Source organism: Hevea brasiliensis, chromosome 13, assembly GCF_030052815.1.
Source record: "Hevea brasiliensis isolate MT/VB/25A 57/8 chromosome 13, ASM3005281v1, whole genome shotgun sequence".
Taxonomy (NCBI): Eukaryota; Viridiplantae; Streptophyta; class Magnoliopsida; order Malpighiales; family Euphorbiaceae; genus Hevea; species Hevea brasiliensis.
Genome location: NC_079505.1, coordinates 18,064,328 through 18,136,416, shown reverse-complemented (window position 1 = coordinate 18,136,416; position 72,089 = coordinate 18,064,328). Strand labels below are relative to the sequence as shown.

At 32.4% G+C, this 72,089-nt stretch overlaps 1 protein-coding gene, 1 long non-coding RNA gene and 1 pseudogene across 5 annotated transcripts; 1 reads left to right on the top strand and 2 right to left on the bottom strand.

Moving 5' to 3' along the window:
* Positions 1–40,063: 40,063 nt before the first annotated feature.
* LOC131171858 (leucine-rich repeat receptor protein kinase HPCA1-like) lies at positions 40,064–52,256 on the top strand. Of its 3 annotated transcripts, none has more exons than XM_058131925.1 (19): positions 40,064–40,456; positions 40,859–40,979; positions 41,070–41,141; positions 41,649–41,723; positions 41,801–41,872; positions 42,116–42,277; positions 42,370–42,444; positions 43,877–43,948; positions 44,051–44,122; positions 44,245–44,313; positions 44,472–44,546; positions 44,688–44,759; positions 44,888–45,022; positions 45,180–45,664; positions 45,899–46,051; positions 46,128–46,264; positions 49,624–49,843; positions 50,489–50,712; positions 51,615–52,256. In XM_058131925.1, the coding sequence occupies exons 1-19, from the start codon at positions 40,375–40,377 to the stop codon at positions 52,086–52,088; spliced, it is 2,847 nt and encodes a 948-aa protein (XP_057987908.1). In that variant the 5' UTR covers positions 40,064–40,374; the 3' UTR covers positions 52,089–52,256. The 3 variants fall into 3 exon arrangements, with proteins under 3 accessions (XP_057987908.1, XP_057987909.1, XP_057987907.1); XM_058131926.1 differs by having other exon boundaries at positions 40,071–40,237; positions 50,480–50,712; XM_058131924.1 differs by having other exon boundaries at positions 40,072–40,456; positions 50,480–50,712.
* On the bottom strand, positions 41,452–55,408 carry LOC110631890 (uncharacterized). Of its 2 annotated transcripts, XR_002490593.2 has the most exons (5): positions 55,185–55,408; positions 54,336–55,047; positions 54,163–54,254; positions 53,887–54,061; positions 41,452–43,275 (listed from the first exon to the last, which is right to left on the bottom strand). It is a non-coding gene; the product is annotated as an uncharacterized LOC110631890 (long non-coding RNA). The 2 variants fall into 2 exon arrangements; XR_009142492.1 differs by having other exon boundaries at positions 54,336–55,408.
* An 8,748-nt stretch (positions 55,409–64,156) lies between these two features.
* LOC131171857 (pentatricopeptide repeat-containing protein At4g26680, mitochondrial-like) lies at positions 64,157–67,507 on the bottom strand (annotated as a pseudogene).
* Positions 67,508–72,089: the final 4,582 nt, after the last annotated feature.

Genomic DNA, 72,089 nt, shown 5'->3' with positions numbered 1-72,089 from the left:
TGCTTTGTCGTGGTGTACAACACGGCATTGATCGGAAATTTTGTGTCATGGCTTAAGTTGTGTATGATTTTGGCAACACTGTGTTTAATAAATTATTTGACTAAATGGAATTGTTATGAGCTTTGATATTTGTGAAATATGATTGAGAAGTATTCAAATTGTGTTTCATCAATGAATGATTATGTATTGCATTTTAAATTTGTATTGTGCATCACTGAGTATGTTTATACTCAGCGATAGCTTATTTTGCTGTCGCAGATAAGAGCAAGGAGAAAGCAGCAGAGTGAGCTGCTATTGAATTGTGGACCATACCGATCATTTTGTACGGGTATTATTTTATACCCTTGGAGATAATTTTGATGTAAATATAGAAACGTTGTATGTATCAATGTAATTTGAGCAGTTGTAAATAAATTGTAATAATATTACTTTGGATTTTCTTCTGTAAATTTAATAATTGTACATGTGAATTTCATGTTTTATGCCTTATGAATGAAGTATTAAATATTTTGAGATGATGAATTTTGATTTGGATTGTGGAATTACTTTGAAGTGATTTGAACTGAGTTGATTTGAGATTTGTTGGTGGATGGGAGTTGAGAAAAATTTTTGGAAGTGTTTTTCTCAGGTATTTGAAGAACTGTTTTCTCCAATTACAAACGGAACTCTGTCAAAATTTTTATAAAATTTGCGGCAAAATTAAAATGGATAAAAATTTTTACTAGTATTTAAACTTTGAATAAATGGTTTTTAATTCCTACCAAAATGCTCACCACTTCCAAAATGTAAGAAAATTGTTTTAAAATCCCTTGTAGGGTACTTAATGAGTTATCGGTAGGTGAAGTTCGGTAGTTCATTAAGTATTCTACGGGATCATGTTATGCCTTACAGAGGGGTAAGGTGTGACATTGAACCTCTACAATTCAAGTTATGGCTGCCCAAACCTGCTGGACTCATGTCCAATTCTGCAGGTCACCAAGGGCAGCCACACCAAACCCAAATCCCATCACTCAACACACTTTATTTTTTATTTAAATAGAACTAAATGGTTACTAATTGACCATTAAAACCTATTTTCACCATTAACTGATTAAGGTCTCCAATTTATGCCCAAACCCTAACCCTAATATCTTGAGTCATGCATTTACATACCTTCCATTGTCCTAAGCATTGTATTAATGTTAAAGGCAGCCAAATTGCAATTTAATTCTAAGAAATCTTCAAAACTCTACTAGGTTTAAGGCTGCCCAAAATTTTGAGATGGACATACACAAGATATTTAGGAAATTTCTTTGCAACTTTGTACTCAATTATACTTATTCAACATAAATTTGAAGAGAAACATAAGTTTAAGTCACTAATCTCTTAGGGAGCTAATCCAAAGCTTGTAAGAACTCTTTCTTTTTAATTCTTTTTGCTCCTAAAAGACTCACCAAGATGATAGAATAATTTTTTGTGTTGCTAGGTTAGGGTTTAGTTGGGTAAAAGTGGGGGAAAATCAAGCTTTGAAAGCTTGCAAATGGGTAACAATGGTGGAGGTTCACGGCAAGGCAGAGATGAGGAAGAGAAATCTGATTTTTTGTTTCATTTTCAGCCCATTTTGTCTCTTTAAAATAAGTTGATGCCATGTGTCCATATTAGATAGGTTGGGAAAACTTTAATGACATCATTATGATGTCATAATGCTATTTTCTTTCATTTCTTCTCCATTTCTTGTCTAATTAATTTCAATTAAATTTTTAACAACATTTAGTCATATTTTATGTTATATAAATTATTTATTTAACTGGACAAGTTGGCCAAAAATCATCTCTGAAGACGAAATGACCAAAATGCCCTCCGTTTGGCTTAACGGGCCAAAATTGTCTGTACCGATTGAAAAATTTTTCTAAGCATTTTCTTGGTATTCTAATGCCATAAGAACCTCAATGACCCTTCTCTGGAGTCCCGATAATTTTTTTATAATTTTTCCCCTGGGTCTAGGGCTCCTAGTTGCGAGAACCGCAACTTCTCACTAGGTTACCCATCGCTAGGGCACCGGCTCATTTAACTTAGTTGTATTTTATTTCTAAAATTTTTCCTAAATTTTTCTTATTAATATTTGAGTTAATTATGGTTCTTCACTTTAGTTTAAATATTTTTCCGGACGTTCTAGCTGTCTGGACCGACATTGGTCACCGGAACAGTAGACTGTACGGACTAGCTAAAGTGAGGATGTTACACCGCTAATATCGGTGACCGCCTCTTAAAGTTCATTTGGCTCCTAACCATCTCAGGGGTCCCGATCGTAGCTCGGTTCTGGTCGATGATATCTACGAAGACACCGAGCTTCTCGTAGTCTTTGCCATAGTTGACGAGAGCTACCCTCTCGATCTCCACGTATCTCTTGACTGGCATCTTAAAATCGGGAGTGGTCCGAACCGCATGAACAAGATAGGTAGAATGTAGTGAAGGGAAATTTGTAATTGTTGATCTTGAGAGATTGCCCAAATAATGTAATCTGACCTATTGGAAATGAAATAATTTTTATTTATTCAAAATTGATTGTTTATTTTATTTTATTATTGCATTATTTTGCGATCTCTTATGACTGTGTCCGATCTGATCTTCACAATTCACACTCATTGACTGATCTCTCTTGACTGCTCTTTAAATATCCGATCTCCCTGCCACGTTTCTGGAATTCACCTTTGATGAATCATTAAAACAGTCCAATCCCGTTAACCGATGCATCTCTTGGGGCTTCGTGAGCATTTAATGCTCGGGCAGGTATAAATAAGGAGGAGTGTTAGCTATTTGCCTACTTAAGCCATTTTAAGATTCTCTAAGCAACTTCGACGTTCTTTCCGGCTTTCTAAAGTTTTTAGGCACCGTTTTACACTGGTAAAAGCTTTAATTTTCTCTGACCAATTTTATCTTTATCTTTGAAAATGAGCGGTACCAACTATTAAAGAGCTGCCAGTCCTCCTTCTGTTCACATTTCGTGGACATCGGACGAAGTGAAGTGGCTAGACCAAGTGAGCGACCTGAACCTTCTACGACCATTGTCCCTGTCCATGGCCGAGCGACCAAGTCAAAATAAGCTTCATCTTTAAGGAAAGAGAACTTACCCATGGACGAGTTGCCATCGGTCCTCAAGGAGACCGATCTTCAGTCTATTAGCCAAGAGTACAACCTTCCAACTGACTCCTTCGAACTTATCAGATGTCATGGCGATCTTCGAGCCAATAATTTCTTTAAAGAAACCAACCTGATCATGGTGTATGAAGAATAATTAAAAGCCGGGCTTCGATTTCCCCTTAATGAATTCTATAGAGACATTCTGAAGTTCCATCATGTCTGTGTGGCCCAAGTACATCTAAACTCCTGGCGGACTCTGGTGGCCTTCAGAGGTTTATGCAGAGCTAAAAAGCTCAAGCCCATGGCGAAGGTTTTTGCCGAGTTGCATAGGCTTGCTCGGCGAAAAGACGATGAGTTTTACTTTTTCCAAGCTAAGCTGAACTACGGGCTCTTCACCGATTTCCCTTCCTCGTTGAAAAACTAGAAAAATCATTTTTTCATACTGAGGAGCAAGGACCCGAATGGCTTTGAGGGCATTCCACGTAGTTGGCAGTATTTGATTCCTTCAGTTCTAAAGAAGATCGCCCTAAATAAGGACGAGGACGCCATGGTAAAGGAGTTGAAGGATCAGGCGGCTACTCATAAGTACTCATGTTTGGATGCAGTTATGGCCAAACTGAAATGGTGGTTAATGCAAGTGATCGCCGGTGAGGACTATGAGCTGCAACTCTCTGACCTCGGCCCCAGGATCGGTATAATCTAGATCTTCAGTCTCCTAACTTTGGTGATCTCACTAACTTATTATCTATGAAGGTATGGGGGAAGGGAAAAGTGCAAAGGAGAGCCGCAAGGGAAAGAGGGAGCTTGCCCAGAAAGTGCAGGAAATGAAAATTGCTACTGCTGCTGCTCAGACGTCGAGGTGGGACTTGGTAGAAGTACCGAGCACTCTGTTATGACCTCCAGAGCAGCCAGCCTAGATGGTAGAGATCGTTCCTTCTCCACCTCAACAAGCCGAACCTCCACCTCCGCCGGTCTCTTCAAGTGTTAAAAAAAGAGCGGCCTTCCCTACTAGTCGTAAGGACACTCTCTCGAGGTGCTCAGGTCCTTATCCATTCTCTAAAAAGGAACCATTCAGTTCAGGGTAATCTTGATCTAGCTAAGGTCCTGGGCGTCACCATCTATTTTCAAGAAGATTGGAATAGATTGGCCTAGGATAGTATTGACGATCTCCTGGCTCAGACGATGAGCTTGGGTTTGGAGACTATTGCAAACCAGCATATGATTAGCAAAAAGACTCATCTCTTGAGACAGGAGATTCTGAAGGTGGTCCAGGACGCAACTACTGCCAAGGCCTAACTCTCTACTGCTCAGGACCACATCGCCCAGATAGAAGATTGGACGAAGTCTTATGAGGAAAGGATAGCTAAACTAAAGCAGGAACTTAAAGACGCTCAAGCCTGCTGATCTGCCGATGTCACTCGACTTACTGAAGAGATCAAGGCAAAAGAAGAAGAGGCCCTGGCGAGAGAGGCTGGTGCTTATGTGAATGCTCATGGCGATCTTCTGGCTGAGCTCGTGAAGCGCTATCCTGAGGAAGACTTCTCCTGGATGGAGGATCTCGTCCCAAGAGCTGAAGATGATAGCGAGGGGGAGCCTAAGAGAGAGGAGAGAGGGAATGATGAAACCGAAAATGTACTTGAAGAGCAGGTTAGGGGAGACCCTCCAGCCGAATGACTTGTATATTTTCTATTTTAAAATGAATTAAGCCTTTTCATGCTCAATTTTCTTGATGAGATTGGAAAACATCAAACCAAGTTGCGTGAGCACTGAATAAAGTTGAACATGAAACCCGAGACTGGTTATTAATCATAAAACATAAGACCACTTAGAGAGATCAAAAAACCATTACACATGAACATGAGATTGGACGGTGCTGTGACCAAATATCGACTTAAACTTTAAAACATTTGAAGAGTGATTTCATAAAATTATAAAGATTTGAAAATGACTCGGGCTTATTAGGATTGGAACCATTATTTAGGGATCGAATAAAACATTAACTTTGTTAAGAAATGTTTGAACAATTCGAGTGAGATACCTGATCACCAAACCATACGCAATTTGGAATTTTGAGGTATTTAAACAAAGTGAGATCGGAAAACAATAACATGTAAGATCGGATGGTTCAAAGATCCAATATTGATTCGAACACGTCGAATAAAGACGAAGAGATAAGAAAATAACCTAACTTGAACGTGAGATCGAGTTTTTCCAAAGACAAACCATTACTGAATTTAGATAAGTGACCTGTGATCGGGTCAGTAGTTGAGAACGGATAACATTGAGATAGAAAATCCATTCAAGAAAACATTTGAAATTATAACTTCATTACAATTGTATATTAAGTTATGCATTTGAGGGTCGACCAAAATATGATGTCTACAGTAATTTTTCTAAAAAAATTTCTACTTTTATATTAAATTTTGATGGGTATGGGACTTTGAGATTCTTAAAAGTTTTAAGGGGTTTAATAGTAATTTTATAAAAAAAAACTCCAAATTGTTTATTAAAAGGATGATACTAACAGTGAAATACATATTCTCTTACTAAAAAAAAAAATCTAAATCGTTATTGTCTCTTAGCCCTGTATCCTTCATCAATTTTATTTTATCATTTTTCTCATCCAACAAATCTACAATCACCAATTTTTATTCATTAAAATTTATATTATTGGACAATATCATTAAAAAAAATGTCTAACATAATTTTCTTATCATTTTTTCATCAATTTAAAATATTAGTAGTTTTCTTCTTGTAATCTCATTACTATTTTGGATTTTTTTTTCTTGCTGAAATGTCTTCATACTCAAGTTGGAAAAAAAATTTCTTTCATAATATTAGAAGTTAAACCATGTCATTTATTTTATTTAATCTATAATTTTAATTGAATTTGCTTTTCATATTTAAAAAAAAATAGATTTGAGATAAATTGGACAAATTTTTCATATTAGGCCATCAATATAATTTATATTTAGCCATTCACAATATTAATCATTTATTATATTTTTGAATTAATAGTAGTTCTATTTAATTTTTAGCAAATTAATATTTTTTCTTACAAATAAATTTTTTATTTTTGTTATTATATTTATTAAATGTTCTTATTATGTAATTATGAAATGATTCTATTAATTAACCATACAGAATTAGATTTAGCCATTCACAATATTAATCATTCATTATATTTTTGAATTAATAGTAGTTCTATTTAATTTTTAGCAAATTAATATTTTTTCTTACAAAAAAATTTTTTATTTTTGTTATTATATTTATTAAATATTTTTATTATGTAATTATGAAACGATTCTATTAATTAACTATATAGATTTACCATCATTAGTTAATTAATCTCTTCAATCAACATCTAAGCAAGTGATTTATTAATAAATTATATATTTTAATTTGGCCCCCCTAAGCTAAATTTCTTGCTCCATCATTGGCAGTGGGGGCAAGGAATGTGGTCAACACGTCTTCATAAACAAGAGAGATTATTAGATTTTCTCAATCCACATATATCATTTCTCATAATCATATATAGTTTACTCTTTATATTATAAAGAGAATCCATATTTTTGTGAGATAGAGAGTACCAATAATGAAACTAGGTCTCTTTTTGAAGGGCCATATTAAAATTCTTTTACAGTTATGAATAATCATTTTTTTTTTAAATTACAATAAAATAATTTGTTGTTTTATAGTTTATTATTATTGATTTAATTTCTAATTTGCTTTATTAATAGAAATTAACTTTGTAATTTTCTTTATTATTAAAAAAAAACTAGCTTTTTAATTTTCTTTACTCAACTCAACTCAACTCAACTAAGCCTTTATCCCAAAAATTTGGGGTCGGCTATATGGATTCGCTTTTTCCACTCTGAACGATTTTGGGTTAAATCCTCAGAAATGTGTAATGCTTCTAAGTCATGCTGTACTACTCTCCTCCAAGTCAATTTAGGTCTACCCCTTTTTTTCTTTCTATCCTCTAGCCTAATGTGCTCTACTTGTCTAACTGGAGCCTCCGTATGTCTACGCTTCACATGACCAAACCACCTCAATCTCCCTTCTCTCAACTTATCTTCAATTGGCACCACTCCTACCTTTTCTCTAATACTTTCATTACGGACTTTATCTAGTCTAGTATGGCCACTCATCCACCTTAACATTCTCATCTCTCGCAACTCTTATCTTAGATGCATACGACTCTTTCAAAGGCCCAACACTCACTACCATATAGCATAGCCTACGTATGGTCATGCGGTAAAATTTTCCTTTTAATTTATTGTGAATCTTACGATCACATAAAACTCCCGTGGCACGTCTCCACTTCAACCATCCGGCTTTAATCCTATGACTAACATCATCCTCACATCCCCATCTACTTGAAGGATCGAGCCTAGATATTTAAAGTGATTACTTTGGGACAGTGCCACTCCATTCAAACTAACTCCTTCACTATCACCGTTTGGCCTTCACCGAACTTGTAATGCATGTATTCTCTTTGTTCTACTTAACTTAAAACCCTTTGACTCTAGAGTACTTCTCCAAAGTTCTAGCTTCCTATTGACTCCTTCTCGTGTCTCATCTATCATAACAATATCATCCGCAAACATCATGCACCAAGGAATACTCTCTTGTATATGTTTTGTCAGTTCATCTAAAACTAATGTAAAAACGTAAGTGCTTATGGTGATCCTTGGTGTAATCCATTTGAGATCGTAAAATCTCTTGTGTCCCCTCCCACTGTGCGCACAATAGTAGTTGCTCCTTAATACATATCTTTCAATACTTGTATATACCTAATAGATACCCTCTTTTGTTCTAACGCATTCCATAAGACCTCTCTTGGAACACTATCATAAGCCTTCTCCAAATCAATAAAAACCATGTGTAGATCTTTCTTCCCATCTCTATATTTTTCCATCAAGCTTCTAATGAGAAAGACCGCTTCCATAGTTGAACGACCTGTGCATGAAACCAAATTGATTGAGAGAGATAGAAGTATCATGACGTAGTCGATGCTCCACAACTCTCCCACAACTTCATAGTATGGCTCATGAGTTTAATTCCCTATAGTTTGAGCAACTCAGTATGTCTTCCTTATTTTTAAAAATAGGTACTAAAATACTCTTCCTCCATTCATCAGGCATTTTCTTTGAGTTTAGAATCTTATTAAATAATTTAGTTAACCATGCCACTCCCATATCTCCCAAATACTTCCACACTTCAATTGGTATTTCATCTGGTCCACAGGCTTTACCTACTTTCATTCTCTTAAGTGCTTCCTTTACTTCTAAAGATCTAATCCTTCTAGTATAATTTACATTCTTTTCTATTGTTCTATAATCTATATTCACGCTATTTCCATTTTGACTATTATTAAAGAGATCATTAAAATAATTTCTCCATCTTTCTTTAATGTCCTCATCTTTCACCAACACTTTTCCTTCTTTATCCTTAATGCACCTAACTTGATTGAGATCTTGACATTTCCTTTCTCTACTCCTTGCTAATCTATAAATATCTTTCTCCCCTTCTTTAGTTCCAAGTTTCTCATATAACTTTTCAAAGGCCTGTGCTCTTGCTTGGCTAACTGCCTTTTTTGCCTCTTTCTTTGCTATCTTGTACTGTTCATATGCCTCATTATTATCACATTTAAGTAATTTCTTATACCATTCCCTTTTTCTCTTCACTGCCTTTTGTACTTCCTCATTCCACCACCATCTCTCTTTTGAGGGTGGTCCATGTCCTTTAGACTCCCCAAGTACTTTTCTAGCTACTTCTCTAATCTTTGATGCCATCTGTATCCACATATCATTGGCCTCCATATCTAGCTTCCATACTTCGGACTCAAGAAGCTCATTTTTGAACTTCACTTGCTTTACTCCTTTGAACTCCCACCACTTTGTTCGAGCTACACTATTTCTTCTGACCTTACTTGAATTGTTCCTAAACTTGACATCCAAGACCACCAACCTATGTTGACTTGTTAAAGCCTCTCCTGGAATGACCTTGCAATCCTTGCATAGAGCTCTATTTGTCTTCCTGGTTAAGAGGAAGTCGATTTGGCTTCTATGTTGCCCACTTTTGAAAGTCACTAAATGTGACTCTCTTTTTATAAAGTAGGTATTTGCTAGTATTAGGTAGTATTAGCTTTTTAATTTTCTTTATTAATTAAAAAATAATTTCAAAAGAAATTTATAGAAATTTTAACTTATGATAAAGTTACATCTAAATTAATAGAAAGGTTAAAATTAGTGATTTTAGTTTTATTTGAAGGGTCAAATTTATAAAGTTATATCTAAATTAATAGAAAGGTTAAAATTAGTGATTTTAGTTTTATTTGAAGGGTCAAATTTACAATTTTAGATAACATTATATGTTTTAATTATAAATTATAAAAAATAAAAAATAAAAAGAAAGGGAATAGTCCCTCTAGCCAACATTAAGTTATACCATTTAGAAAACTATTTTTATCTGCACTAAAAATACTATTATCTTCTCATAAATACAACATTAATTTATTATTTGAATTTAAATAATAATATATATATTATAAATTATTAGAGACTAATAGAAAATATAAGAGGGCCAATTAACAAAAAAGTAAAAACTTACAACACCAATTAAAGATTTTTTTATAAATACTTAAAGAGACTAGTAAAGATTTTAAGAGATTAATTAATAAAAGATTAAATTTTATTATACCTATTAAAATATTTTTAAAAATGCATGAAGGCCAAGACTTATAATATAGTAGTGCACAACATGTAAAATATTATTTATTAATTTTGAAAGGGCCAATAAAACTAATTAAAAATCATTAATCATATTGGTTCCAACAATGAGCAATCAATTGAATGCTAAGTTTGATTAATTACATGTGCCTAGCTCCTCACCTGCATGTGCATTTTAATTTGTGAGATATATATAGCTTTCATCTCTCTTTTTCTACTATCATGATGTAACGTTTTGTAATCTATCTATCAATTTATATATATAAAGCTGACAGAATTTTTCAAAATATTAACACAACATTATTTTTTATAATGTTACTACATAGTATTCTCGATAAAGAGTTTATTTTATTTTATTAATTATTAATTAATTAACAAATTATTAATTATTTATATTAAATTTAACCATCTTTTTATTTTTTTATGCATTATTATTATAACCATTATTTTTTTAATTTTTATAATTTAAATGATTTTTTAAAATAATTTGTTGTCCCAAAATAGTCCAAGAGGGGGGTGAATTGGACTTTAACAATTTTTCGGCCCTTGCTTGTAGCCTAATGAAAAATTGTGGCTTTGTTCAACTAGATGCTTCTCTATACAAAATGATAGTGATATGTGTTTCCACAATGAGTTCCTAAGTTGCAATTCAAGCCTCTATCAATGTATATGTCACTATCTAACAAAACATGCATCATACAATATACAACTAATTTCTCATGTCACTCAATATATTCTCAAGTTTATCAATTCAATCTATTCAACCAACATTCAATATCATGTATAACAAGCAAAATTTAAATTGCACAAAAGTAAGGAGGTCAAGGTTAGAGATATCAAACACAAAGATTTTTATAGTGGTTCGGCTTAACTAGCCTACATCCACTCTCTCAAAGAACCCTCTTTGAGTCTTCTCTCCACTATTTGCTCTTTTGAAGGCAAGAGACCAAAAGCCCTTTACAACTTTTCAACACCAAGCTTTTACCAAGGTAGCTTGAAACATTCACAAGTGCTATCACAAGAACTTACTCTCTCAAGCTTCAATAGGTGCTTGTACAACCTCTCTTAAATGCAATTTAATGTTTCAACACTCACTTTTACTCAATACAAATCAATCTATAAAGAAGAGATGAGTTGATTTGCCAATGGTAGCTCAAAGACTTTAAAGCTCTTGAATGAAAGCAATAAATGAAAAATCAAGATTGGAGTTCAAATGTAAGCTTTCATCAAATGTAAATGAAGTAAGGAAGGTGTATTTATAGTCCCAAATCATTTTAGACCGTTTGAAACCCTTTTGGAACGTTATACACACTGCCCAAGACAAAATGGCCGTTATTTTGTCCTTTTGTGCGAAGTTGAGCAGCTCTGATCAATTAGCAAACTAATGAAGTTTTGGTAGCAGTCGGTAAATTGGTTAGTAAACTAATGTTTTTAGCAAACACATTAGCAAACTAAAAATTTTAGCAAACCAGTTAGCAAACTAAGTAAACAGCTGATATCTCAACTTGCAATGTAAAATGATTTAGACCTTAAAAAAATGTTTCAGTAGTAGTGTCCAAGGTCATGATGAGAAAAAGTAATCAGAAAATAAAATTTCATTTTTGAGCTCTATATGACTAAATTTTCATCCATTCTTTTCACAAAAGACCTAAGACTCAATTTCTAACACTATGCCTCTCATACCTTTTCTTTGAGTCTTGGCTTCCATAGTCTTATTCTTTTCTTATTTTGGATTTGTCTTTAAATGCCTTTGAGTATCCTTTCTCCTTAGATGCAACTTCAAAGATACTTTAGGAATAAGACAAAGAATCTATACATCACTTTAAAGTTAGGTTAGATAGATTCTCTTTGAGTTTTGTTATCATCAAAATCAATCCTCATTTTGAGCTATACGGGGTCAACAATCTCCCCCTTTTTGATGATGACAAAACTCAATTGAATCAACAATAAAAAATGAAAGTGTGTGAAAGTTTATGTGAGTACGTAAATCCAAGTATAGTATGCCGAAAATGCTCCCCCTAAATATATGCACATAATTTCCAAGAAATCTATTTTCTGTACAGAAGCTCCCCCTGAGCTTATGCTATAAAGCATGTTCACAATATTCTCAAAAAGCATTTTCATTTGTCACAAGTATAAACACAAGTATAAACACATATCCATCAACACAAGTATCAACATTTCATATCACATATCCATCAACACAAGTATCAACATTTCATATCCATTCTATAAACACATATTCACACACATATTCACATGTTCATATCCATCATATCCATCCTATTTGTATCAACACATTCTATTCTCCCCCTTTTTATCATCAATCAAAAAGGAAACAGGAGAAAAGAACTCAAAAAGAATCATGTTAACCCAAATTTAAATGCAGTAAGGTGAACAGTAGTAAACTAAAACCAACAAAGAGCAAATGCACTAGTAAACTAAATATGCAAATAGGAAACTAAAAATCCAGATTAGATAGGAATCATTTAAGTCTTTTGCTCCTTCGAGTGGATTTGGAAGGCACCAACTTCTTCCTGGTGATTTTGACAACAGGTGGCTAAGATCCTTGGTCAGCCACTTGATCACCCTTCTGTGGCTCATCTTCATCAGATGGTGGTTGAAGAGCAGCAGCTAGGGTCTGGTATGGATTTGACATGCTGGATTTAGTCCTTTTTCTCCCTTTCTTGGCTGCAGGGGCAGCAACTGCAGATAGCTGAGTTGGAGCACTAGCTTGGTGATCTTTTAAAGAGGTTTCCTGGTGCTGCGTAGGGGCAGCAGCAGTTTCAACAGGTGGTGCATTTGGAGGTTCAACAGGAAGCTCACCTTCAGGTTCTACAACCTTTTCACCATCATGCTCAGTAGGTATACCAGTGGCAGAACCAATTTCAGGTTCAATGACCTGGTCACTATCACGCTCAGCAGGGGCTTCTACTGCAGGTTCAAGCTCAGGTTCAGCTACTTGGTCATTTTCATGTGCCACAGCAACTGGAGACTCACCAACCTTATTACTTTCACCCTTATCAACAGAGACTTGAGTAACAACCTCAACCTTAGTTGGAACACCAGTTTCCTTGGCCTGCTGAAGATCCATAATCAGCCTCTTCAATTCCTCATTTTGAGTGAGTAGGTGACTCACTTTGTAGTCAATCACATCCACATATTTTCTCAGAATGTCAATGGACTGATGGGTTGAACTAAATTGTTCATTAACAGTAGCTTTTAGCCCTTGAATCTCACTAAAAAATTCACTAGCAGATTCAGAACCAACCTTAGCAGAGGAAGAACCACCCTTTTCAAACCTTTTCTTTCTCCCATCAGTGTCAGAGTGAATTTCTCTGAGCACAATCAAATCAGTCCTACAGCTTTCCTTAGAGACATTCACATTCAGCTCTTTAAACACAGCAGTCAAAAGATGTGCATAAGGCAGTTTTCCAATCCCATAAGCTTTGCACATGTTCTTGAAAATCAAGTAAGCCAAATTCATCCTTACTTTGTTAACAATGTGCCACATAATACACATGTCCAGGTGACTCAGATAACCATAGCTACCAGATTTAGGACAGAAAATATAGTTCACCATACTGTGAATGATTTTGATGTGTTGAAGGGCTTTTGTGCTTGTGGAGTTTTCATTTGTGGCAGTGTTAACAGGAAACACTTCGTTTTCAAACTCAACCAAATTAAATCCTGTCACCCTAGCAACATCCTTATGTGTGGAAATTTTATTTCCATCATTTGGCAAGTTTAAAGCAGTAGCTATCATTTCAACAGAGACACCATATACATTGTCAATTTGTCCTCATCATCAACAGTTCGTAAAGTCCTATAGAAATCTTGAACAAGCCTAGGGTAATACTCATTTGTACATTCACAAACATCCAACCATCCTTGAAACTCAAAAAGCTCTTTAAATTGAAAGTTTACCTGATTAAAGTACTCCCATTTGATAAATTTGCAATCTAACAGTGCTTTATCCACTGAGCCCGAATATTGGGCAGCCCCATTTTTGCGTTGGGTACCAATCCCTCCCATTTGTCGCTTCTTTTTCTTTTCTGGTGCCGATGCAGTGGGTTCAACAGCCTTGGATTGGTCGAAAGACTCATTAGCTGGTTTCGATGCAGGTAAGTTTTTCTTCCCTTTCAATTTCTTTCGCAATGTGGCGACAGGGACATCGTCGGAGGCTAAGGAGGAAGACGAAGCAGCCGCAGCAACAGAGGACTTTCGTTTAGCGCGAGCCATAAAAAAATGAAATCTGATAATGGCTTTTCAGTGACTGAAGAGTGGAAGAGGAAAGGAGAGTCAAGATATTTGATGGGTTAGGGTATATTTTGCCGGAAAGAGAGAATGGGTTTGTTTTGGTAGTGTCGTGAACCGAAGCAGAGGAGAGAGTGGGTGACGGTTTCGTGTGGCAGAGGTTTTTAAGTTCTCTTGATTCCCGCGCTTTTCTTTTTCAGTGTACTTTCTCTGAACCTGTTTTCTTTTTTTTTTTTTATTTCAAACAAGTCTATCTATCTCTATATGCATAAATAAATATTTCTACATGTCTGACACAGCACTGAGAATGTGATATCAAATGTGAAAAGATAAATGCATTACCGAACACGCAGAGAATTTCAAGCACAATCACCTTTTGGTTTGAGATTTGAACAGTACACGATATAGCAAACTAATTTTAGTCAAGCAATATTAGCATACAACTTAGTAAACTAATTTTACTAGTACACAAACAAGTTAGCTAATATTCTTTAAAGATTTCTTAGCAAACTTATATTACAGCAGATCACACACACATTAAACAAAATGTAAAAACATGAAATTATTATGAGTTAGACTTCAAGCAAGTGGTTCACACATACCAATTTCCCTTCTAATTCTACAAAAGGTTTCTTCATTAAGAGGTTTTGTAAAAATGTCAGCAATTTGATTTTGAGAGGCAACAAACTCTATTTTGATATTTCCATTTTGAACATGATCTCTAATAAAATGATGTCTGATCTCAATATTTTTTGTTCTTGAATGTTGGACTGGATTTTTGATCAAGTTTATGGCACTTGTGTTGTCACACCTAATTGGAACAAGATTATATTTTAAACCAAAATCTAAACCAAAATCTTCCAATTGTTGTTTCATCCATAAGATTTGAGCAACACAAGTACCACCAGCTATATATTCTGCCTCAGCTGTAGATAAAGCTACTGAAGTTTGTTTCTTACTGTGCCAAGAAACTAGTGCAAGACCAAGAAATTGACAAGTACCTGAATTACTTTTTCTATCCAGTCTACTTTCAGCAAAATCAGAATCACTATAACCAACAAGATTAAATGATTCACATTTTGGATACCATAAGCCAATTGAGTATGTGCCAATGAGATATCTAAAGATCCTTTTAACTGCACTTAGATGGGATTCTTTTGGACATGATTGAAATCTTGCACACAAGCAAACACTAAAGTGTATGTCTGGTCTAGATGCAGTAAGGTACAAAAGAGAGCCAATCATACCTCTATAAAGTTTGGTATCTACTTCTTTGCCTTTTTCATCACTGTCCATTTTAATTGTTGAACTCATAGGAGTGCCCATGCTCTTCAAATCTTCCATCTTAAATTTCTTTAGCATATCTTTGATGTACTTTGATTGATTTATGAAGATGCCATCTTTCATTTGCTTAATTTGAAGTCCAAGGAAGAATGTGAGCTCACCCATCATGCTCATTTCAAATTCATTCTGCATAATCTTAGAAAATTTCTTGCAAAGAGATTCGTTAGTAGCACCAAAAATTATATCATCAACATAAATTTGCACAATGAGCATATCATTATGATGCTTCTTAACAAAAAGTGTTGCATCCACTTTGCCTCTTTGAAAATCATTTTGTAAAAGGAATTTACTAAGCCTTTCATACCATGCTCTAGGAGCTTATTTTAAACCATATAAAGCTTTAGTTAGTTTATAAATATGATTTGGATGCTCATGATTTTCAAAGCCTGGAGGTTGTGCAACATACACTTCCTCATCAATATAACCATTTAAAAATGCACTCTTGACATCCATTTGATAAAGCATAAAATCCTTGTAACATGCAAAGGCACACAACATTCTAATAGCTTCAATTCTTGCAACCGGAGCAAAGGTTTCATCAAAATCAATCCCTTCCTCTTGGTTGTAGCCTTGAGCCACTAGTCTAGCTTTGTTCCTAACAACATTGCCTTTTTCATTCATTTTGTTTCTAAAAACCCATTTAGTACCAATAATCGAATGATTCTTTGGTTTAGGCACTAAATTCCAAACTTTATTTCTCTCAAATTGATTTAGTTCTTCTTGCATGGCAAGAATCCAACTTTCATCATTTTGAGCATCTTCAAAACATTTAGGTTCAATTTGTGAAATAAAAGCAACATTACCAAAATATCTTCTCAATTGTGCTCTAGTCATCATCCTCTGAGATGGATCATCAATAATGTCTTATTGAGGATGATTTCTATGGAATCTCCATTCTTTAGGTAAATCTTCATGTTGAGGCTCATTTACTTGTAATTCTTCCAAATTTGGCATTTCTTCATTGATTTGATCTTCATTGGCATCATGGACATCTATTGTAGTTTCTCCTTGAGTTTCTTCATCTTTGTCATCAATTTGTTCCATTTCTTGACTTAATATTATATTTTCTTTTCCAAAAACCTGCTCATTATTATCATCACAAACATTTTTCCTTCTGATAGAAGGGTTAGTCTTATCAAACAAAACATGAATAGTTTCCTCAATAACCAAAGTTCTTCTATTGAACACTCTATAGGCTTTACTCTTTGTTGAATACCCAAGAAAGATTCCTTCATCGGATTTAGTATCAAATTTCTTTAAGTTATCCTTCTTGTTATTTAAAATATAGCACTTACAACCAAATGCTTTAAAGTATGAGATATTTGGTTTTCTTCCTCTCCACAGCTCATAGGGGGTCTTTTTCAAAATTGGTCTAATCAAAACTCTATTCAACACATAGCAAGATGTATTAACAGCTTCAGCCCAAAAGTACTTTGGCAAATTGTTTTCACTCAACATAGTTCTAGTCATTTCTTGCAAAGTCCTATTTTTCCTTTCTACTATCCCATTTTGTTGTGGTGTTCTAAGAGCTGAAAAATTATGGTTGATTCCATATTTATCACAATATTGCTCAAATGAATGATTTTCAAATTCAGTTCCATGGTCACTTCTTATAGATGAGATGCAAAAGCCTTTTTCATTTTGAACCATTTTACTAAAAGAGGTGAATTTTTCAAAAGTTTTATCTTTTTGAGTAAGGAAAAATGTCCATGTATATCTTGAATAGTCATCAATAATAACTAAAGCATATGACTTCCCACCAAGACTAGTAGGAGTTACGGGTCCAAATAAATCAAGATGAAGCAATTCTAATGGCCTAGTGGTAGACACAATATTTTTAGATTTAAAAGATGCTCTAGTATGCTTTCCTAGTGCACATGCTCTACATTGAAATTCATTTTCATAATTAATCTTAGGAAGACCATTAACAAGTTCTTTCTTAGACAATTTTGAGAGTGTATGCATGCTTGCATGACCCAGTCTTCTATGCCACAAATAACTAGAGTTATCAAGAGATACTAGACATGTACCATGACTAGTTTCAAAATTATTCATGTCAAGCAAGTAAACATTATTGGATCTATTGGCAATGAACAATGTGTCATTTTCTAAGTTATTGATTGTACATAGGGAAGAAGTAAACTTTACCTCAAAACCTTTATCACAAAGTTGGCTGACACTTAGCAAGTTGTATTTCAATCCTTCAACGAGCGACACATCTTCAATACAAGGTTTGGTTCCAATTGTGCCATTTCCAGTTATTTTTCCTTTCCCTTTATCTCCAAATTTTACATATCCTCCATCTTTCATTGTAATTTCTGAAAACTTGTCCTTTTCACCGATCATGTGCTTTGAACAACCACTATCTATATACCATTTATCACTTTCATTCATCCCTTTGAAACAAACCTCATTGTCACTTTCTTCTTCCTTTTGTGAACTCTCGACTTTCTCTTCAAGTGCCATCATACAAAGAAGAGCAGTCTTTTTGTCACTTGATTCATCATTTGAAGATTCTTCACTGTTGCTCCATACTACTTTCATAGCTTTCTTGCTCCTATCTTCTTTTCCTTTCTTCTTTTTGAGTAATGGACATTTGGGCTTGATATGTCCAGGTTTGTTACACTCATAACATACAATTTCTTCTTTTGAATCTCTGAAATGTTTATCCTTGGGAGTATACTTTTTCAAGAATTTCTTATATTTGCTTCCTCCCTTCTTGAAAGCTCTTTTAAATTTTCTTGCAAGCATAACCATTTCATCATCGTCATCACTAGAAGCACTTGAGTTGTCACTTGAGTCAACTTTGAATGCAACTCCTTTCTTCTTATCTTCATCCTTATTTGACTTGAGAGCAATGTTTTTATTCTTCTTTTGCTCATTTTCAACTTCATCTTTCTTGTATACCATCTCATGTGCAATGAGAGATCCAATAAGTTCATCATAAGTGAATGTTTTAAAATCCTTGGTATCTTGGATAACTGTAGTCTTTGCTTCCCAAGATTTTGGAAGTGATCTAAGAATTTTCTTCACAAGTTCAGCTTTCTCAAATCTTTTACCAAGTGCTTTGAGAAGATTTACAAGATTAGTAAACCTTGTACTCATATCCACAATTGATTCTCCTGGCTTCATTTCAAATAGCTCATAATCTCGAATAAGAAGGTTTGCTTTGGACTCTTTGACGACATCAGTTCCTTCATAAGTGACTTTAAGCTTATCCCAAATTTCCTTAGCAGATTGACATCCTGAAATACGATTGTATTCATTAAGGTCAAGTGAGCAATGCAAAATATTAATAGCTTTAGCATTTATAGAAATTTTCTTCCAATCATTGTCATCATATTCATCTTCAAGTTTTGGAACTTTTGTAGTTCCTGGACCATTCTTTTGAGGAACATGTGGACCATTTTTAATAATTCTCCATGCATCAATATCTACAGATTGTATGAAATTTCTCATTCTCACTTTCCAAAATGAATAATTAGTGCCATTGAAGAGTGGTGGTCTAGTGATTGAGTAGCCTTCAGCTAATGGTGCGGGTATACCGGCAGTATTACTAGATGAACCAGCCATTATGGATCACTCTAAGGTTGTAACACCCTAAGCAAGAGAGACAAGCTCTGATACCAATTTGTTGTCCCAAAATAGTCCAAGAGGGGGGTGAATTGGACTTTAACAATTTTTCGGCCCTTGCTTGTAGACTAATGAAAAATTGTGGCTTTGTTCAACTAGATGCTTCTCTATACAAAATGATAGTGATATGTGTTTCAACAATGAGTTTCTAAGTTGCAATTCAAGCCTCTATCAATGTATATGTCACTATCTAACAAAACATGCATCATACAATATACAACTAATTTCTCATGTCACTCAATATATTCTCAAGTTTATCAATTCAATCTATTCAACCAACATTCAATATCATGTATAACAAGCAAAATTTAAATTGCACAAAAGTAAGGAGGTCAAGGTTAGAGATATCAAACACAAAGATTTTTATAGTGGTTCGGCTTAACTAGCCTACATCCACTCTCTCAAAGAATCCTCTTTGAGTCTTCTCTCCACTATTTGCTCTTTTGAAGGCAAGAGACCAAAAGCCCTTTACAACTTTTCAACACCAAGCTTTTACCAAGGTAGCTTGAAACCTTCACAAGTGCTATCACAAGCACTTACTCTCTCAAGCTTCAATAGGTGCTTGTACAACCTCTCTTAAATGCACTTTAATGTTTCAACACTCACTCTTACTCAATACAAATCAATATATAAAGAAGAGATGAGTTGATTTGCCAATAGTAGCTCAAAGACTTTAAAGCTCTTGAATGAAAGCAATAAATGAAAAATCAAGATTGGAGTTCAAATGTAAGCTTTCATCAAATGTAAATGAAGTAAGGAAGGTGTATTTATAGTCCCAAATCATTTTAGACTGTCTGAAACCCTTTTGGAACGTTATACACACTGCCCAAGACAAAATGGCTGTTATTTTGTCCTTTTGTGCGAAGTTGAGCAGCTCTGATCAATTAGCAAACTAATGAAGTTTTGGTAGCAGTCAGTAAACTGGTTAGTAAACTAATTTTTTTAGCAAACACATTAGCAAACTAAAAATTTAGCAAACCCATTAGCAAACTAAGTCAACAGCTGCATGTCTCACCTTGCAATGTAAAATGATTTAGACCTTAAAAAAATGTTTCAGTAGTAGTGTCCAAGGTCATGATGAGAAAAAGTAATCAGAAAATAAAATTTCATTTTTGAGCTCTATATGACTAAATTTTCATCCATTCTTTTCACAAAAGACCTAAGACTCAATCTCTAACACTATGCCTCTCATACATTTTCTTTGAGTCTTGGCTTCCATAGTCTTATTCTTTTCTCATTTTGGATTTGTCTTGAAATGCCTTTGAGAATCCTTTCTCCTTAGATGCAACTTCAAAGATACTTTAGGAATAAGACAAAGAATCTACACATCACTTTAAAGTTAGGTTAGATAGATTCTCTTTGAGTTTTGTTATCATCAAAATCAATGCTCATTTTGAGCTACACGGGGTCAACATAATTGATTACCAAAACTCAATATTTTTGTGATTAAATTTGTTATTTGAAAATTATTATATTACTTTTTCTATATAATAATAATAATAAAAATAATAATAATATTTTTAATTTAATGATCATATATCTTACAATATACATATATTTTTTCATAAAAATAAAATAAAATTTCATTTAAATAATCATGATAATTGAGAAATTTGTATTAATATTCAATTTCTTATTATTTTTTTGATATTTTTACAGTACAATTAATAAATAATAAATATTATTACTTTAGTTAATATATCATGTTATATTGCTCACACACATATATGGATTGATTTATGTAAAGTAGCAATTTATTTGTAAAACATAATTTATTTAATTTTAATAAATTTTCTTATTTTCATTAATTAGTTATTCAATTGTTTTAAATTATGATTAAATTATAAATTCTACAGTTATATATATATATATATATATATATATATATATATATATATATATATATATATATATATATATATATATATATGTAAATTATAAATTATTTAATAATTACCTTTTTAATGGTATGATAAGTAATTATTATTATTAGATAAGTTATAATATGTATATATATTTATCCCATATACTTACACAGTACATAATATAATTTTTTTTTAGTTGTCCTTCAGCATTATTTGCGGTTCATTAATATTATTTTTTATAATATTATTACTGTAACCAAATAAAAAATGTTTGAATATATTATATTTATTTAATATATTATAAGAATATTAAAAATCTTGAAATTTTAAAGTGGTGAAAATGATCATATAATTTAACTATTCTCAAATTATTATATATCTTTAATTAATTTTCTATTATGTTGGTATATTTTTATTATTTTTAATATGAAATTTTCATTCAAAATTTGAGAGATAAAAAATAATACAAATAAAATATGGAATAACAATAACTTTAAAACATTTACTTTCATGTATTAAAATTAATGAATAAAATTAATTTGGGTTTGACTCATAATTTGGATCGTGACATTTTAAATGCTTATAAGCTCAAAATTAGTTAGGTGCTTATAAGTTGATTTTCATAAGCTAAACATCCTCCAAGTCGTCTACCCTTACCCTCGGTCAAGCTATGGAGGGTGTATATAATTTACTTTAAAAAATAAATATTTATGTAACGCCCTCACTTTAAGTAGTCCGTACATTTTACTATTCTGATTATTAATGTCTGTTCGGATAACCAGGATGTCTGGAACTACACTCAAACTAGAGTGAGGAGTCATAAATAACTCAAATAATGATAAGAAAAATTAAGAAAAAACTTAAGCAATGAAATGTACTAAGGTTAAACGAGCCGGAACTCCAACGATGGGTGACCTAACGGAAAGCGACTGTGAAGACAGTTAGTAACCCTAGACACGTGGAAAACCCTGTGAAATAATTTTTGGGACTCCAGTGAAGAGTTATTGAGCCTTAGATAGCAATAAAATACCAAGAAATTTCTCAGAGAATTTTCTAAATCGGTATAGACAATTTTAACTCAGTAATCAAAACGAAGGGCATTTTGGTCATCTCACTTTCAGAGATGATTTTTGACCAATTTGTCCATTTAAGTGAGTGAGGTTTATGTCCTAAAATATGAATAAATATTGCTAAAAATTTAATTAAAAATGAGTAAAAGAAAAAGAAAAGAAAATAAAATAAAATGAAATTAAATTGAATTATTACATAAGCACACCTCATTAAAAAGATTTCTAACCAATCATAAATGGACAACCACATATAAAAAGACATAAAAATCAATTAAATGGACTAAAACACTCATGTTCTTCATTTTGGATCACCTTGGCCTAACCACTTTCTCCCTTCCCTCCATTGTTCTTCTTTCTTCTACCTTGCATCACCTTGATTTCTCCTATAAAACCACTTGATTCCTTCATAAAAACTACTCTTTGTACCTTGAATAACCTCTAGGCAGCAAAAAGAAGGAGAAATTAAGAGGTTGTTACAAGCTTAGAAGAGTGATCAACATAAGGTTAGTGCTAACTCTTACATCTCTCTCATTATTCTATGTTAGGAAGTTAAATTGAATGAGAAATTGTTGAGAAATTGAAAAAAACATGTAGGAGTATATATGAATTTCGGTAGCCATGAAAGGGGTTTAGGGTTTGATGATTTTTTATGGAATTAAGTAGTTTACTAATATTGATGATGAGTGTATATGATAAATAAGTTGATTGGTATGTGTTGGATGTAATTGTGATTATGGAAGTTAGGGTTTTGACCTTAATTTGGGAATTTTGTATTGTGATTTGAAATTAATGATGTTGAGACCAATTGTTGACTAATTGAAGTGCCATGAATGCAATTGAAGTTTGGGAGTTTGGTGGAAAGTGAAAATTGGGAGTGTGTTTTCATACAGGATTTCTGGACTAATGAGTCTAGCATGCTTAGACAACAATAACTTGAATTGTGTTACTCCAATTGGTATGAGGCCAATTGAAGATGAAACTAGGGTCAAAATGTCTCATTTTTCATGGAGAGACTATGCCCAAATTCTGTCCAAAACTTGACCAAATTACTATTTCAATCCGACTGACTATACCCTAAACCCAGAAAAATGACCCATAACTCCCTCTAGGCAGGTCTAAATAACCTAAATTTTATATCATTGGAAAGCTTAGACATAGGACTACAACTTTTATGAAGAACACAGAGCCCAGAAATGCCTCTAACCAAACCAAATTGCTGGCCCAAAATGGGTTAATAAAATTATTCAGAACCAAATTGTCCAGAAATTCTGGACTTGAACCCATCTGACCAGTTTTGGTAAAAATGCCATAACTTAGTCTAAAAAATTGAAAATTCAATGAAACCAATGCTAAAATTTTTATAAGATATAGATCTACAATATTGATGTATTTACCAGAACCCAGAACCCAAGGGAGCTAGGCTAAATTGCTAGAACAAATCAGCTCATCACAATCTGGAATTTGACTAAACCACTACTTGACCCTAGAATAGTGTTTATAGCATATCTCTCACTAGAAAATCCCAAATGGGATGAGTCAAACTATTCTGAAAACCTAAGAAATAGAGCTTCAACTTTGATTTTGAAATTTTTCTCAAAATTTGAGTATAAGAACCCTAAAATAGGAGTCAAAGCTGCTGACCTGAACCTGGAATCCTATAGACACAGGGTACTTGAGTCTAGGCCAGTTAATTGGATATAACTAATTCTAAAAAACCTGAAAATTTGTGATTAAAAATTTTGAGTGACCAAAAGACATAGGGCAACTTCTATGAAGAATACTAGGCCTAAAAGTGACTGTGACATGTCCAAATAATTAGGGAAAAATGGACTCCAGAATCTGCCTGAATCTGGACCTAGAATGAGACCATGAACCAATTGTGGTTATTTGACTATAACTTGAGTTCTAAAACTCCAAATGACATGATTCAAAAAGGAAAATAAAGGCAAGACATATTAGAACAACTTCTATGAAGGAAGTGTGGCCAAACAGTGGCCCCATCTTAACCAATTTGCTAGATGAATTTAGGACACCAAATCTGAACCTTGAGAAAGGTTCATAAAATGACTTGGCGTATGACATGGAATGAACTAAAATAATTTGTTAAACATAAGAATAACATGAATAGGCATGTAGTGGCATGAAAATGCTATGAAAATACAATTAGTACGCACTATGAAATTATAAATACTTAATAATTCTATTTTGCCCAAAGTACACCTAGACTTCTTTATATAGCATGGATCGATTGGTATACCAATTAAGGACTACAGATTGCAGTACTGCCCATATGAATGATCATTGACAGACAACATATGTCTGAGATGGTTGTTCTACTGGCTTTATGCCTACCTGTTGGCTACATTGCCTATTATTATTACTGGCTTTATGCCTGCCCGTTGGCCTAGTGCCTGACATGACCGTAGTATACTTGATAGACATACGGATGTCTAACTAGTATACTCCTGTGTATCCAGTCTTTATAGTCTGTCATAGGTTACTTGGACACATATATATGTAATAAGTCTTAAATTTAAATAATTATAAGAAGAGATTACATATATGAACAATAAGATTAAAAATGACATAAATGAACAAAGAAGATCCTAATAATTTATTTGCTCCCAAAATTTTATAAAATATGTAAATGACTTAGAAGTTTATGAAATTATACATAGGATAATTATTTTAATTGTCTAGTTATTTTTTGTCACGACCCAACCTATGGGCCGGACCGGCACTAGGACTTGGGCCAGCCTAAAGCCCCCGAGGCCCGTAGTAAGCCCACTATTCCTTAACCCAACTCTAAGGCCCATTTGGGCCCACTTTCAAGAATTCAACCAGACAGAATCCGGCCATAAAATGGACCTTTCAACAGGGAGTTTTTGACTCACCCAACCTGTAAACACAATATATAATCAATTGGGGAGCTCAGCTCACCCTCCACATACTCAAATGTCATAAAAATAAATGAGAGCTCAGCTCCCTCATCCAGTCCATCAAACACGCATATAATAATAAGTTTACAGGTCCAACATGATAATTATATTACAGACTCAAATCAAATAAATATTTCTAACACATGCAGAAATTCTAGGAGTTAATAGAATTACACAAACATTTATAAATAACCTGCGAAGGAGAAAAGCAGCTTAACCACAACAAAACTCCTCCTGTAGCCTGAAAATAATGAACAGGAGTGAGCGTTCAACTCAGAGAGTAAAATATCAATTTTAACCATAATCTCTATAACTATCTAAAGCTAATGTACCCTGTAGAATGAAATGCAACATCAGCAATATTTTCACATCATAACAGCAAAAAGATAATTTGGAGCACTCACACACCCAGTAATATCAATCATAATATATGGGAGCTGATCTTCTATACAGCTCTTTTAAATCCAACCTGTGCCAGCGAAGAACTCAAGGCGGACTTTCGCTTAATAAACCAAATTGGGGTCCCAGCGAAGAACTCAAGCCGTGACTACCCCGAAGGACTGGGTCCCAGCGAAGATCTCAAGCCATGACTACCCGTCCTATCCATAGCCAACACCACATCACACACACGCCAACGCATGCACACTGCTCCAAATTACCACAACAACATCCATGGCACTTTAACAATTGTGAATGCAACATAAAACGTGCCTAGAGTTTAACTACATAGATATATACATATAAGTGATGCATGGGCATGCTTGAACATATAATAATAGTGAAATTACAATTAAAATTTATATTTTACTCACAGACTTTGACAGCGATCCTGTGGCGGTGGCGGAGGAAGAAGGTCATCGGCTCACCTGACAATTTTATTACAATCATTTAATAAATTTGACTCAATACAAACTAAGAAAAGACCAAATACGTCCTAAGTCGTGCCAAAAATCCGACAGAGTCTCTCCTATACCTAGGACCTACCCAACCTGCAAAATGGCTCAAAACGCACTTCTATATTCACAATTCATACACTCACAACTCAATCACATCACACAGCCCCTCCTGGTCCATCCAAACAGTCCTCAATCACAACATGTAAAATTACAGTTTAATCCTTATAATTGACCCTTTTCGCAAAAACTACCCAAATAAACTCTAAAAATTCTAAAACTTTGCCCTGCGGTCCTTAGCAATATTACTAGGCTATTGCAAAAAGAATCATAATTTTCTGAGCTACCACGAATATTTTATGGATTTTTAATCCTATTTAAGCATTAGAAAATTACGAAAAAGTAAAGTTCGGGTTTACCTATGCCAATTCTGACTCCGGGGATGTGCTCGGGACGTTTGACAATGGTGGGGTAGCCAAAACCTTGATCCAATTCGGAGACTTTTTTGGTAGCCGGTTTGTCTGGCCGGAAATTCACAGACCCGGACAATTGTCGAATTTCCGCGAATTGAAGATACCTACACGAAGCCCACAACACGGGGGTTAGTACATAAATTTTACGAAATTTTCTAAGCTCATTTAATGTTCTGAAAAACACTGCGAAGTTCCGTGGGACCCACCAAAAAACGGTGTCGAAAAATTTTGAAATTTATATTGCCGCGAAGCTGTCGACGAGTGGAGCGCTCTGGTACTCTCGGTTTTCTCATGGGGTTCACGGTTTGCAAGAAATCTAGCCCAAAAGTCAAAATGGGCTAAAATTTCCTGGACAAAAATTGGACAAACCGCTCCATGGATTTTGGTGTTCTTGGTATCTATGGAAAGCTCTCGAGGTGTAGATGGGTTTAGACACAAGACCCGGCTCAATCGGTGGCTGAATCGCCCGAATTTCGGCTGGGAAGACGAAGCGTCGCGCCCGGGCAGGGGAGGCATTCGTGCGCGTTTTCCGGCCGCCTGTAGCGTCGGCAGGCCGTGGGGAGGTGGTGAGGCGGCGCGCTGGCGAGCTGGGGTGGCTGGGGAGGCGGCGACGTGGGCTGAGGGTGAGGGAGGAGAGAGAAAACGGGGAGGGAAGGAGGGGAGCTAGGGATGCGCGCGGGGAGGAAGAAAAAGGAAGAAGAAGTCGGTCCGATTCGACCGGTCTAATCCGGTTCTGTTCAATTCGGCCGGTTCGATTCATGATACAAAATTTTGAATTTTTACTCTGCCTTGGGACCGAAAACGAGGTCCAAAAATTTCGAAAAAATTTCAGAAAACATAGAAAAATTCATAGACTCCAAATATATTTTTAGTTTTGCCACGTGGTCTTTAAATTAATTTTTAAAAATCATCAAAGTTTTTATTTTCGAAAAATCGAACCCGATTTCTAAAATCCGAAAAAAATTTCAAATAATTTCCTAAAATTCAAATAAAATAAAATATTAATATTTACCCAAAAATAATAATTTAAAAAATTAGGGGTGTTACATTTTTTCTTTATTTTATGCACCACTAAGCGTTATGCTTAGTGCGTTGGTTTTTCTATCACGTAGGTACAGGAGAGCAACAGCAGCAACAATAGCATCAGTAGCAATAGTGCTAGATAAGATTCTTATCAGATCCGCTACAGGGTGGTTGTCACCTCAGACTGTTATTTTGGGTAGGGCTCATATACATGTTTAGATTTTGTATTTTGTCCATTGTATATAAGCAAACGATGTAATTCATTTTGGTAATTGTAAATAAAATTGTAAATATTGTACTTGATTTTATACGAATGAAATGAAGTATTGCATTTACTTGAAATGATTTTAAGTATTGTGATGATATGACATGGTTTATGGAAAATGAAATGGATATAATTTGTTTTTAACAGGTAAACAGTGACACCCACCATGCATTAATAAAAGCAGAGGAGACTCTATCTGAGTCTCCACAAAAAATAAGATATGATAAAAAATTAATTATTACATGTAAGATAATATAATTAAATTAATTTAGTATAAGACAGGATAAGATAGGATGCTCCGGCACCAAATGTAGCACACCTTGCTCGGTTACACTGTAAACGGGTGAGGGGTGTTACAATTTAGGTATGAGTTTTATTGAATTTGGAGGAGTTTTTTTTTTTTTTATATGGATATATGTGAAAAATTTATTTATAACTAGAATGCAAATTTTTTCATTGCAAGTTCAATTTTATTTTGAATATTCTTTTTTAATTAATAAATATTTTATATGTCTATTTATATTTGAACCTAGCTAGCCAATTCAATTAATTCAATGCCTATAACTATAATTTTATTTTTCAATGAATTGAATATTGATTTTATATTTTTAAAACTCATGAATTTTAGTTTGAGGATTTAATTATTTCAAGAAAAAAATATTTTTAGTAATATAAATTTTAAAAAATAATATATATATATATATATATATATATATATATATATATATATATATATCTTTTTGTGTTCGAATTATTTAAGAATTAATAAATAAAAAATATATTGTGCTAAGAGAAAAGTTTAAATCACTTTTAGAGAAAATGATTTTATTATTTAAAAAAATAAAATTATTTTTCAAAACATATATACATTCATCTATCAATGATCAATCACCATTATTTGTGGTGAAAATTACAATGGTTAATTTATATATTCGTTAATACATCAGTTATCAGTTGGGATAATAAAAAATTCCTAATTGCACCCAGGCGTATAAATTATTTTATACACCCAACTAATTGGAAATTAAAAAATTATATTTATAGTGGAACCTACCATATTTTTAATAATATGTCAATTATTCATTGAATGAGTGTGCGTGTAAGAAGTTCCCTGGAATAGCAATCAGTGGTAACTGAAAACAACAATTTTTTATTAATAATTTTGTATTTTGAAAATTTAGTAATTTTATAAAATATCTGAATTGATTTTATTTAAAATATAATATATAAAGATTTATAAATACTATTATAAAAATATATATTTTATATTTAATTAATTATTTATATACATATTTTTAAATAATAGATACTCAACATGTAAAATTTAAATTTGATATCAATGTTATTCTTCAAATACGAATACATCATAAATTCAATTATATACTATCAAATCTTATTTTATTACGGTTCGGTTGGGTACCCAAGAATACTTGATCCGTTGCCATCCATAGTTATTAGTAACAATCATCGGTGATGATAATTATAATTTATTTTTTTAATATATATATTTTCTTCATTAAATATTCATACTGTGTATAACCTTAAATTTAAAAAAAAATATATAATATTTTTCAGAACAATTCGAAAGACTAAAAATCTTTTAACATCCATAAGAAAAAGAAAGGACTAAATTGACAACTTTTTTGGAGTATAAAAGAATAAAAAGAAATTAAGACATTGTCTTATCATTTTCGTCAAGTCTTTTTGAGATTTAATATTATAATTCGAATTTAACACATATTAAATATATTAAAATCAAGGTAGACTTATTCAAACTCATGGATAATATTCGAGTCGAGCTAATGCTAAGCTTGCTTTAAGACTGTGAAAGCTTATGAAAAATGAAAGGGGATGGTCCCCTTTACCCAACATTAATTTCTGCCATTTGAAACATTATTTTTATCTGCACTGAAAGTTACTATAATCTTCCCATAAAATGACATTGATAATGCGAAATTCAGCATGAACGTTACTTGTGGGGTTCAAGGAGCTGTAAGCCCTCAGCATTGCTTTCAGTTCATTAATATTATTTTTTAGAATATTATTAATGTAACCAAATAAAAAATGTTTGAATATATTATATTTATTTAATATATTATGAGAATATAAAAATCTTGAAATTTAAAGTAGTGAAAATGATTGTATGATTTAACTAATCTCAAATTATTATATATCTTTAATTAATTTTTTATTATGTTGGTATATTTTTATTATTTTTAACATGAAATTTTCATTAAAAATTTAAGAGATAAAAAGTAATACAAATAAAATATGGAGTAACAATAAATTTAAAACATTTACATTCATGCATTATAGTTAATATATATATATATATATATATATATATATATATATATATATATTATTTATATATTAATTATTATAATTTATTTTATATTGATTAAATAATAATAAAAATAAATTTTATGTTATCTCTACCAATTTAAAAGTGCTCTGACTTATAGAGAGAATTTTACATTTTTATGATACATTATCTCTTTAAATATCTCTTATATTAAACCTATTTTTATATAATTAATATATAATTTATGTAACATTATTTAAATAATCTCATATTATTACAGACATAAATATTATTTCATTAATTTTAATTTTTTAAGTGAAAGTATATTTTCTTGATTTATTTTTCTTTTTAGTTATATCATTTTTTTAATTATTTGAGATGTTATTTTGACATTCTATATATTCTTAATTCATTTTATATATGCCTTTTAACAATTTGTGTGATACTAAATTTATATTTTTTTTATTATAATTGGTTAATACTAATTATAAATGTAGAAATATTAATAATTTAAATGTTAAAATTAAAAATTTAAAGGATATGTATTTGTAAGTCAGCATGGTGACTCCAAACAACTTGATGATAATTTATTTATATAAATATTATTAAATTTATGTGTAACAGTTTTATTATAATAATTACTTATAGTGTATTTCACATAAATCTCACCATAATCAAAGGTTATAATAAAATCGTTGTGATAGAGCGGTGCAGGTTAGCAGGATCATCACTTTTCTAAATTTTAATTTTTAATTAAAAATATATTAAACACGATTAAATTTTTAATAGATTTTTATATTTAATTTTTAAATATTTTAATAAAAATTTAAAAGATTAAATTTGTATTATTTCAATAAAATTTTCATATTATAAAAATTTAAAAGATTATTATTTTTATTAATTAATTAAATTAAAAATTAAAAAAACTCAGTTAACTTAATAAAAAAATATTTAGTTCAAATACTCACCCGCCTCCCCTAAGTTTAAATGATGTCTCCATCTATATAATGCTTTCCATATTTTTAGATATCTATCAAAATAATTTATTTATGACAAATTGTTTATATTATTTCAAAATTTAGTTTCATTTATATCAAACAAGCTTAAATTATTCAAAATTAAAATTAAAATTTTATCATCAATTTTGTTTAGTATTATTATTTGAATTGCTATTAAAAAAATTATCTAAAATGATTTATTAAAAATTTTTAAATTTTAATTTGATATATGTTAATTATAAAAATTTAAAAATAATAATATAATTTTTATATATATTTTTTAACAATATTTTAATCAATTTTAAATATTTTTTTTAATTTAGGGTCCCATCCTGTCTTAAAAGAAAGAAAGAAAAAAAAAAAAGTGAAAAGCACAAACCAAGAAACTAATAAATATGGCAACTCGCGGAAACCGTTTGAAAGAGTCAAAAGCGAAAAATTTTTTGACTTTTTTTTAACAGTTGGTACAGATTTTTTAAAAATAGAAGATATTTTTCTCATTTATTTTTTTAAAATAATTTTTTATTTTTTAAATTTTAATAATTTTATTAAGATATAAAAATACTGATATTTTAATAATTTTCTTTCATTTTTGTCATTTATAAAAAATTTTGATATTTGACTTATGCTTACTGACGTGGCCTGTCAATAAAAAATTATTAGATGCACTCGATGTATATATATTATTTCTCATAATAATGTAAAATTTATTCCCTATATTGTAAGAATGACTCACTTTTCTATAAGAAGAAAGTACTATTTTTTAGTACTCGATGTATCTAATAATTAGCCCTGTCAGCTAGCCACCAAGTTGCTTCTTCTCTCTCTCTTAGCATGGATACGGGTAACAGACTAACAAGTGATTAGTCAATTTATATGATTTGTATTGGTATGCCAATATAAGCAGTTCCACTCTACGTCTTTTGTCACAAGAGAAGGCACTTGTCCCATATAGAAAATGAACGGGTTCTGGGCTCCTCATTAGTGGGTGTGCTGCAAAGTGATGTCATAGCCAACTGGGCCTCTTTCGACTCACGCCAAGCGCACCCGCGGCAACGGGTTTTCAGTCAAGCAAAATTTGAGACAAGCTCCTAAACTGAGGCTCTGATACCACTAAATGTGACACCCCTTAGCCGTCTACAGTGTAGCCGAGCAAGTTATGCCACTCAGTGTGTCGGAACACCAATTCATGTTTCAATTTCAATTAATCCTTTTTAATTCATTTATTTATAATTTTTGATAAATCTAAATTTTTCCGCAAATTTTATAGAAAATCCGGCAGAGTGCCGGCTATAAATTGGAAAAACAGTTCTTCTGAACCTGTTAAAAACACTTCCAATAATATCATCACATTATTCTCAATCAACCTCCAATATATTCTCAACAATTTCTCAATTCACTTCAGTATCTCAAAAATTCAATTCAATTTAAAACACAATCAACTCAATGAAAAATGCTCAATTTATTACTGAACATATTCCATAGATACTTACATCAAAAGCATAATTACATGAACTTATAATATACATTACAGAAGGTTACAAAATACAAAATGTCAAAATATCAAAATATCAAAATGGCCTAATGTCCTACCAAATGCACTGCAATGTGAGGTAACTCTGAACTCTGAGTACAGATATGAAGGCTCACCCTGTATGAGGCCTGCTGGACTCCCCAGCTATGTCTCCCACTGCACAGTGGCAAAGCGACGCGCTAAGCAATTCTGCTTAGTGGTGACAATATAAAATAAAATAAAACATGTGTACAAAATGTATGTTTACATTTTTGGGTGAACTAAGTCTCAAATGTTTATTGCAATATTATTCAATTGAAGTTTGGTAAGATTTATTAATACTGCCCGAGTAACCTATACTAGTTGGATCGGATCGATAAACGGGTAAACTGCATCGGGTACTAAGTACCTCGGACCATCACACCATCGGTCACATTGTGTCTCCTGTGCAGTAATGTATCTAATAAGTCGTGACAATTATCGGGGATTAAACCAGAGTATAACAACTCAATATCATAGCCAAAGGCTATTATGTCACAGAATGGCATGGGAAGCCATGAAATACAGAATGGCATGAAGCCATATGCAGTACTACTAACAGAACCCTATTGGCATGCCAACCTATCCAAACCAATCACATTAGGCCTATTAGGGTATTTAACACTTTCATTTATGTAATTCTTTGAAATTGAATTTTTATGATTACTATTCATTTTATTGGTCAACCAAAATGTTGACTTTTGCATTGGCAATAGGTAAATTAGTTTAAATATCATCAACATACCACATTTTGTATTTTAAACTTGTTGGTATTGGTTGCCAATACCATCTCTAAGCTTAATGTGAATTAGACAGAATTTTCAGTTTTCAAGCTTTGGGTTTACTGTTCTATTAGTTACTGTTGCAGTAGGAATTTGGAAAAATGATAAACATGAAAGTTGTTCCTTATTTTGTCTAGTTGAATTTCTTTTTTTGAATCACTCCATTTGGAGTTTTGTAGCTCAAGTTATGGCCTAAAAACCATAACTGGCCAGATTGGACAGATTCCAAAATTCTGGGCAAATCTATTTCTGCCAAATTTGGTAACTCAAGTTTGGTTGGCAATTTGACTATGTTATGGTCATAATTTGGGTCAGATTTCTTCATGAAAGTTGTTGGTCTGTATGTCACCTTGTTGCTGGTAAAATTTCAGGTCAATTGGACCTTTCTACATTGAGTTATGGCCAAATGACCAAACACTATTCATTTGGTCATTTTGCCCAGGTAGATTGCAGGTCACCCGGATTGGAGCAAGGTTTTGGTCCACTTAGTTTGGTCTTATGGGCATGGTTTCTTCACCAAAGTTGTGCCATTTTGTGTCTAGTTTCATGTCCAATTGGCCAAACACCAAATGAACCTCTACAATTCAAGTTATGGCTGTCCAAACAGGCTGGACTCACATCCACACCTGCAGGTCACACAAGGCAGCCACTCCAACCTCAAATCCCACAACCCAAATCACTTCATTTTTGATTCAAACCAAACCAAATGGTCACTAATTGACCATTAAAACCTACTCCCATCATCACAAGATCAAAGTCTCATTCTTCAACCCAAACCCTAACTCAACATTTCAAAACCATGCATTATCATTGCATTTATCAATTCACTTATAAGATACACATTAAGGGCAGCCATACTAGCATGTTAACTCCCCAAAAATTATCACCATATTACCCTAACCATGACTGCCAAAATTTAGGGTTAGCATATCAATGGTGTTTCATCAAATTTCTTTGTCATTTACACATATTTATAGTTCTTAAACATGAAATTAAAGTGAAATTCAAGGTTTAGGTCACTAACCTCTTTTAGCTCAAATCCAAGCCAACCAAAACTTTAATTTTTCTTCAAAATTTTGTTGCCCAAAGCTTCCTCAAGGTGTGGGGTGAATTTTTTATGAAGACAACTAGGGCTTTTGGTGGAAGAAAGCTAGGGAAATGGAGGTTTAGAAGCTTGTTAATGGTGGTTATGGTGGAATGGTTCACGGCAAGAGGAAGAAGAAAGAAAGAAAAGTCTGATTTTCTTCATTTTCCAGCCCATTTGACCTCTTTTAAGTTAGTTTATGCCTTGTGTCACCATGTAATTGGGTGAAGGCACACTAATGACATCATGTGATGTCATAAATTCCCATTTAATTCATTTTTTTTTCTTTTCTTTTCTACTCATTTTCAATTCAATTTTTAGTAATATTTATTCACATTTTATGTCATAATAATTATTTACTTAACTGGACAAGTCGGCCAAAAATCACCTCTGAAGGCGAAATGACCAAAATGCCCTCCGTTTGGCTTAAGGAGCCAAAATTGTCTGTACCGATTGAAAATTTTTTCTAAGTATTTTCTTGGAATTCTAATGCCATAAGAACCTCAATAACCCTACTCTGGAGTCCCAGAAATTATTTTATAATTTTTCCCCCAGGTCTAGGGCTCCTAGTTGCGAGAACCGCAACTTCTCACTAGGTTACCCATCGCTAGGGCACCGGCTCATTTAACTTGGTTGTATTTTATTTCTAAAATTTTTCCTAAATTTTTCTTATTAATATTTGAGTTAATTATAGTTCCTCACTTTAGTTTAAATATTTTTCCGGACGTTCTAGCTGTCCGGACCGACACTAGTCACCGGAACAGTAGAATGTACGGAGTTGCTACCGGGAGGGTGTTAAACTTGGACACTTGAACAAAATTAGGGTTTGCTCATGTAATGGTATATGAACATTATAATGGTCAATTAGTGACCATTTGACTATGTGTGAGGAGGAATTGAAGTGAGTTAGGACAATGGAATTGAGCTTAGGCATGTCGCTTGGTGACTCGCAGGATCGTGTGAGTCCAGCAGGTTTGGGTAGCTATAACTAGAGTTGTGTAAGTTCAATTGGTGCAAGGCCAATTGGATATAAAACTAGACACATAATGGCACAACTTTGGTGAATAAACTCTGTCCAAAAAACTAAACCAAATTGACCTAAAAACTACCCTAATCCGGGTGACCAACATGCTGTCCCTGGAAAATGACAAAATAACCAAATGAACAGTATTTGTTCAAATGGTCATAACTCAGTGTAGAAAAGTTCAATTGACCTGAAATCTTACCAATAGAAAGCTGAGATATAGCCCTACAACTTTCATGAAGAAAACAAACCCAAATTTTGACCATAACATATCCAAAAATTGACCTGCAGTCAGTGTACAAAAACTGCAGAATTGATTCTGCCGAGAAATTCTAGAAAAATTGCAATCCAGCCAGTTATGGTATTTAGGCCATAACTTGAGTTACAAAACTCCAAATGGAGTGATTCAAAAAAATAAATGTAACTAGACATCATAAGAAACAATTTTTATGAAGAACATTTGGCCAAATTCTCACTGTAGAATGGCCTAATAGAACAGTGAATTATAACACTCAAAACTGAAATTTCTGAATTATTCTCCATTGGTTTTAAGTATTGTTTGGCAACTAATGCCAACACTTTTGTAAAAAAAAATGTGGTATCTTATTGAACTTAGGTTCAACAAATCTATTGTAAATCAAAAAATCAACCTTTGAGTAAAATTAGCCAAGTAAATAGTGACCTCTACATTACGAAAATAAATAATTAAATCATTAACTGTGTAAAATGCTTTAATATGCCTAGAATGATTGGTTTGGATAGGTTAGCATGCCAATAGGGTTCAGTTATCAGTACTGCATATGGCATTATGCAATTCTGTGATTTTATGGCTTTTAGCCATTCTGATATCAGTGTGATACTCGGCCTTGTGCCCAATATTTATTACAGCTTATTAGCTGTTTTGTTGCACACCGGGAGACACAATGTGACCGATGGTGTGATGGCCCGAGGTACTTGGTACCCAGTGCCAGTTTACCCGTTTATCCAGTCCAGTCGACTAGTATAGGATACTTGGGCAATCTAAATAAATCTTACCAAATTTTAATCAAATAATACTACAATAATTGCCAGGAACTTAATCTATAAAAATGTCAGCATACATTCTGCACATCCATTTTATATTAGCTATTTTATTTTATATTGGCACCACTAAGCAGAATTGCTTAGCGCGTCGCTTTTGCCACGCGCAGGTACTGGAGACATAGCTGGGGAGTCCAGCAGACCTCAGACCAGGTGATTTGTCAGATCTGCACAGAGTCCAGAGTCACCTCATATCTGCAGTGCACTTGGTAGGATGTTAGGATTTTGGGTTGTATTTTGTACTTTGCATTTTGTACTAGTTTTGATTGTAATTACAAACTCATGAAATCATATGATAATGTAATATATGAAATTTCATGTTATTGTAATTATCAGTATATTTTGTTGAAAAATAAAATGTTGAGGAGTTATTCATGAAATTAATTTAAATTGTGATGTGAACAAAAAATTTTGAAAATTGTGTTGAGATTTAGAGATTGAGTTGAGATTTAGAGATTGAGTTGATATGGATGTATATTGGAGTTCTGGATCTGAGAACCATATTGGAAGTGTTTTTTTTAACAGGTTCAGAAGAACTGTTTTCCAATTTATAGCCGGCACTCTGCCGAATTTTTTATAAAAATTTATGGAAAATTCAGATTAAACAAAGTTGTAAATAAATAATATAATTGGTAAAATTTAGCACTTGGTGAATAACAAATAAATAAATTAAGGAGGGTAAATTGTTATGAAATAAGATATGGTGCTCCGGCACACTGGGTGGCATATCTTGCTCGGCTACACTGTAGACGGGTAAGGGGTGTCACAATCTTGCTCAGCTACACTGTAGACAGGTGAGGGGTGTTACAATTTAGGTATGAGTTTTATTGAATTTGGAGGAGCTTTTTTTTTTATATATATATATATATGGATATATGTGAAAAATTTATTTATAACTAGAATGAAAATTTTTTCATTGCAAGTTCAATTTTATTTTGAATATTCTTTTTTAATTAATAAATATTTTATATGTCTATTTATATTTGAACCTAGCTAGCCAATTCAATTAATTCAATGCCTATAACTATAATTTTATTTTTCAATGAATTGAATATTGATTTTATATTTTTAAAACTTATGAATTTTAGTTTGAGGATTTAATTTATTTCAAGAAAAAAATATTTTTAGTAATATAGATTTTAAAAAATATTATATATATATATATCTTTGTGTTTTTGAATTATTTAAAAATTAATAAATAAAAAATATATTGTGATGATATGACATGGTTCATGGAAAATGAAATGGATATAATTTGTTTTTAACAGGTAAATAGTGACACCCACCATGCATTAATAAAAGCAGAGAAGATTCTGTCTAGGTCTCCACAAAAAGATAAGATGTGATAAAAAAAATTATTACACTTAAGATAATATAATTAAATTAATTTAGTATAAGATAGGGTGCTCTGGCACCGAATGTAGCACACTTTGCTCGGCTACACTGTAGACGGGTGAGGGGTGTTACAATTTAGGTACGAGTTTTATTGAATTTGGAGGAGTTTTTTTTTTTTTTATATGGATATATGTGAAAATTTTATTTATAACTAGAATGAAAATTTTTTCATTGCAAGGTCAATTTTATTTTGAATATTCTTTTTTAATTAATAAATATTTTATATGTCTATTTATATTTGAACCTAGCTAGCCAATTCAATGCCTATAACTATAATTTTATTTTTCAATGAATTGAATATTGATTTTATATTTTTAAAACTTATGAATTTTAGTTTGAGGATTTAATTATTTCAAGAAAAAAATATTTTTAGTAATATAAATTTTAAAAAATATTTTATATATATATATATATATATATATATATATATATATATATATATATATATATATATATATATATATATATATATATCTTTTTGTGTTCGAATTATTTAAGAATTAATAAATAAAAAATATATTGTACCAAGAGAAAAGTTTAAATCACTTTTAGAGAAAATGATTTTATTATTTAAAAAAATAAAATTATTTTCCAAAACATATATACATTCATCTATCAATGATCAATCACCATTATTTGTGGTGAAAATTACAATGGTTAATTTATATATTCGTTAATACATCAGTTATCAGTTGGGATAATAAAAAATTTCTAATTGGATATACACCCAATTAATTAAAAATTAAAAAATTATATTTATAGTGGAACCTATTATGTTTTGTACTAGAATTTATAATTATTTTAATAATCTATCAATTATCTATTGAATGAGTGTGCGTGTAAGAAGTTCCCTGGAATAGCAATCAGTGGCAGCTGAAAACAACAATTTTTTATTAATAATTTGTATTTTGAAAATTTAGTAATTTTATAAAATATCTGAATTGTATTTATTTAAAATATAATATATAAAGATTTATAAATATTATTATAAAAATATATATTTTATATTTAATTAATTATATATATATATATTTTTTTAAATAATAGATACTCAATATATAAAATTTAAATTTAATATCAATGTTATTCTTTAAATACGAATACATCACAAATTTAATTATATACTATTAAATCTTATTTTATCACGGTTCGGTTGGGTACCCAAAAATACTTGATTCATTGTCATCCATAGTTATTAGTAACAATCATTGGTTATGATATATATATATATATATATATAATGTAATTGTATGATTATTTATGTATTTTAAATTTACATGCTTGTTATAATAGAATTCCAAATTCCAACATTATCTTATCTTTTTCAGTCTTTTTGAGATTTAATATTATAATTCAAATTTTAACACATATTAAATATATTAAAATCAAGGTAGACTTATTCAAACTCATCTATAATATTCGAGTTGAGCTAACGCTAAGCTTGCTTTAAGGCTGTGAAAGCTTATGAAAAATGAAAGGGGATGGTCCCCTTTTCCCAACATTAATTTCTGCCATTTGAAACATTATTTTTATCTGCACTGAAAGCTACTATAATCTTCCCATAAAATGACATTGATAATGCGAAATTCAGCATGAACGCTACTTGTGTGGTTCAAGGAGCTGCAAGCCCTCAGCATTGCTTTCAGTTCATTAATATTATTTTTTAGAATATTATTAATGTAACCAAATAAAAAATGTTTGAATATATTATATTTATTTAATATATTATGAGAATATAAAAATCTTGAAATTTAAAGTAGTGAAAATGATTGTATGATTTAACTATTCTCAAATTATTATATATCTTTAATTAATTTTTTATTATGTTGGTATATTTTTATTATTTTTAACATGAAATTTTCATTAAAAATTTAAGAGATAAGAAGTAATACAAATAAAATATGGAGTAACAATAAATTTAAAACATTTACATTTATAAATGTAAATGTTTTAAATTTATTGTTACTCCATATTTTATTTGTATTACTTCTTATCTCTTAAATTTTTAATGAAAATTTCATGTTAAAAATAATAAAAATATACCAACATAATAAAAAATTATATATATATATATATATATATATATATATATATATATATATATATATATATATATATTATTTACATATTAATTATTATAATTTATTCTATATTGATTAAATAATAAAATTCCAGAGGCAGAAATGTTCAAAAATCCAGTGTTAATATTCTCTTATGTGAAAGACTGTGAAAGGAAACTACAAATATAATATATACACATAAACCTGTCTCAGTTGTCTTCTTCATTTTCTAATTAACATTCGCCACTTCCTTGTTGAACTTTTATCCAAGAGAAACTTCATTTTGGGGTTGAAATTGCAAAACATAGAATATTTCCAGATGTTTTGAACATGTCACAGAGGTATGGCTGCCCTTTTTAAGCAGGAATTGGCACCCAGGTAGTGCTTGTCTAGAATCTGGGTAGTATTGGATGGTCAGAGGTACTAGGATTCTGTATTAAGCTTTGGAAACTGAAAGAAAGTAGTGAGGTCTCTACAAATGGATCTAGGAAAACAGATTTTCTTGCTGATTATGTGCCATCAAGTTTTCCTTATAGCAGCAGTTACAGATCCTCATGACTGTAAGTCACTTTTAAATATCATTTTAACATCCAAACTTATTGAGGTCAACTCCATATTTGCAATTAATGGGTTCCATCAATTCATTATGGAGAAAGCCAAAATTTTCTATCTTCAAATGCTGCACAGAATAATAGTTTGAGATCACGAAGGAACTTATATGAAGTACATAAAATATGAGATCATGAATTTGCATGCACAATCCAGAATTAATGGAAAGCCTTACAGCTACTAAACCTCTTAACTGCGTATTGATAATACCTTGCATGAATTTCAAATCAAGCTCAGTGTAAATATACTTACAAATTCATCAAATTCCTGAGCAACATTTATCTGCCTGCACCCATGTGTTCTGTATTGAGAATTCATTTAAGTGTTTAACCTATTTCTGATACCTGATGCAGTCGCTGCTCTGTCTGCTGTCAAGAGTAACTGGCAGAACACACCACCCAATTGGATCGGCATTGATCCTTGTGGGGCCATTTGGGAAGGAATACAATGCTCCAATTCACGTATCACATCCATGTAACACACTTGTTCTCCTTTTCTCATTCATTAGCCTGATTTCCTCTTTATCAAGTGCTTACGGCTAAACTGAACACTTGCCATTTTAAGAGTATTGTCAGGCATGGGTTTGACGGGAACACTGACAGCAGACATTGGAAATTTACCCAAGCTACAAAATCTGTAGGTTCTCTGCTTCTCCTCGCTTTTCTCATCCCCATACATCAATAGGTTCTTGATAATCCACTTAAAAAGTTCTTTCTAGTTACACTTCTCCGATGTTCTTTTGCCATTACAATATAATCATAGTAGACTACACAGCTCAGCAGGCTTGACAATGGTAAGAGGAGCAAATATGGACTCCTGTTACCAACTTACCATGGATTCTCACAATCAATCTGCAATAGAAGAGATTTATGCATTGCAATATTTCTATGCGCGTGTATGTACATACCCAGATATGAAATGCTAGAAATATTATGTACAGGTATATGCAAACAAGCACATACTATTTATCACAGCATCCAAGAACCAGCTATTATGCCTTAGAAACCATCAGGTGGAAGAACTCCTAGCATTTTGCAATGAACATCAGTAACACTTGAATAACCTACCAGAGCATGTGAAGCATTTCAAAGATGAATATTTATATGATGATACGATGCCCTGATTATCAGTTTCCACATGTAGGGATTTATCTCAAAATATGGGTTTGACAGGAACTCTTCCACCAGCAATTGGAAATTTGAATAACCTTGTATACCTGTAAGAAAATTGTTATTCTTCCAACTTATGGAGGTACAACCTCATGCTTCACTGCCTAATTTTCTTTTTCATGCCAGATCCCTGGTTGGTTGCAGTTTTTTTGGTCCAATTCCCAACACAATAGGATCTCTAACACAGCTTATCTCATTGTAAGGACTTCTACTATGGTATTCATCTTGCTATTATTTATGGAGGTCACAAAATTGCAGGCATGTAATGAGAAGCAATTCTGCCAACTCAAGATGTCTTTTCATTAATTGGAACACAAAATCTAAAAAATTCTTTTTTTTTTTTCAGATGATCTATGCAAATTCATAGATAAAACTTGAACCTACATTGCACCTGTGGATTTTTCATATTTTTAGAACCCCTCTTTTTTCAATTCTTTGCAGATCTTTAGCTTCTAACAAATTCATTGGAGAAATGCCACCTTCTATTGGCAATCTGTTGAACCTGTATTCGCTGGATGTAACTGACAATAACCTCACAGGAACAATTCCAGTCTCAAATGAGACTTCACCTGGTTTGGATTTGCTAGTAAATACAAGACACTTGTATGTAACCAAGTATATTCGGTCATTTCTTAATTTTATAGTCCTCTTATTTTCTCCAACTTAATGATCGGTGATTTGATCATTATTTGCAGTCATCTTGGACAAAATCAGCTCACAGGCACAATTCCACTCAAATTATTCAGCTCAAAAATGACATTGATACATCTGTAAGTTCTACCGATCAGCTATACACCGGATTTTGACCAAAAAAAAAAAAAAAAAAAAGGAAAGCTATGCACCGGATCAAATTGCTAATCTGCATGTAGATAGATGAAAGATACAAATGTGACTGTCTCACAATGAATGTGCCATTTTCTTACTTAATAAACAGCCTGCAAATGTACGAAAATAGCAAATTTCACAACCGCTATGTTTCTTGAAGATATAGAAACTAAATATTTAGTACTCGTTCTCAGGTTGCATTTTTTGCTATCCCTTGAACATCTGTATCAGAAAGGCTTAGAACTGAAGAAGTAGAAGAACCATAACCAAGTCCTTGGACTGCAAAGAACAGGTGCTTGGATTTCACTCATTAGCTTCCATTTAATAAGAACATACTAAAGTTAGGGCCACATCTAGATTAAATGAAGAGGCTGCCTGTTGTGGTTGTCCAACTTTAGCCAAAGACATATTTTATGATAATTCACTTCACAACCTTATATCCCTAACTGTTTAACAAAAGAGGGAAGTGAGAAGCTGTAAGGAACAAGGACAAAGGTAAAGAAGTTGCAATTACTAGGTTCTGCATCCTCACGAATTTCAGAAGTATCATCTTATAAATGAATTATGAAAAAGAATAAAGTTGCGTAAACTTGACCATGAACAAATCTCTAACTGCATGGTAGAATCTACAGAATTAGAATTGTGGAGACCACTTCAGCATTCATGAACTAAAAATTTGCCTTCCGAGTTGCTGGGCTTTATTCTTCTTCCCAGAAGCATCCTCCTATGTGTATCTTCCGTGAAGAAATAATTTATGCCACAGGTCCAACGGTAGCCTGCAGAAAAGTTTTCTATATTCAGAAGGTTACCTAGCATTCCAACTAAGCTAATTTAAAGCAATGCCCATCAAAGAGTTAGCAAGAATAGACTTCTCAATTCTCATGCTTCAGTGTTTACTTTTGCTTGCATTCTTTAAAAATAAATAAATAAATAAAATAAAATAAAATTCTTCATGCTTTAGATGGCATAAAACATATTCCCGAGGGAGAGGAGAAGGTTGGAGTTTATGAAATTTAGAAAGAAACATTATGCAGGTAAGACCACAAGATATGATGTTCTATGACGGTAGGCAAAGTGTTACCCTGAAATCTAAAAAACTGAAAATATATAACACTAGTATTTCTAAAGACTAGGAATATTTTCCTGCAGAGTAAGGCACATTTGGAATGCTCTAATTAATGAGCTAAGCTGTATTTACTTTTCAATACATCTCAAGTATCTTTAGTTTGCATTTCTAATCCAGAATAGCCTTCTTCTGAAAAGGAGAAAATTATGGAACTAACTGAAATAGTTTTCAAGGATGCAAACTTGTTGCTTCATCCATCAGAGGAATAAGGATCACTTAGTTGATGTTTCTTATCTTATGACTTTGAGCAGGCTTTTAGACAGCAATCAACTAAGTGGCAGCATCCCATCCTCCCTAGAACGGGTTCGATCTTTGGAACTGATGTGAGTACTCCTAATAACATAACTGTGTCAGGTTGTGTGCTTTCTGCACCACAGCTACCAGTGAATTTGAAATTTTTTTTTCTTTTTGTTTTCTGGCAACAGACGCTTGGATAGGAACTCGTTAAATGGACCCGTTCTGCTGAACTTCACAGGCCTAACGAATCTGTCCCAGCTGTAAGAACACAAATAGAAGTTTCAACTAAAATAAAAGTTTCTCAGCTCGCTCCTAAGAATTTTAGGTTATCCACTATTGGCTCCATGTTTTCTCAATATTAATTTCAGTTAATTGTTCTCAGATACTTGTCTAACAATAAACTGACTGGCCCAATGCCTGATCTTACTGGTATGAACCTTGTCACATATGTGTAAGTATCCCTGGTTCTGCAAGATCATCTGCAAACAGTAAATACCTAAAGTGCATTATGATAAAAAGATGAGTTTTGCAGCTCTTTTAATCATATGCCAGAACACTTGTGTGACAATACTAAGCATTTTTATTTATTGATCCATATTTGATTTGCAGGGACATGAGCAATAATAGTTTTGATGCATCATCTATTCCACCATGGTTTTCAAGCTTACAATCCTTGACGTCATTGTACATTTCTCCTTCCCTGTCACACACATATGCACACAGCCACACACACTAACTCAATCCAGCATAGCAATATCAGACGGCATATGGAACAATAAGTATAAAATTGTTTACTAATATAATAAGCAAAAATTTTACTGGCAGAATAATGGAGCGCACACAACTTCAAGGCCAAATACCAGACAGTATCTTTAGTGTTGCCCAATTACAATCAGTGTAAGTATCAACTTGTTCTCTAGTAGCACGACATTCCAATCATTGTATCATAAGGAAAGCAACTGAAAAACTGCGAAATCTTTCTACCTGGTAAACTGAGAGCTGATTAGTATGATTTACGGTAACAGTATATTAAGCAACAACCAGCTACATGGCACCTTGGACATTGGCACCAACTATGGCACACAGTTGGAACTCATTGATTTGCAGAATAATTCCATTACTGAGTTTGCACAAGGTTCAGGATACAGCAAAACACTTATGTAAGTAACATTCTTTGAAATGTTTGCCTTTTTATTCCCAAAACTATTCACAGGAACTGGCTGTTTTATTGGCCTTTGTATGCTAATGTATAGATCATGCATTACAATTATGTCATTTTAGAGTCATTTGAGTTGTAATCTATACAATTTTCTACAGGCTACAGGGTAATCCATTTTGTGCAACGATAGGATCAACAGAAAACTACTGCTCACTTCTGCAACAGCCAAATACTTCATACTCTCCACCTCCAAACAATTGTGTCCAACATGACTGCAATTCAAATCAAATTATCAGTCCCAGTTGTAAATGTGCATATCCAATAACAGGAACCCTGAAATTCAGATCTATTTCCTTCTCAGACTTGGGAAATGCAAGCTACTACAATCATGCACAAGCCTTAATGATGGATGCCTTTCAATCTATTCAGTTTCCTGTGGATTCAATTGCTCTAAGTGACCCATTCAAGGATGAGTATGATTACCTAGAATTGAGGATAGAAGTCTTTCCATCTAATAGTGACAGTTTTAACAGAACAGGATTTTCTATGATTACATCTCAGCTGAACAACCTAACATTTTTCCAGCTTCCTAGTTCTTTTGGACCATTGCATTTCACTCTTGATAACAATGATTATTTTTCAGGTAAACTATATTATGCATGAACTAAACTAGTGTTTGTTCATATAGATTTTACAGTCTCTGAAACATAACAGAATATGTGAATTCTAAGAAACTACTCTACAGTACTATTAAGATTCAACAGTTTCGAGTTCAAACAATTGAGATTCAAACCACTCCAAATTCTCGTACACCATAAAATTAGCCCTCAGAAATTTTTGACCGTCTAGCTCAATGTAATGCATGAATGCTGTGCAGGACCAAAATCAAATAAAGGAATCATCATTGGAGCAGCCATTGGTAGTTCTATACTAGTGCTGCTATTACTTGTGACCGGAATTTATGCATTCAAACAAAGAAGAAAAGCTGATACAGCTACTGAGGCAGCTATCCGACTAAGAGATCCGTTTGGTAATGAAAAACAAAGATTTCCCCACTTCATGAACCCCATGAAATTGCTAACTATTCCTTTTTTGTACACATGCAGCATCCTGGGACAGAAATGAAAGTGCTGGAAGCCGTCCACAAATAAAGGGATTGAGATGTTTCACCTTTGAAGAGCTTAAAAAATGCACTAACAATTTTTCAGATGCCAACATTATTGGAATTGGGGGATATGGGAGGGTAAGTTAATATATTGGCATGGATTTTTTTTTTCTTTTATCTTCCTAATTCTTTTAACGGAGTGGGCATAATCGTAGACAGGACAGTGAAAGACGCTGTAATAGCTGTGAAAAGAGTAGGAGATAGAATTATACTAGCAAAGCTAGTACTAGAAAGAGAAACAATAAATGTAGTTAGTACTTATGCCCCACAAATAGGACTAGATAGTGAGAGTAAACAAAGGTTTTGGGAAGATATGGATGATCTAATACAAAGCATACCAAATGAAGAGAATATTTTCATTAGTGGAGATTTAAATGGACATGTAGGAAGTGATAGGCAAGGTTATGAGAATGTTCATGGAGGTTTTGGTTTTGGCAGTCGAAATGAGGAGGGAAAAAGTATCGTGGATTTTGCTATGACATACGAACTAATACTAAGAAATACCTACTTTATAAAAAGAGAGTCACATTTAGTGACTTTCAAAAGTGGGCAACATAGAAGCCAAATTGACTTCCTCTTAACCAGGACAAATAGAGCTCCATGCAAGGATTGCAAGGTTATTCCAGGAGAGGCTTTAACAAGTCAATATCGGTTAGTGGTCTTGGATGTCAAGTTTAAGAACAATTTAAGAAATGTCAGAAGAAATAGCATAGCTCGAACAAATTGGTGGGAGTTCAAAGGAGTAAAGCAAGTGAAGTTCAAAAATGAGCTTATCGAGTCCGAAGCATGGAAGCTGGATATGGAGGCCAATGATATGTGGATACAGATGGCATAAAAGATCAGAGAAGTAGCTAGAAAAGTACTTGGAGAGTCTAAAGGACATGGACCACCCTCAAAAGAGAGATGGTGGTTGAATGAGGAAGCACAAAAGGCAGTGAAGAGAAAAAGAGAATGGTATAAGAAATTACCTAAATGTGATAATAATGAAGCATATGAACAGTACAAGATAGCAAAGAAAGAGGCAAAAAAGACAGTTAGTCAAGCAAGAGCGCAGGCCTTTGAAAACTTATATGAGAAACTTGGAACTAAAGAAGAGGAGGAAGATATTTATAGATTAGCATGGAGGAGAGAAAAGAAATGTCAAGATCTCAATCAAGTTAGGTGCATTAAGGATAAAGAAGGAAAAGTGTTGGTGAAAGATGAGGACATTAAAGAAAGATGAGGACATTAAAGAAAGATGGAGAAATTATTTTGATGATCTCTTTAATAATAGTCAAAATGGTAATAGCGTGAATATAGACTACAGAATAATAGAAAAGAATGTGAATTATACTAGAAAGATTAGATCTTTAGAAGTAAAAGAAGCACTTAATAGAATGAAAGTGGGTAAAGCCTGTGGACCTGATGGAATACCAATTGAAGTATGAAAATATTTGGGAGATATGAGAGTAGCATGGTTAACTAAATTATTTAATAAAATTCTAAACTCAAAGAAAATGCCTGATAAATGGAGGAGTATTTTAATACCTTTTTTTAAAAATAAGGGAGATATACAGAGTTGCTCAAACTATAGGAGAATTAAATTCATGAGCCATACTATGAAGTTGTGAGAGAGAGTTGTGGAGCATCGACTACGCCATGATACTTCTATCTCTTCCAATCCATTTGACTTCATGCCAGGTCGTTCAACTATGGAAGCGATCTTTCTCATTAGAAGCTTGATGGAGAAACATAGAGATGTGAAGAAATATGTACACATGATTTTTATTGATTTAGAGAAGACTTATGATAGTATTCCAAGAGATGTCTTATGGAGAGTGTTAGAACAAAAGATGGTATCTATTAAGTACATACAAGTGTTGAAAGATATGTATGAAGGAGCAACTATTATTGTGCACACAGTGGGAGGGGACACAAGAGATTTTCCGATCTCAGTTGGATTACACCAATGATCAACTATAAACCCTTACCTTTTTACATTTGTTTTAGATGAATTGACAAAACATATACAAGAGAGTATCCCTTGGTGCATGATGTTTGCGGATGATATTGTTCTGATAGATGAGACACGAAAATGAGTCAATAGAAAACTAGAGCCTTAGAGAAGTACTCTAGAGTCCAAGGGCTTTAAGTTAAGCAGAACAAAGACATAATACATGCACTGCAAGTTCAGTGAAGGCCAAACTGATGATAGGAAAGGAGTTAGTTTAGATGGAGTAGTACTGTCCCAAAGTAATCACTTTAAATATCTCGGTTCAGTCCTTCAAGTAGATGGGGGATGTGAGGAGGATATTAGTCATAGGATTAAAGCCGGATGGTTGAAGTGGAGACGTGCCACGAGAGTTTTATGTGATCACAAGATTCTCAATAAGTTGAAAGGAAAATTTTACCGTACAACCATAAGACCGGCCATGTTATATTGTAGTGAGTGTTGAGCAATGAAGGAGTCATATGCGTCTAAGATAAGAGTTGCAGAGATGAAAATGTTAAGATGGATGAGTGGCCATACTAGACTAGATAAAGTCCGTAATGAGAGTATTAGAGAAAAGGTATGAGTGGTGCCAATTGAGGATGAGTTGAGAGAAGGGAGATTGAGGTAGTTTGGTCATGTAAAGAGTAGACATACGGAGGCTCCAGTTAAACAAGTAGAGCACATTAGGTTAGAGGATAGAAAGAAAAGAAGGGGTAGACCTAAACTGACTTGGAGGAAAGTAGTACAACATGACCTAGAAGCATTACACATTTCTGAGGATTTAACCCAAAATCGTTTAGAGTGGAGAAAGCAAATCCATATAGCCAACCCCAAATTTTTGGGATAAAGCCTTAGTTGAATTTAGTTGAGTTGAGTTGAGTTTTCCTAATTCTTTTTGGGAAGTAGTAAAAGGGAAATGGATGATTTGCATTGATTAAGATAGGGGCTCAAAATTCTAGAGAGGATCTGCAAGGCCTGGTGAGGGAACTTAGCCAAGGTTTTTCAAATGGTTCACTTTCACTTCACTTCTCACTCAAACCCAACAACATAATGGTACAAGATATTTAAATTTTCACAAGAAAAAGTTTATAATTAGCAAAATAAGCACCGAAAAAAAATATTTTAAAAGCCAAACTAGTTTTTGAGGGTTTAGTTAGTTTACAAAAAGATCACCTGCTATTACTTCTTGGATGTATGGGATCTTTTTCAGAACCTTATAAACAATTTCAATACTAAGGCGCTGCTGATGAATTTATTTCTGTTCTGTCATGTAAGGTCCATAGTGGCAATAGCAACAACATTTATATGGCATAGGATCAGAATATTTGAGCACTACCACTGTCAGACAGAAGGACTAGTAATCATATTTAACATGATAGCATGTTCTTCATTTTTATTTAATATGTTGTTGAGCAAAATTCTTTCTCATCCAATTTTTGGCATCCAATTTGCAATGTATCCTCAGGTTTATCGAGGAATTCTTACTGGTGGGAAACTAGTTGCTATAAAAAGAGCTCAACGAGGGTCATTGCAGGGTAATGTTGAGTTCAAAACTGAGATTGAGCTTCTATCAAGGGTTCATCACAAGAATCTAGTCAGCCTAGTGGGTTTCTGTTACGAGCTAGACGAACAGATGCTGGTCTATGAGCATATTTCAAATGGTACTCTAAAGGATAGCATTTCAGGTATTTTAAAAACAGCTCTTAAAATGAATATCAGTACTTGTTAAGACACAGTTTCTGAGTTCACAAAAGGTAAATCAAATGGCTATCCTTACTGAATGAGTATCATAATAATCATCAACATAAGAGAATAGTTTTACACCCTAAATCAAACCATGCTTCATGGGCATTAAACTTCAACTACTAATGAGCCTATCAAGCCAACTAGAGTTCTACTCCAGCTTTGCTTGAAATGTTAATGAGCTCATGTATAAGAAAGAGTTGCTTATAGAGTTGCTTAGTTTGTCAATTGTCATGCAATCAATTGTGAAAGAAGTAGTTTGCAAGCCTAGTTAACTCTCTTCAATTCAGGATCTCCTACCATACTAGGGACTCCCTCATTAAACCTTCATTCCTTCCACTAAACCAGATCAGAAAACTGCAGACCAGATGAATTTATATTGGGTACAAAACCAATCCCAGTAAAAACAAAATAAAACTGAAAATAAGGCACCTGGCCAGTGACAAACTTTTAAAAGACATGTTATTCCATGTGCGAAAGGCTACATCAGTATCAAAGGACTCCTTTTATCTGGAGCATTACAAATTTTAATGTAATTCCCAGTTTTTCATTTCACAATCAACTAATGAATTATGCAGGTAGGTCAGGTATCCAGTTAAGTTGGGCAAGGAGACTTCAAATAGCCCTTGACTCAGCCAGAGGTCTCACTTACTTGCATGAGCTTGCCAACCCACCCATCATCCACAGAGACATTAAGTCAACTAACATTCTATTGGATGATCAATTAACTGCAAAAGTGGCTGACTTTGGTCTATCAAAGCCTTTGGACCACGCTGAGGGTCATGTTAGTACTCAGGTCAAAGGGACAATGGTTAGTACATCATCTTTCCAATAAGTTCTTTTTTTTTTTTCTTTTCATTATTCTTAAGGAAGAAAATATGAAAATCGAGAATCAAGGTTCAGATTATTTGAGATATGACTAAATTCTATTTGCTCACCAAAAAAAAAAAAAAACTCTAATATTATATAACTATATCAACAACTAGTCAAGTGTCAACCTCAATGGGAGAATGAGAAGAATCTCCAACAAGAACAGTTACAAAAATTTTATAAAAGAAGCAAATAAATCCCTAATTCATTAAAGATAAATATATATGTTTTTATTGATGAAAATCCACTGCCTTTGTCCAGTGCCCACCCTCCAATTTGCAGAGAAAAAGATATAATAAAAGTTACATTTAATGGTACGGGATAGTAATAATTTCACATAGTAATGCACACATAGGAAAGGTTTTTAGAACATTTTTCCAAACTCTTCAGACATTAATGGAGTCTTGGCAAATATTTTACAATAATAGTGTTGGGAATATTAAAAAATAGAATAAGATTTGTGAAAGACAAATATCATTACTTTTTCACCACTTTGTGGGTAGTTCCAGACCTAACCCTGAGAAAGCACCACAAGAATGCACAATCCTAGTTCCAGAAGCCTAAGGGGTTTCCATTATCTAGATGATCTTTGCAGAAAAATAACCTGGCATCCTGCAGCAAGGCACAGGAAGGAAGACATTGGATCAAAGGCAAAGAAAAGAAAAACAATGTCTAGAATGACAAGATTATCTTGTCAAACAAATCCAACTACTTGTCTTTAAAACATATTAAGAATTGAATATTTTATTAAATCCACGTCGGATAAAGGCCAGAGTTTAATGAAGATTCCAATAAGCAAAATGTGGAAATGTCATTAAGAGTAGATTCTCATTATTGGTGCAGGGCTATATGGATCCTGAATATTTCATGACCCAGCAGTTAACTGATAAAAGCGATGTTTATAGTTTTGGAGTGGTAATGTTGGAATTAGTTACTGGCAGAAATCCAATACACCAGGGAAGACATATCGTGACAGTGGTTAGGATGGCAATGGATAAGACAAAAGATTTATACAACCTCCATGAGATCCTTGATCCTGCCATTGGCGTGGGCAACACATTGAAAGGTTTAGAAAAGTTTGTAGATCTGGCAATCAGGTGTGTTGAAGAATGGAGAGCCAACAGGCCTGCAATGGGACAGGTGGTCAAAGAGATAGAGAACATAGCAGAGCAGGCTGGTCTGAACTATGATTTTGAAATGCTATCTACTTCTGCAAGTCATTATGATTCAACCAAAGGAAGTCTCTACCTCCCTGACAATAAAAAGTTCTATGAGTACAGTGAAAGTTTTCCACATTCTGAGATAGAACTTCAATAATAAAGTGCTTTACATTTGATGTCCTAAACTTAGTAGTAATTGGCTAGCACCCCATGTTTACCTTGGATCAAATATGCCAATTTTGTTACAACCTTTTGTGATATCTGTAAAATAGCAGGGCACTCACACAAAAATGCTTCTTTGTATGGTAGTCCTTTATAATTTTCATGGCATTCTTCTTAATTGTTCTGGGTGATTTAAAGCCAAGATTTCATTCAAGACTGCTATCTTATTTTACAATCGCTATGTTTCACTGATTTTTGGTTTCTGTAATTTCCTGTCAATTTCACAAAGAAATTATTCAACATTAAGACCTAAAGTGGACTGGAGGTTATTATCAATACTTTTGATCAGTTCTTTGTTACTAGCACCTACCACCTTGTCCATATTCAGGTTTGTGACAAATCCACTATAAATCTGCTCACCAGAAAAATTTTCAGCTCAACAATAGAGGCATTCAGAAACAGTAGTCCAAAATAATCAATTTTCATTCTAACTGCCTAAACTTTTTGGAATTTCCCATTTGGATGCATAGTGGTTTTTTTTTTTTTTTAACAAAACGAAAAACTTGCAACTAAGTGGCTTTGCATATGGATAAAAATAACATAAAATTTGTCTTTATTTTTCATAGAACGAGACATATTAGCTACTTTAATGGAAGAAAAAAAAAAAATATATATATATATATATATATATATATATATATATATATATATATATATATATATATATATATATATCATTTGTTCATTTGTTCATTGGTTCAATGGACAAGTCACAAATAGATTTTTGAACTATCTAATCCTCTTATTTTCCACATTGAGTATGTCAAACGCAAGACAGGACAACTTTTTGTCTAGTTTGTCTCGCCTCTTGTCCCATATTGTCTGGTCCATTGCACCGATTGAGCCCTTATATACCCCTGCATGTTGACTGTTTTTCTCACTCTCGCTGTCTCTTTATTTTTGAATCCTAAATCTCAATTCTTTCATGTGATGATGTTTTAAGTTGGTTAAATTTTCAATGAAGGCACAATTTTATTTTCATTTAGAACAAAAGTAAAATCCTAATAAATAAAAACATTTCAGAATTTACAGAGAGAGAAAGTGAGAGAAATAGAAGACATAGGGGAGAAGGGAGGAAAGGGATGGAGAGTCATGTCTCACTCATGTGACACATTTTATTTTCTAATTAAAATAATTCATATGTGCACTTAAATGGAAAATTAGGCAAGAGTATGTAATACTTAATAAATCACAACACTTCCAATAACCATAAAAGTGCTAATAAACTTGATTGTAAATTTTTATATGTTTAAACATTCAATTGCACCAGCAAAAAAGGGGGTAGGGAGAAATTCAGGCACTTCATAGAAAATTATAAAAATTTTAGGCACCAAAAATGCTATTATCTCAAACTCATGCCCTACAAAAAGGGTATTCTGATTTTCAACTCAAATCGTTAAGTCCCAAAATTGACTCAGCGGCCATCTTGTTCAAACATGGTTACTATATTTTCTTTCTTGTACATACATTCAAATTTAAATAGATCACTACACCAGACAGTGCCAACTACAGTTTGAAACTCTGGGTATGAAAAGGGTAACACAAAATAACTTGGCACATGATGCATATTCACTGAGAACAAAAGGAAATGAACACATGAAAGATATTAAAGAACACTAGTTTGTTAGAATTCCAGAACAGCCAGCAAATGTGAATAATCATGAAATGAAATTAGTGTCCCTAATGCACTTTTACAAGTAAATCATAAACAATAAGAATAAAGTTTCACTCACTTCTCGTTTAACTTAAGTCATGATAACTCCGTATCACTGTCAAGATACCCTACTCCTCTTGATTTTACGACTTCCTTCATTTTTCATATTACTGGCAGTAATAAGTTTATAATCAGAGCAAGGCATTTGACTTAGCTTCTCAAACCTTTGCTCATAGAAGTGCCATAATTCTGCCCTGATAACAAAGAGAATGAAGTGAGAGAACTAATTTACTTAGAGCGATTGAAGAATTATGAAGACTGGTTGAAAAAGCGTGAGGGCTACAGCATAATGTACCCGTAGGCTAAGAATTGGAAGGGTGCATATTTTCCTTATATCTTTTTAACATCCCTTTGAACTGTTTGAATTGTAGAATTTTTGGAATGGACCTGCATTGACAACTCTCAGACCTTGGAAGCACGTATCAACAGTTAACAAAGCATGAGAACAAAAAAACAAAAAAAAAATACCTGTTTTAGATGCCTCACTGTTTCAGAATCAGTAGGAATAACATGATAAAATCCCATGCACATAAGCACATTTGGTCGCGTGAATGGACCAAACCCATCAATTTCTCTGAGCTGATTAGCCAATTTACCGTAACTGGATATGCTTCCTCCATTATTGGAATCCACCCTTCAACAATATCCTGGGAAAGTTTTATTATTCGACCTGCTATACAGACAAGACCACAGCGCTTTGCCAGAAATCTATCATCAAGGATTGCTAGTTCCCTTGGACTTGGAAAATTACAAATTGGTTGGTGTGCAAAATGCTGTGTCATCTTGTGAGATTGAAGAACAGAAGTTTTAAAGGAACTGGCTTCGAAAACTTTATTTGCTGCCTCACTTGATTTGTAATTGCCAGAGGAAATCACCTTCTATACAATTAAGAGAGACGTTTGGTCTTAAATTTGCTATCTTCATTTGCGCATCATCCATTGTCAAGCAAGTATCAGCTTCCAAATCCATTTCCATACCCAGGAACTTATTTGTCAAAATTTGTGGACACTTTGGAAGCTCTGAGCTTCGTCTTGGACTCTTTTCCTGCAGGTGTTTTAGGAATGAAATTGTTTGTATCAGTTTGTTGATCCTTGGTATTGCATTCACACTGCATGATTGAAACTGCAGTTCCAGTTGAAGCTCACAGAGAGCTCTGGCCATGCTTAGAGTCCTTGACCATCTGCCAAGAGTGATAGGATATTGAAACAAGAGAAACCCAAAATAAATAAATAAACATTATACAATAAAACAAGTTTAAAATATCCTCCTTGCGACAATATGTCAAACAGCATAAAGGCATCAGAAGAGGAAGGTTACTAGCAATTGCAAAGGAGAATGCACTTGACCATCCCTTCAAACAAAGTAGGAGACATAAACACTCTTCCACCGAAAACTTTAATCCAATCACACTCTTCCTCTCCCAATACAGCTGCAATCTTTCTAAACTATCTAGCATTCCATTCATCCATATCCGACAATCTGAGCATCCTCACCACCTGACCCACAATCGACGCTAACACCGTGGACGCGCACAAGGAGAGAATGAGTAGAAGCATTCGGAGGGATGGGAGATAGAGACCATCAGGGAATGAGAAGTGATGCATTGAGATGGGCAAGGGCGAGAGAAGGTGCGAGAGAGAGAGAGTCTCCAGTGATTGGACATCATGCAAGAACCCATGGCTGCAGTAATATTTGTTTTCTCCACATCAAATGTCTCCCGCTGCATCTGCCATCTCGCAGTGGAATCTCTATCACTATTACGCCTTTCTTCCTCTTTCTTCCCTTTCTCCCATCCGGTTCAGTCAAAGATCAGGCTCCACTAACAGGCCTGGCTGGCTGAGGATCAAATGGTAAGGTAGCAGGTGTAATTAATTAGGCAATCGCTGCTGCTTGCGGTGCAGATGGTAAGGGTAAGAATTTATAAGATAGATTTACACCTCTTGAATCATCTCTCAAATCTCAATTTACACCCCAAACTGTGCCTAAAACCTGATCTGAGCTGGTAAGATGGTAAATTTTTTTATTTGGTTTTATTTTTATTATGCTCTTCTTAATTTTATTACCAATCCAATTATACTCATTAAAAATAAACTAATTTTTACTACTCATAAATAAAACGCCTTCCTCCTCGCTACCGTGATCTAACATCAATACCGCATTCTCTCGTGATTAATTTGAATTATTTCTATTCATATTGATAAGTAATCAAGTCTTCTCCTCTAATTTCCAACTAAGTTAAATTTCTTTCATATATATATATATATATTCATAAGTTTAAGATAAATTCCCTTTCATACTATTAAATTTTAATAATCACCTATTAAAAAGTCCAGAGTATAAATGATTAATTGATACCATTCAAGGTTATTAATTAAATAACAAAATTACAAAGTTTGTTTACAAAAGTTTGTTTTACAACAATAATATTTTATTACACTTTTAAAAAATAAAATATTTTAAAAGATGCAAATGACATTTGTATTACTTACTATATATATCTAAGTTTTTTCGAATGTTGAAATAGTAGATATACATGGCTTTAATATAAAAGACAATAAAAATACAAATCTATAAGCCACTAAACTAAAAAAGTTAAAAAAGGTACTTAATTTACATTAAAAATAAAGAATAAATTTTATCTAATAGAAAAGGATATTTTTATAATTTTAATAATTATTTATCATTCTTTCACCTTTTTTCAAACATAAATAATGGAGGACAAGAGAGAGTAAGGAGGACGTAGGATAAAAATCTCATGCTTGAAAAGTGTGAATTAATAGAAGTTGGAGAGAGGTATGTATATTTTTTTTATATTTATAAAGGAATAAAAAAAGAATAAATTATTATTAAAAATATAAAATATTTTTTAGCTAAATAAAAAATTTTTTATTTTTATTTTTTTTATATGTAAATTAAAATTTTTTATTTAGTAATCTATAATTTATATTTTTTATTATTCCTTTATGCTAAGTTATGACATGGAATATATTATTTTAATATTCAATTTTGATATTTATAAAATAATACAAACTATTTCAGCATTTAATTTTGATATTTATAAAATAATACAAACATCATTTTTGTATCTTTTAAAATATTAAAAGGTAAAATATTATTATTATAAAGTAAGCTTTTGCAATTTTTTATTCATTAATGATCTTAAACAGTAACAATTAACTATTTTATATACAGATATTTTTTTAATGAGTGATATTAAAATTTAATTGTATGAAAAAAATTTATCTTTTATTTTATGAATATATATATATATATATAAAAGAAATTTAATCACCGAAAATAGAGGATAAGCAATTAAAATTATTGTCAATAATAATAAAAAGATTTTTTATTATTAAATAAATTAAAAATAAAAATAAAGCGACTTAATAAGTTAAAAAGAACCCTTGTAATCTCTAAATTATATATATATATATATATATATATATATATATATATATATATATATAAAAGTTTCAACAAGGCACAACAAAACATTCTAAATAAGAAATGAAAGACAATATAAAGGAACTGGCTTCAAAACTTTATTTGTTGCCTCACACTTGATTTGTAATTGCCAGAGGAAATCACCTTCTATACAATTAAGAGTCTTAAATTTGCTATCTTCATTATCGCATTTTGCATTCATCCATTTGTCAGCAACATCAAGCTTCTTCCCATACCCATATACCCCCAGGAACTTGTTTCAAATTTCTTTGGACTTTGGAAGCTCTGAGTTTCGTCTTGGACTCTTTCCCTGCAGGTGTTTTAGGAATGAATCAGTTTGTTGTCCTTGGTTGATTGATTGCTGCATGATTGAAACTGCAGTTCAAGTTGAAGTTCTGAAGTAAGCTCACTCAGCTAGAATGCTTTGCCATCCCTTGCATCTGTGCCAAGAGTGATAGGATATTGAAACAAATAAATAAAAAAATAAATAAATAAACAATATATTAACAAAAACAAGTAAAAAATATTTAAAAATGCACAATATAAATAACAGCATAAGCAGAGGCAAGAAGAACAAGGTACCAGTAATTGCAAGGAGAATGCAGACTGACCATCCTTCAAACAAAGTAGGAGACATAAACACAATCCAACTCCTTCCATCAATCACACTCTTCCTCCCCTCCCAATACAGCTCCATCAATCTTTTCTAAACTATTCAGCATTCCATCCATCCACATCCCCGACACCCTCACCACCATCCTCCCCACCCTGCATCGATCGGACTAACACTGTGGACGAATGAGTGGAGAAGAGAAGGAAAGATATAGGGAAGATGAATTAACTCAATCAGGAATGAAAAGGATGATTGGGATCATGCAGGTGCGAGAGAAGGTCCCAGTGATTTGTCCAAGATATCAGACATGTCATGGTTATTATATTTTTTTTTTTTCTCAACACATAATAACAAGTGGCATCTCTACACTAAACCAGACAGTGCTGGTCGCCTTTCTCCTTTCTCTGCTTCCAAAACTCAAAAAAAATCCAAAAGACTCTAAAGGCCACTTTTGAACAAAAGGGTAATAAACACATGAAAGATATTAAAGAAGTAATTATTGTTAGAATTCCAGAACAGCAGGAGATGAGAAGTATGAATAAATGAAATCGAATAAGATACCTCTACCTCTCAAGTAAATCATAAACAATAAGAATAAAAGTTTCACTGAAAATCATTTTAAACTATTTCCTATTATAACTTTCATTTTTATATCATATCTAATTATCTAATTAGTTTATAATTCATTTTTCATTTTACTGGCAACGGCAGTACTAAAGCATAATCAGAGCAAGGCATTTGACTTAGCGTAACTTTGAATTTAACTCATGAATGATGATTCCTGATAACAAAGAGAATGAAGTGAGAGAACTAATTTACTTAGAGAATTTATATATATATATTCATGGAGTTGCTAAGAAAAAAAATTATTATTAAGCATAATATACCTTTTAATTTAGTTCATGTACTATTTTCCTTTATATATTTATTACTATTATGAATTATTTGACATTGTTGAATTTTTGGAATAATAATCAACTCTCAACAAAAATTGATTTTTACAAAACAAAAAAAAATAAAACAAATATTTGCAAATAAATAAAATTGATTAATGAAAATATATATGTCAAAACTTAATTGAAAAGACACAAAATATAACATGATAAAATCAAACCCTAAAATTAAATTTTAATGATGTTTTTAAAAAAATAAAAAGTAATTTAATCAGCTGAGAAAAGGGTTATCTTTTTATTTATGAATATCTCCATTTTTATTTTTTTATTCTTTATACAAAATCCTGCCCTGTTTTATTGACGAAGAATATTCCATTAATTTCTGCTTCCAAACATTAAAGAAATTTAAAATTAAAAATTCCTAATTTTCCTCCTCTCCTTATCATTGGCCTGTTGAAGAAGATTAATTTCAACTCTATTGCAAATTGATATAACGGGATTTGCAGGGAGCTGGTCTCTGAGATTTGTAATTTCTCCTATTATAAAGTGTGAATTAATAGAAAGTTTTGATTTTAATTAATATTTTTTTATATTATCAGTTCATAAAAAAAGAAACAATCATCCATAAAAATATAGTGTTATTTTTTATTAAATTTTGTGGACACAATTACTTTTTTGTCATTAAATTAAAATTTCTTTGGAGTAGTTTTAATGCAATGAAGTGTTTTTTGTTATGAAGTTGTTTATAATCAATTTGCATTATTAATATTTAATTTTCCTATTTAAGAAATAGTATAAGCTATTTCCATGCTTACTTAATTGATTCTCTCACAGAGAGTGATAGGATATTGAAACAAGAGAAACCCAAAATAAATAAATAAACATTATACAATAAAACAAGTTTAAAATATCCTCCTTGCGACAATATGTCAAACAGCATAAAGGCATCAGAAGAGGAAGGTTACTAGCAATTGCAAAGGAGAATGCACTTGACCATCCCTTCAAACAAAGTAGGAGACATAAACACTCTTCCACCGAAAACTTTAATCCAATCACACTCTTCCTCTCCCAATACAGCTGCAATCTTTCTAAACTATCTAGCATTCCATTCATCCATATCCGACAATCTGAGCATCCTCACCACCTGACCCACAATCGACGCTAACACCGTGGACGCGCACAAGGAGAGAATGAGGAAGATCGGAGGGATGGGAGATAGAGACCATCAGGGAATGAGAAGGATGATTGAGATGCAAGGGGCGAGAGAAGGTGCGAGAGAGAGAGTCCCAGTGATTGGGAGACATCATGAAGAACCCATGGCTGCGTATTGTTTTCTCCACATCAAATGTCTCCGCTGCATCTGCCAGTGGAATCTCTATCGCTACTACGCCTTTCTCCTTCCTCTTCTTCCCTTTCTCCCATCCGTCCAGTCAAAGGGTAACTAAGGCTCTGTTTGGGTGGGGCTGAGGATAGGGTAATTAAGGGTAAGGAGGGTAAGTAATTATTACACCCTTGCTTGCTTGGAAAGGAGTGAGATGGTAAGGGTAAGTAACGATAAGGATTACCCTCTCTTACCTCTCAAATTTCAATTTTTCTTACACCCCAAATTGGGGTGTAAGCAGGGAGAGGTGAGAGATGAAAATTATTTTATTTTTTATTTTTTTATTATGTTCTTAATTTTTTATTAACAATCCAATTATACTCATTAAAAATAAACCTAGCTTACCACTATAAATAAATGTCTTCTCTCTGTGGCCGTATCTAATATCTTCGCTCTCTCTCGTGGATTTTGAATTCTTTCTATTGTTATTGATAGTAATTCTAAGTGCTTCTCCTCTAATTTTAGCGGTTAAATTTCTTTCATATATATATTCATGAAGTGGAGGATAAATTCCTTTCATACTGTTAAATTTTAATCTCACCCATTAAAAAAGTCCAGGTATAAAATGATTAATTGATACCATTCAAGGTTATTAATAAATAAAAAATTACAAAAGTTTGTTTTACAACAATAATATTTTACTTACCTTTTAAAAAAATAAAATATTTTAAAAGATGCAAAATGACATTTGTATTACTTTATATATATCTAAGTTGAATGTTGAAATAGTATATGTCATGGTCTAATATAAAAAGACAATAAAAAATATAAATTATAAGCCACTAAACTAAAAATAAAAGGCCTTAATTTGCATATTAAAAAAAATAAAAAATAAATTTTATCTAATAGAAAAGGGTATTTTTATAATTTTAATAATTATTTACCATTCTTTCACCTTTTTTCAAACATAAAGAATAAATATTACCTCTCTTACCTTTCCATTAATTCACCTCTTTCCAAACATGAAATTTTTTTTATTGTAACCCTCCTTACCCTTCTCCCTCCTTATCCTCACTTACCCTCCCATTAATTACCCTTTCCTCACCCCATCCAAACAGAGCCTAATGGGAGGGCAAGGGAGAGTAAGGAGGAGGTAGGATAAAAATCTCATGCTTGAAAAGTGTGAATTAATAGAAGTTGGAGAGAGGTACGTATATTTTTTTATATTTATAAAGGAATAAAAAAAGAATAAATAATTATTAAAAATATAAAAATATTTTTTTATTAAATAAAAATTTTTTATTTTTATTTTTTTAATATGTAAATTAAAATTTTTTATTTAGTAATCTATAATTTATATTTTTTATTATCCCTTTATGCTAAGTTATGACATGGAATATATTATTTTAATATTTAATTTTGATATTTATAAAATAATATAAACTATTTCAGTATTCAATTTTAATATTTATAAAATAATACAAACGTTATTTTTGTATCTTTTAAAACATTAAAAGGTAAAATATTATTATTATAAAGTAAACTTTTATAATTTTTTATTCATTAATGATCTTTAACAGTAACAATTAATTATTTTATATATAGATAATTTTTTTACGAGTGATATTAAAATTTAATCATATGAAAAGAATTTATCTTTTATTTTATGAATATATATATATATATATATATATATATATATATATATATATATATATATATATATAAAAGCCTAACAAGGCAACAAAATATCTCAAATAAGAATGAAAGACAATCAATTGGCTTTTAAGACTATAATATAAAAAAATTAAAAATTGAATGGAACATATTATTTGTTATTAAATATTTTATACTCTTTGAAAAAATATATTATTATCTAATTAATTATTTTTAGTGTTTTATATTTAAATAATTATAATTTATAAAAATATTTAATATTTTATAAAATATATAATTTTAATTAAATATAAAATAAAATTGACTTAAAAAATCATAGATGAGGCAATTATTTCATCCATTGGTAAAAATCTGCATTTTTTGTTTTTTATTTTTTATTTTTTTGTAACTGCTACAATATGTTGAAATTAAAAATATAATAAAAAAATAAAAAATAAAATAATTTTCAGTACTCACCTCATTTTGCTTACATTTTAAGTTGAGATATAAGAAAAATTGAAATTTAAGGAGTAGGGAAGGGTAAGCCTTATCCGTAATTACATTTACCTTTTTACTAAGTCACATCTTTCCAAATAAGATTATAATAATTACTTACCCATCTTCATCCTTATTTACCCTTCTCTCACCCTCATCCAAACATGGCATTAATTCCCTGTGGTTGTGGACTGCAAAGTATGAGTGTAAAAGCAATAGCTTTCGTCCTAGATAAATTGCAATTCCCATCCCTGAGTTTTGAAGTGTGTTTCATTTATACCCTTAAAATTTAAAAATTTCCATGAAAATCTTTTAAATTTATCTCTTTTTCTTCCCACAAAAATCCCTCCAACAAAAAATTCCATTGACTTTCTGATGGAGCTGCTGATGTGTTGTGTTTAAATAGATTTTTATAATTAAAAATTTTTAAGTATCTTATCGTATAATCTCACTTTTTCAATGTGTATTCTTCTAAATCAGGGAGGCTTTACCAATCCATCATGAAAATATATCAATAATCTCATTATAGGTCGTTTATTAAGAGAAATAGTTAGTAAGACTCAAATTATATATTTATGTTCAATTGCATAATAAAAATATAAATAATATAACATGATGATAATTTTAATTTTAATATTTAATTTATTTATAATATTAATAATAAGTGATAATAATTATAATAATTAATATTGAAGTGATAATGATAACTAAGTAGTGATATTAATAATGATTAGAAGATAATAATAAAGTGAGATGTTAATAGTAAGAATGACAAAGTTATGGTGGAAGTGACAGCAGTGATAAAATGAGGATGGTAGTTATCATTTGGGCTTTTATTTGAATGGTTGCCTCTATTTCATTTGGGGAGGGGTGGTGGTTTGGGAATGGCTAGATGGCTTTATGGCCGATTTTATTAAAGATTTTGAAGAGGCCCACTCTTGGCCATGTCATGTATTTTAAACCAATTAATAGCAGGAATTGATTTTGTGTTTATTGACCTTACAAGGTAAAAATTTACCTTTTATCATTTTTTAAATTTAATTTATAAAATTAATAGTAGATTAAAGAAAAATAATAAATTTCAAACTTTCCTTTTACTAATATTAATGAAAATTATAATTTTTTTTTATTTGTGTTTTAGACTTGGGGATTATATTAATTAAGTACAAATCACTGCAAATTAAATTAATATGATTCACACATTGCGTTCCGGTTGGCGTTCCAAGGTTACTCCGTATACTCTATATAAGTTCCGTATAGCTAACTGGCGTATCGCATACCTGTACCAAAATATTAGACATACGGCATTCCAGGTAATTATGGTGTTGACAATACGAATTTAGCAAGCATTTTCTTGAACTTTGTTAAAATTCATATATTAAAAAAAAAAAAAAAGAAAGAAGAAGAAAAAGAAGAAAGAAGCTGATACCAAGAATTAATTCCCCGAACAAAAGCATTATCAGGCCCCAACCCAGCAATTGAAAGAAAATTTTGTAAATAAAGTGAGAAAATAAATTATGACAGAAAAAAGTATCAAAATGAACTTGCAATTTATATATATTCCCCCTCATCCATGATAATAATTAGTTGTGCCATACAACAGCAATCAAAGCTAGCATCTTGCAGCTTAACTGTGAAATAAAATTGCTTACACATAAAAATAGCAGGAAGCATCTCAGTACAAGATGAAACAGAGAATACCCATGAGTTAATCCGAAAATGGAGGTCCAAAAAGATATTTTTATACAAGTGATGCAACCTCTGATGTTTCGCTTTTGATATTTTTCTTAGTGGCATATATACAAAAGTTATACTTAATTTGACACAAGTCCTAAAGCATCAATCTATGCTTCTGAAGGTTTCCTCAAACAGCAAAATCTTGAACAATTTATTTTAGGAGATGAGAACATTTTGGTTTAGCTAAAACTTAAGAGCTTTACTTACAAATGTTAACAAAAATAGCAAAGGGAAAACAGGCACAACCTTACAAACTTTGTCCAAATGCTTTGTTCTCTTTCTTTGGTCCTTGGTTGATAGGTTTAGCTTCTTCAAAACCTTCTGGCATGATAAATCTAGCTTCCATCTCTGATGAGAATCAAGCTACATCCACGTCAAAGGATTTCATCCAATGTCCAATTACTAGAGCTAGTGCTAAATCACTTCAGAATTTAATTTGTGAAGTCTTAAGGAGCAAGGATTATAAGTTGGAATGGTATGAAGAAAATTATAAAGGATTAAATTTGATGAAAATTAAGCTTGGAAGTGACCAGGTGTTATGTGAAGCATTAGGTTACATGGAAAAACCTGTGGACATGCATGCACCAGATCCAACCCATGTACATGCATATGTTCCATGCACATGAAGAGTGAAATATGCTACTGGCACCTTTTTGACGAAATATTACTTACTGTTATAACCGCCTCTCTTTTGGACTTAAATGCCCTTATTGTTGTTGTATTAAGTTTGCTTTTTGTTGGGAGTTTTTAGCCTTTTGGTAGATTAATTTTTGTTTGGACTTAAAACTCCTTGCAACTGTTACTAAAGTAGGGATATTTTTGTCTTTAACTTTGGAGCCAAGAGGCTATAAATACAAGTGTAATGAGAGAAGTAGATGACATACTTTGAATATTAATGAAAGATTATTTTGCTCCATTAGTGAGTAAATTGGCTATTGCCTTTGTTCTTGTGAAGCTCATTTACTTGCTGAGATTTCTATTTTGCAAGGTTTAATGTGCATAATATCTTGGTTTATTCATTCTCCATATGAATTAGTTCAAGAATCCCATTTCTAATATTTTCTTTGAATTACATAGCAATCTGATTGTACTGGTTTAAAGAATCAAATTCATACATCTTGATTTGGTGCTTTCCATATTGTTCCTTTAATTCTTAAATGTGAATTTTCAAGTTACCAATTACTTGAGGGTTCACATCAATCTCAATGCACAACTTCATTGCCAAATGATGTTTTCCACATAGGCAAAGTCCATGGTAAATTTCCAATAGAACATCAGATTCAGGAGCCATACACCTTTCAAACATTTCCATCAGGACTGTAAGTGCTCCTTCGAAATCACCATTCTTGCAGAAAGCAGAAATCAACATGTTGAAAGTTTGTTTGTTTGGATGACAATCGCTTCTCACCATACTTTTATACAGCTGAAAAGCGCGGTCAGAGTTATTTCTCATACACTGCCCGCAAATAAGAGTAGGGGTGAGCATTCGGTTCGAACCGAACCAAACCGAATTAAATTATAAAAATCAAATTTTAAATTTTAGAAACAGAACCGAACCGAAATGGGCTGAAAAACCGAATGGAACCAAACTGCTCTATTTCGGTTTGGTTCGGTTTAAACCGATCGGTTTTGATTTTTGATTGATTTTTTAATTTAGACTTAATTTTTAAGTTATTTAGTCTAATTTTGACTTTACTTTGAACCTAATAACCATTAATCAATAAAATTAAACAATTAATATATATATAATTAAATATAATTCATAAATTTCTCATAAAAATAAATCAATTCAAAAATCGATTCGATTTGATTTGGTTCGATTTGAATATATAAATTATTATTCAGTTCGATTCGGTTTAACTGATTTTTTTCTCTTCAAAACCGAACCGAACCGAAATAACTGAAATTTTTATAATGTAAAACCGAACCAAACTGAACCGATTGAATTTTAAAACCGAACCGATTAAACCGAATTGACTCGGCTCGGTTCGGTTTTTTAGTTTAAACCGAATTCTGCTCAGCCCTAAATAAGAGCAGAAAAGGTAGAAGCACTAGGAGTCAAGTTAACTTTATCAAGCTCTTTAACCATATATGCAGCTTTCTTGGTCTTGCCCTCCTTGCATAGGCCTGAAATCAAGGCATTGTATGTCAATATATCAACGTTAACCCCATTCCTTAACATCTCCTCGTAAAGCCTAATGCCCATCTCACTATTTCCCACTTGGCTGTACCCATTTATTAAAGTATTGTAAGTTATGGTATTAGGAGGCACATTCAGGACTTTCATCTCACTAAAAACTTTACTAGCTTCATGTATTTTCCCTTCTTTGCAAAACCCATAAATTAAAGTGTTAAAGGTAACCACATTTGCCTCCTCCCCTCTCTCCCTCATCAAGTTTTTAAGCTTCATAGCCAAGTTCACGAGACCCTTGTAACAATACCCTGTAATCAAGGTATTGTAAGATGCATCATTAGGACTAATTCCTAGTATTCGCATTTCCTCAAACACCTTGACTGCCTTTTCAAGTTTTCCTGATTTGCAATAAACACACATAACCATGTTAAGAGTGTACACATTTGGTGAAATCCGACATCTGCACATTTCTTTATAAAATGCCAAAGCAATATCCACCCTATGTAAATCAAGCAAAGAGCTCAAATAAGCATTGCAGGACTCGACAGTAGGCAAAAGTCCATAATCCTTCATCTGAAAAAAATGTATCTATAGCATTCCTAAACTTTTTCATATGTGCATAGGTCTTGAACAGTGAATCAAATACGCGAGGCGAGGAACCACACATTCGATATGAATGAAGGATTGCATCAAACAACTTATCTGCAATATCTATTGAACTTGCAACAAGTACACTCTTCAAAATGAGCTCAGCAGATTTGAATTTTCTGTTTTTGGTAAGAGTGTGGAGGATTATCGAATGGGTTTCAAGTGTATGAGAATTAGGGTTGTGGGTTTTAACCCAGTTGAAGAATTCCAGTGAAAGAACATGATCTTTTTGGATCCTTAGCAAAATGTGCTCAACTCTGAACGGTGTGAAATGGGTCGACAATGAATTAGCTTATCCCAATCAGCGTGAATCAGATGGCTATGTGCAACATTAATAAAATCAAGATCTTGGCCTTTGGGTTCAGGCAGTGTTCTATTGGGTATTGGAATAGGATGCCAATTCCTCTTCATCAATTTGCAGGAAATTGGGGCCTTGCAGATGTGGGTTTTATCGACACAGAATCTACCAAGGTTGAAAACCCACGAAAGAGATTTTCATGATTCATTCTAGACCAAAGAAACTGGAAGAAAACAGTGTAATCAAAGTGATTGCATTATTAATCAGGAGATGGAACTGGGTTCAATCTAATCAAATAAATTGAGCAATAAAAAAGCAAGAGAGGTATGATCACTAACTAACCACTGTTGAAAAATTGTTCAACGCATGAATTTGATGGTGCAATCCTTTGTCAATAGAAATGTTGCTGTCACGACCCAACCTATGGCGGACTGCACTAGGACTGGCACCTAAAGCCCCCGAGGCAGCCTAACTATTCCTTAACCCAACTCTAAGGCCCATTTGGGCCCAATTTCAAGAAACCAACCGGACAGAGTCCGGCCATAAAGTGGACCTTTCAACGGGGAGTTTTTGACTCACCCGACCTGTAAACAAAATATATCATCAATTGGGGAGCTCAGCTCACCCTCCACATACTCATATCAGCATAAAAATAAATGGGAGCTCAGCTCCCTCATCCAATCCATCAAACATGCATATAATAATTTTACAGGTCCACATAACAATTTATATTACAGACCCGAATCATTTAAATATTTCTAACACATGCGGAAGTTCTAGGAGTAAATAAAATTACACAAATATTGATAAACAACCTGCGAGGGAGAAAAGCAGGTTAACCACAATAAAATCTTCTTGTAGCCTGAAAAATATTGAAAAGGAGTGAGCGTTCGACTCAGAGAGTAAAATATCAATTTTAACCATAATCTCTATAACTATCTAAAACTAATGCACCCTGTAGAGTGAAATGCAACATCAACAACATTTTCATATCATAACATCAAAAAGGTAATTTGGAGCACTCACGCACCCTGTAACATCAATCGTAATATATGGGAGCTGATCCCCTATACAGCTCTCTTAATTCCAATTGTGCCAGCGAAGAACTCAGCTCGGACTTCCACTTAATAACCAAATCGGGGTCCCAGCGAAGAACTCAAGCCGTGTCTACCCCGAAGGACCGGGTCCCAGCGAAGATCTCAAGCCGTGTCTACCCGTCCTATCCATAGTCCACACCACATCACACGCACGCCAACGCACGCACACTGCTCCAAATCACCACAACAACATACATGGCACTTTCACAATTATGAATGCAACATAAAGCGTGCCTAAAGTTTATCTACATAGATATATGCATATAAGTGATGCATGGGCATGCTTGAACATATAATAATAGTGAAATTACAATTAAAATTAATATTTTACTCACAGACTTGACAGCAGTCACTGAGGCGGCTGGGAGGAGGAAGAAGGCTGTCCCGGCTCACCTGACAATTTTATTACAACCATTTATTACAAAAGACTCAATACAAATCAAGAAAAGACCAATTACGTCCTAAGTCGTGCCGAAAATCCGGCAGAGTCTTCCCTATACCTAGGACCTACCCAACCTGAAAAAAGGGCTCAAAACACACTTCTATATTCACAATCCATATATCCACAACTCAATCACATCACACAGCCCCTCCTGGGCCCATCAAATCAATCATCCATCACAATATGTAAAATTTCAATTTGGTCCTTATAATTGATCATTTTTGCAAAAACTGCCCAAATAAACTCTAAAAATTCTAAAACTTTGCCCCGCGGTCCTTAGCAATATTACTAGGCTATTGCAAAAAGAATCATAATTTTCTGAGCTACCACGAATATTTTATGGATTTTTAATCCTATTTAAGCACTAGAAAATTACAAAAAAGCAAGGTTCGGGTTTACCTTTGCCGATTCCGACTTCCGGAACGCGCTCGGGATGCCTGACAATGGTGGGGTAGCCAAAACCTCGATCCAATTCGGAGACTTTTCCGTAGTCTGGCCAGAAATTCACAGATCCGGACAACTGTCGAATTTCCGCGAATTGAGGATACCTACACGAAGCCCAATAATAATACATAAAAAAATCAGGGGTGTTACAGTTGCAGAATGGACACTGTTCGGAGGCATTTTGCAAGGCTGAGAGGAATAGAGAGTGATTGTTACCTGACCATGTGAATGCAGAGGCCGACCTTGGTAGGCGTCCCATGCCTTGGATTCGTCCAAGCTGCGTGAAGCTTGCCCGGCCTGCAGTGGACAGCACCTAAAATGCTAATAGCCCAAGGGTACGATTGGACGAGGGCGAGGGATGAATAACAAAAGTAAGAAGGCGTGTGTAATTATTTTATTTTAGTTGAAAAAATGATAAGTCTTATTTTTTCTTATTTTTTAAATTTTAATTTTTTTATATTCTTAAATTGAGATATAAAGGGAGAGATATGAGAATTATGAATATTTTTATTTACACATTCTTTAAATTTTCTCCTCTTTCATATTTATTTAAATATAAAAAATATAAATTATATTTACTTACATTTTCATTAATTTACTCTTTTCTAAATATGAGATTTTTTTTATTATAATTCTCTTTATCCTTCCCATTCTTTACTCTTACTTACCTTTTTATTATTTATGTATTAAGAAACTGATCCACGAATGAATTCAAAGAGAAATTAGTGATTTATATATTTAAATATTGTTTGTTTTTTATTAAGATGGCAAAAGTCTAACTCAAATGGATCTTAAATCGCACATGCATACATATATATATATAATAATTTAATTTTTTTATTTATTTATATTGAATAATACATATTAAATATACATATCGAATTATTTTATTTATATTTAAATATTCTCATTTTTATATATTATTTATAATTATATTATTTTCTATTATTTAAATTAATTTTAGAGTTTTAATAAATTTAAAATTCCTAATCTTATTTATACTTCATATTATAATCTAAAATAAAATCTGATAAAAAAAATTAAAATCATATTTTTCGTTTCCAAACATAAAAAGTTAAAAAAAATCAATTTATAATAATAATAATAATAATAATAATAATAATAATAATAATAATAATAATAATAATAATAATAATAATAATAATAATAAACTACCTACAATTTATAAGAGTATAAATGAAGGGTAAACTTGTGAATGGATAAAAATATCTTTTACTTTTAGATTATTTATAATATCATAAAGTTTAATTAAAAAATAAAAATAAAATGTTACAATGAAAATAATAAAAAAAAAATAAGGTAAGAATAAAAAATTTGCGAAAAACGATAAATTAATAACATTATGTGAAAGAAAAAAATTATATTGTTTTTAATTTTTTTTATAACCTTATTATAATACTAATAAAATTTTAATATTATTTAATTTGCTATATTTATTTTGATACGATAAATTATGTTTTGAGATTATATTGACATATAAGTGCATGATATTTCATTTTACATATTCATTAACTTCTTCTAGTTCAATGATTAGAACTTTTATTTCATTTAACATAGGGGTGTATGATGCATGCATTTTAGATCATCATTTAGGGATAATTTTTGCACATAATTTACCCTTGTTCATAGCTATTATTATAGATATTAGTATATATTTAGTCAATTTTACAATTTTCACACTTCTTAGTTTAATTTTTGGAATTTATTTGTTTTGTAGGTTAAATTTGGAGAAATTTGATGTATTTTGATCAGAGTAGCCATTTGGAGGAGATTAGAGTTGAATTGCAAAAATTTTTGAAGTTGAGTTAAAATGGCCGAGAGCGACACAACCTGCAGCACAACCGACTTAGCTTATGTCGCAGGTTGTGTCGAATCGTCAGATATTCAGGCAGATTGTTGCACAACCTGCAGCACAACCGAATTAGCTTATGTCGCAAGTTGTGTCGATCGCCGATATTCAGTGCCGAGCTACACAACCCGCGACACAACCCGCGACATAACCGATCCAAATTATGTCATTTTTATCGAAATGGTCGACGTAGCATTTCGCATACTCGCTTTTTACCTCACTTTCTCTGGAACCTTCCCCCTTTTTACCCATTCTAGGGCAGTCCCCTCACCTATATAAAGTCTCCTTTATCATTTTTTTTCCAGGGAGAGAGCAAGGGAGGCATTTTGGGCAAGAATAGAAAGAGAGAAAGAGAGGAGCTCGTTCTGCATTTTTCCAAAGCAGAAATGCAGAACTGCTTTCTGACTCTCCAAAGATGAGATTCAATGCATATTTCTGGGTTTTTCTACTCCTTAACTTAATTTCCATTATTTCTTCATTTATACATTTGGGTTTGTCTTAGAACTATGAATAGTGAGTAGTTGTTTGATATTCTAGAGATGGGTTTGTAAATATTGTTTTGTATTGTGGTTTTGAACTGATTTAGCCATTTAAATGAGGATTGTTACATTTTGATTTATTGCTTGTGTGCTTGTTGCCTTGCTTGATGAATGGGCCCTCATTAAGTTAAGCTTTAATCCTTAATAGATGGACTGAAAAGTGAATATTAGGGATAGATAATCTTGCAATAAACTTGGTTTTCTTGGTGTTAGAGATAAGCTAAGAGGATTAAGGGGAACTTTCCAAAAATCAATTAGAGCTTTAATTGGGTTTTTGTTAGGTTTGAAATACCGTGAAAACATGGTTTGATTTAATGAAAACCAACTTTGAAATGCTTGAAAAAGGTTTCAAAAATTTAAGAATTGATTTCCCTCAAAATTGCAATTCACATGTGTTTGGCTAAATTAAGGATGAACCACATGCAAACAATATTGAAAATCCAATCTCTAGAATCACTTTAATTTTTATTGAATTTAGATTTAATTCCTCCAAATTTCATAAATAGAAATTTCAAATTAAATTTTGGTAATCTAGTTTAATTAATTTTAGTTAATTGTTTTATTTAGCTTTAATTCCTCAAATACCAATTT

Coding starts and splice junctions, on each gene's coding strand:
- LOC131171858 (XM_058131924.1), top strand. CDS start 40,375: ATGGATCTAGGAAAACAGATTTTCTTGCTGATTATGTGCCATCAAGTT. Junction 46,265..49,623: donor GAATTGGGGGATATGGGAGG/GTAAGTTAATAT, acceptor ATGTATCCTCAG/GTTTATCGAGGAATTCTTAC. Junction 49,844..50,479: donor TCTAAAGGATAGCATTTCAG/GTATTTTAAAAA, acceptor TGAATTATGCAG/GTAGGTCAGGTATCCAGTTA.